The sequence below is a fragment of the Lytechinus variegatus genome, chromosome 6 (genome assembly GCF_018143015.1).
Source record: "Lytechinus variegatus isolate NC3 chromosome 6, Lvar_3.0, whole genome shotgun sequence".
NCBI classification, from domain to species: domain Eukaryota; kingdom Metazoa; phylum Echinodermata; class Echinoidea; order Temnopleuroida; family Toxopneustidae; genus Lytechinus; species Lytechinus variegatus.
Genome location: NC_054745.1, coordinates 36307281 through 36379369, shown reverse-complemented (window position 1 = coordinate 36379369; position 72089 = coordinate 36307281). Strand labels below are relative to the sequence as shown.

General features: G+C 36.6%; 6 protein-coding genes across 6 annotated transcripts; 1 reads left to right on the top strand and 5 right to left on the bottom strand.

The window, feature by feature from the left end:
* The first annotated feature begins 12207 nt into the window (after nucleotides 1-12207).
* Nucleotides 12208-15067, top strand: LOC121417416. Its single transcript, XM_041611113.1, has 2 exons — nucleotides 12208-13885; nucleotides 14319-15067. The coding sequence occupies exons 1-2, from the start codon at nucleotides 12728-12730 to the stop codon at nucleotides 14430-14432; spliced, it is 1272 nt and encodes a 423-aa protein (XP_041467047.1). The 5' UTR covers nucleotides 12208-12727; the 3' UTR covers nucleotides 14433-15067.
* Nucleotides 15068-30736: 15669 nt separating this feature from the next.
* LOC121417782 (netrin receptor UNC5C-like) lies at nucleotides 30737-41138 on the bottom strand. Its single transcript, XM_041611518.1, has 8 exons — nucleotides 40925-41138; nucleotides 39605-39934; nucleotides 39007-39224; nucleotides 38256-38390; nucleotides 37104-37257; nucleotides 36501-36534; nucleotides 33510-33775; nucleotides 30737-30753 (listed from the first exon to the last, which is right to left on the bottom strand). The coding sequence occupies exons 1-8, from the start codon at nucleotides 41022-41024 to the stop codon at nucleotides 30737-30739; spliced, it is 1254 nt and encodes a 417-aa protein (XP_041467452.1). The 5' UTR covers nucleotides 41025-41138.
* A 1481-nt stretch (nucleotides 41139-42619) lies between these two features.
* Nucleotides 42620-49630, bottom strand: LOC121416617. Its single transcript, XM_041610103.1, has 8 exons — nucleotides 49529-49630; nucleotides 46929-47088; nucleotides 46325-46370; nucleotides 45729-46009; nucleotides 45274-45289; nucleotides 44294-44553; nucleotides 43964-44071; nucleotides 42620-43089 (listed from the first exon to the last, which is right to left on the bottom strand). Exons 2-8 carry the CDS (start codon nucleotides 47047-47049, stop codon nucleotides 42719-42721), a joined length of 1203 nt encoding a protein of 400 aa, XP_041466037.1. The 5' UTR covers nucleotides 47050-47088; nucleotides 49529-49630; the 3' UTR covers nucleotides 42620-42718.
* A 1881-nt stretch (nucleotides 49631-51511) lies between these two features.
* Nucleotides 51512-52795, bottom strand: LOC121417781. The gene is made up of 3 exons (XM_041611517.1): nucleotides 52757-52795; nucleotides 52042-52374; nucleotides 51512-51855 (listed from the first exon to the last, which is right to left on the bottom strand). Exons 2-3 carry the CDS (start codon nucleotides 52292-52294, stop codon nucleotides 51512-51514), a joined length of 597 nt encoding a protein of 198 aa, XP_041467451.1. The 5' UTR covers nucleotides 52295-52374; nucleotides 52757-52795.
* Nucleotides 52796-52914: 119 nt separating this feature from the next.
* Nucleotides 52915-59947, bottom strand: LOC121417780 (serine/threonine-protein phosphatase 6 regulatory ankyrin repeat subunit B-like). The gene is made up of 8 exons (XM_041611516.1): nucleotides 59360-59947; nucleotides 58667-59263; nucleotides 57677-58477; nucleotides 57028-57565; nucleotides 55816-56892; nucleotides 54620-55710; nucleotides 53186-53343; nucleotides 52915-52921 (listed from the first exon to the last, which is right to left on the bottom strand). The coding sequence occupies exons 1-8, from the start codon at nucleotides 59945-59947 to the stop codon at nucleotides 52915-52917; spliced, it is 4857 nt and encodes a 1618-aa protein (XP_041467450.1).
* A 7-nt stretch (nucleotides 59948-59954) lies between these two features.
* On the bottom strand, nucleotides 59955-63406 carry LOC121417779 (serine/threonine-protein phosphatase 6 regulatory ankyrin repeat subunit A-like). Its single transcript, XM_041611515.1, has 5 exons — nucleotides 62231-63406; nucleotides 61042-62179; nucleotides 60691-60951; nucleotides 60152-60357; nucleotides 59955-59966 (listed from the first exon to the last, which is right to left on the bottom strand). Exons 1-5 carry the CDS (start codon nucleotides 63404-63406, stop codon nucleotides 59955-59957), a joined length of 2793 nt encoding a protein of 930 aa, XP_041467449.1.
* Between the last annotated feature and the right edge of the window lie 8683 nt (nucleotides 63407-72089).

Below are 72089 nucleotides of genomic sequence, written 5' to 3'. Positions count from 1 at the left end.
TTGTCTCACCTGCTTAGCGGAGTGAGACTATAGGCGAAGCTTTGCCGAAGGCGGCGGCGTCAACATCAAATCTTAACCGAAAAATAAGTTTTTTTAAAAGATCGCATAACTTAGAAAGTATATGAGCCTAATTCATGAAACTTGAGCATAAGGTTTTCAAGTATTAGTAAAATGCCTTCCAGATTTTCAGGACACACGAATAAGGTCAAGTTCATTTAGAGTAGACGAACATAGACCATGTTGGGGAGTCAATATAAAAATCTTAACCTAACCTTAGGTTAAGATTTTGAAATGTCATCATAAGAAATACAGTTTATTAACGTAATTCATTGAACTTTGCCATAAGGATAATACAATATTACTTAACATGCCATTTGAGTTTCAAGTTACATGACTAATGTCAAGGGTCACTCATGGTCAATGAACTTTGGCCAAGTTGGGATATTTGTTTAATTACCATGGTAACTTTGAACATCAGCTCTGTCTAATGTGTTGTTATTATCAACGTTATTATTATTATTACTACTACTATTGTCAGCATTGTTGGTGTTGTTTTTTAGCAATATAATTATACACATTGTTGTTATTATTAGTGTTATTATTGTATTTTTACTATATATATATATATATATATATATATATATATATATATATATATATATATACCTATATACCTATATATATTTTTTCTGTAAATATCGTTAAGGTTAAGAGATAAACAAGATATATATTCCACTTATAAGTTAGCTGGTCAAATTCCTGTTCTTGTTTGAAATCGAATTCTAATTGGCAATTACCTGTTATACTAGTAATTCTCATGATGTTTATTACGTGGTTTTCCTTATTTCAATTAAAGACAAATCATTATTCGAATGAAATATCCATGCAATGGCACTAATTGTTTGTTTTTAACACTCTAAATAAATGTTTGCACTAATTCACCAAAATAAAAATGCAATTTTGCATTAAATATTTAGAATAACAGTAAAAATATGAATTTAGAATAGCAGCAGATATATAAATTTACTAACCATATTTTCACCGATCAGGAGGCGCAATAGCTCAATCGGTAGAGCGGTGGACTCGCATTCCGGTGACTCGGGTTCGATTCCCACTTGGTGCGCTAGAGCCTTTTGGTAAGGCATTAATCCTCAGTGCCAGGTCCTTCGGAGAGAACCTTAAGCCGTCTGTCCACTGGTTGCTTGCTTACAAGCATTCATGCATTCTTAGCAATCAGGTAAAAAAATGACCACCAATAATAACCAACCAAACGCGCATGACATATTGATCCAGAGCACCAGCTCGACCAATAGGAAATACCACTTAAGCCAGTTAGACAATTTAGTTAAAAAATCTAAATTAGTCTTGAATTACCGGTCTCTCATTCATTTTCAACTGGTCCAGTATGCCTATTATTTCATCTTGACCAATTTGACTAGTTAGACCAGTAAACCGATGTTCTAGTTTCCAGAGTAACCAGATGAAATTCTACGGGTTGAACTGGTCCATGTTGAACTAATTCTTTTTCTAGGAGATAAGCGATAAACTTCTTACCTTGATTTTGGAGAGCTCACTTGCAAAAGGGATTGGTCTATTTTTCATCAAATTTTATTTGTATGTCGCAATGTATAGATTTTAGCAGCTCTATAAGATGATACCAAAGAAAATTTGAAATTCCCATTAAAAAGTGAACTAAAATGGCAAAGAAAAATTACCTTTTTTAAAAAGGGGTTATGTCCATTTCAGTTTGGTTGCAAAAGGGGTTGGGTCCACTCCAATATTTTTTTTTATTCTCCCATATTGCAATATTCTTATGCGAAACTGAACTTATATGATACCCTATATGTTAACATAAATTTGGGTATAAAAAAAATCTACCTGTCTTCATGTTTTTTATGAAATTCTTTTCTAAAAAAAAATTGTGTGGAGAAGAGTTTGCTTGCAAAGGGGTTATGTCCGCTACAATATTTTTTTTTAATTCTCCCATAGTGCAATATCATTATGCGAAACTAAATTTTCATGATACCCTATATGTTAACATAAATTTGGGTATAAAAGAAATCTACCTGTCTTCATGCTTCAAAATTTGTGTGGACCTAACCCCTCTGCAACCAAACTCTTCTGAAGAACTCATTTGTCAAAAGGGGTTAGGTCCATTTTTCATTAATTTTATTGTTTCCTGAATCTAAACCATTAAATTTGAAGTCGCTCTGATGATACCAAACAAAATTTGATATTCAAATGAAAACGTGGATGAAGTGGCAAGAAAAATCAGTTTTTTAATCAAAAGATATTGGATTCATTTCTGTTTGCTTTGCAAAAGGAGTTAGATTTACAATGATAATCAAAGAAAATATGCAGAAAAAAACTGGAGACAGATTTCTTTTCTACCCAATTTTATGTTCACATGATAGGGTAGTACATCATGAAAATTAAGTTTCTCATATTGAATATGGCAATAAGTGAGAACAAAAAACGTGTTTTTTATTCGGAATGGCCCCAAGTGGACCTAACCCCTTATGCAACTAAATTCTTCATTTGTTGATTTAAGCTGCAGTCACACTAACGGAAACTACCCTCAAATCGACCAAAGTATGTCATAAAAGATATCTCAAGAGCTTTCTTATGTATCGCGTCCGTTTTGTTGGTATAAATGGGACATTAAGCAAGCCAACTGTTTTTCTTTACTGCTTCTGATTATTTTTTTTTCAGTTGATCCTTTAGATATTGGTTTCGATCTTTAGCCTGTTTCATAATTGTTTTTTTTTTATTATGAGAAGTTTGCCATTATAGACAGCACTACCGTGTGATTAAAAAAATGAACAAAAACTTGACACCTCACAATTCCTCAACTAAACAGTTGAATGAAAAATATTTAATGAACACATTATTATTATATACAGCCTAAAAGAGTATGGTCTCCTTAAATAATTTGATATCATATTTATATGGTATGTGTTAACGACTGAATGATCAGGAGGCATAATTCTTTGCAGTGATGTAAATTTTGATTTGTGCCAAAGTAAGGCATGACTGCAATGAATGAATCCAGATATTAACGATGAAATAATCATACAAGGCCTGCATTAAAATCAATTTCAAAAATATTATAATCGCTTAATAAACACATTTAAGTATCAATTTACATTTAATTTTACTTAAAAGGGATGAGCAAATATAAACTCAATCATATATATATATATACATATATATAAAATATGGTTTGATCTAAAACAAATTGTAATGATTTTTTACAGCAATGCATTTCCACGAAGTCCCCAAAATGACATAATAAAAGTATTTCAAAATTCACGAAATGGAAGGACGTCTAATTTGCATAAATCGAAATTGGCGGCAATCGTGAGAATTTTTTATGTGCATGGTTGCTGTACAAACACTGGTCTGATATCATAGCACTTTTTAACAATATGATAACATCATTAAACTTTCACCGGTGTTATATCTTATCATAGTCTTCATTTTAAAGTTAAGATGTAAGGTTAATGACCTTAAGGTCATCAACCTCGAAATACTTTGTTAAGAAGTATGTTTTGTGTCATCAGTTCCTGGTATATATAGTTATAAAGCAAATAAAATTATTTAATATTGACTTTCAATGTATCATTATATTCTATAAAGAATATTGTGTGTTATAATAAGTGTAAGCCTTTGACCCTGAAGAAATGGCAAAGGTCAAGGATGTTACCATTTTAGAATATTTACAGTAAGCACCACTTGTTTATGATAAGCAGTCCTCTCGTGTTAAAAAATGCTATGCAATTTATTTCAGCACAATGCATTTCCATGAAGTCCCCAAACTGAAACGCCAAAAGTCCAGATGAATACAAATGATTAAAAGGCATCTAATTTGCATATAACCAGAATGACTGCCATCGTAAGAATTGTCCATGATTAGTAGTACAAACACTCGTCTGATGTTATATATAAGAAGAATTGTAAGAGCAATTACATTCATTTATTTAGCTTTTTAAGGATATTTATAGCATAGAATGATCAAGAATGTTCCACAGTACAGCTTTGTTGAACACTAATCTTTGAATAATCTTTGTTATCTTTGTTATCCCTTGAATGTCCCAAGAGAGACAATACAGACTGCCAAACAATAGATTGCTACACAATAGCCAACCTGCAGCGAAGAGAACAGTAGGATTAACTATGCTATTGACATGTTAGGTCATTCAAGAGTCTTCCAGAGTGTGATTGCTCCAGAAAGAAGGAGAATGTTCTATCTATAGATAATATTAGAAGTTTCTAGAATAGTTGAAATGTGGATATATAAGCTGCAGTTTCTTCAAGGACACCATCATATCAGATCACTTCAAATATCAAATCAGAACTCAGAGTTTCACGCCAGACTTTATGTCAAAGCAGAGTTTATTTCCACCTGGAATAGTTATCTTCTGTGGAATTATTTGCCCACCATCAAGGAACTTTTTGCAGTTACTTTGATAGAGGAATTCTCAGTTCTCATCGAGATCATCAACCTGTTTTAATGAACACTCTTCAACCCATGGACTGCTGAAATTGAGTGTTCATTACAATTAACATCGTCTTCACGGACATTTCAAGTCATTACAGTGACTCTTTTTATTCATTGTGCTTCAACATCACTTTCATCGTCGCCATCCTTGTAAATTTATACAGAATTTTCGGCGGCCAACTGGGATTTTATCTGGATCATAAATTTGGAATAACACCAGAACTGATTTCAATAGACGTAAGACCAGAATCTTTTTTATGATTTGTTTGTATATATGGTCAATTATTTCCTGTAATCAAAAGAAAGGAAATAAAATCTAAAATTAGAATCTCCCTTGTTATTTGTTGCAATATCGTAACACTGATCACAACACTAAAATTATGATAAAATTATTAAACTAGATCCTGTTTAAACTTGTGATGTAAGTCTGGTTTGGCCTCTGCTGAAGTCTAAAGGCAATAGGATCAATAACCGCAAAATATCAGGAAATGGATGTTTGACATCATTATTTGGTAATAAACATTGTTAGGTTGCAAAATAGTTACTTTGCTATTCAAGAAAGAATTACCGATTATTATTTTTTTGTCATTTAACTCAAAGGGCTTAAAAGTCACTTAATTTTAAATTCAAAGTTTTGATTTTGTTTTTAACTCGTACCAGCTTCTGCTAAATAGAACAACCTAGTACAGGCCACAACAAAGTTAATATCTTCCATGGGTCCAACCAGTCCCATGGGGACTTTACCTGGATATTTGATACACGAGGCACGATATTGCTACCAAAACTCCCGAATACTAATTCAGGTTTTCTTTTTCAAATGTAAACCTTATAATTTTTTTTTTCTATTCGGCAAGTGATTGGTTAACATTGGTTTAACTTAAAAAAAAATTGAGCTAGAAGGTCACACTTGTCACCTGTGTCTTTGATATGTTACAAAAATGAAGCCAAGAAAAAATTGCATTCGAAAATAATTATTTAGTTCTTCTATAATTGAATTATAAAGTGACCTGAAACGCCATCTTAATTTCATCCCATACACGTATGTGTACTATTTAGGTGTCTATAAGACGCCTATTTACAAAATCGGGGTTTGCCTTGTTGTTTTAGCTTTTCATTCTCAATAATGGTTTTTTTCAGGGTATATTAGTTCTAATGCATGCACTTGTACACATGTTTCATCTTGGTTTGAGAATTGTTTAAATCGGCTGCTCACAAAGTTAAACAATACCTTTAATCAAAAACAAGACAGCATGTACCATGCAAGATTGAGAAATAGTAAAAAAATACAAATAGTTTTTGGACCATTTCTTACCCTCCCAGGTATCCTGGGTAGGGAATAGTTCAACTTAAAGGCCATGGCCCACAGGCCTTCCCTCCCACACCTGATTGGGTGAACAAAGATCATTACATATAATAGAGTTACAAAATGGAATAACATGATAGTATAAAACAGGTAGGTTGCACAAAAAAGGAACCAACGTACGCTTGGCATAACCATAGAAAAGCAGGAGGAACAAATAATTGATTAAAATCATGGCTGAGTGGACATGAAAAGGCTGTGTAGACGTGGTGCAACTTGTCCTTCCATGGCAAAAAACTTATCTCTAATGTTCTTGCTGACGCACACAGACACACACACAGGAAAAAAATGCATGTTTTCATTCATAGGCTATTTTACCGATTAGTGTGAAATTTTGATTTTGTACTCATTGGTGTATCATCATACCACGAAAAATGAGAAGCAATAACCACACAAAAAAAAATTTATGTAGTCGACCGAAAAACCCAAATAAACCCATAAAGAGCATTGATCTAATAAGTGCCTACAAGAAAATACATAGCTATATATATTCACTCGGCAAAAAAGTTCTTGGACACTTATAAAAGTTAAAATATTCTATATAGATATTTGATTAAAGGCAACTTATTGTATGTCAACATGACCAGACAATATTCCTCTTGCAGTATGACATGACATTTTAATGGGAACAGTCATGCCTGGGTGGTTAAATGCTTTAAACAATAGCAATGTCAGTAAAAGAAAATTGCAAGAAATGGATCAGTCAGTGCATGGCTGGTTACAGGCATTAAACAATAGCAATGTCAGTTACAGAAATTTGCAGGAAAACGATCAGTCATTCTTTCAGTTGTGAAAGTTTTTGTGGCATAAATATCCATTTAACGATAAAAACAAACTTAAAGTCAAATACCACTCTAAACGTTATCCATCTTGGATGCATCACTATTCCACTTAAATTTTAAATAAAAGCTAGTCGATGAATAAATGTAAAATTTCAGTATCTTGGCATTAGCAAAAGAAAATCATCCTTATCCTCCTATCTTCTGCAGGGGTGGTGGCCCTAGGTCTACCTCTCCTAGGGCGGTCTCTAACTTCATCAGTAGCCAAATACCGCTGATTCAAATTCGAAATTGTTGTTGGTGAAACTTGAAAATATCGAGCCACTTGTCTAAATGACTGCCCAGACTGCAACATCCCTATTGCTCATGCACGCTCTTGATTGGAAAGCTTCATCTTGAAAATGAGTGTCCAAATGATCCATCTCAGTATGCATCCCTAAGCATTCAATTCAAATGATAACCACAGTCTGTTGAAATTGTTGAATGTATGCCTACAGGATGGCCATGATCATGAGCATTTGAATGGTCAATTTCTTGCAAAATACTTTTACTGACATTTGTATTGTTTAAAGCATTTAACTACCCATGCATGACTGGTCACATGAAGCTTCAGTTTGACATATTTACCAAACTTATTTGGGATATATATCAACAGTCATTATTAAAATAATCATATCTGCCTAAATTATGTATATTACAATCATGATTAAGATAGTAATGAAAACCTACGATGAGTATACTCCAATAATGCAATACAAACGAACTTTAAAATCATATAACGCTACAGTCATTTATTCGATAGCGTATACTTAACGACTAAGTCATGGTATTTTGAATACAGCCCATTAAGACATCTCGATGAAAAAAATGTGGTAGTTGTTACTGCTAAATGTCTTGATGTGCAATCATAAAAACGCAAGAAACATTAACAGGAATACATTTTTATGTTTGTTAAATTCCTTGTAAGATATCTCTTGAACTTGTACCATTATGTTAAACAATTTTAAAAACAAGTTTTCCACGATCATTCATACATTTATTTCACATCTTTATACAGGGTAACCAATTCAGCTATACACGATAAAAAAAACATTATAAAAGATGAAAAGCTGGTATACAATTGGGCCCTGTTAATCAAAATTGTTACATACAAATTATTAAGTACATAATATGAAAAATAAACCAGATATAAATCTTTGAAAATCCAACACTTTGTATTAAGTGGAGCCAAAAGCAATAGTTATGGTTTAAATTTTATTACTGGGTATCTCCTTGATGTGGTTTTCTGTTTTGATATTCAGGATACTACCACCAAGATGGATGGGTTATTTCTTCTAGGGGAAGCACCGAAAAGTACAACCAATGGACCTAGAGGGCAGCTACACTGCTGTGTTTTACCGCCCGTTTGTTGGGTACAACTGTGAAAAGACAGTTCAATTCAAGACTTTGATCCAGACACAGCCGCATATGCAGAGGTCCATTTCAACAAAGATAATACATGTAATATACATCCAGACAAACATACAAAGATAATACTGGAATAAACAAAGAACAAATGAAGTATAAACAGTCGAAAAAGGAGAAAAGCAAATCACTAATAACTAGGAACAAACAATGAATATCTAGAACGAGTGATTAAGCAGTTAGTGGATAGTACAATAGAAATATTTACATATGGCAAAATTAGTAACTTGTCTCGAAAAGACAAATTCAGATTAATACTAGTAGACCACTAGTTATGACTCTGCTAACAAATTGCCATACCAACGCTTCCACAGTTCCGAGGTATACCTCGTACAGCTCTGTAAGGGGTTAACCAATATATTTACAATAGCATTTTCAGAAATGTCAGTTCTCTCAATAAACTTTAAAAATAAGTTTTCTAAAAACGGCTTGTCATGAAGGTACAGGAGCGTCAGCGAACATTCTACTAACACTCGTGTGCCTAGGTAACTGAAGAAGCATTCTCATAGCATCGTTGTAGGCTACCATAAGTTTCCTTAAACTGTTCTTTTTATATCTGCACCACAAATGTGCAGTACACAACGGTGTACAATATGCTCGAAATAATACAATCTTTACTTCATGAGAGCACATACGGAACTTCCTGCACAGTGTGTTTCCTTGTGCATATAGTTTGCGACACTGTCTATAAATATCTATATCATCACATAGGTCCTCTGTAAAAAAAAATGACCAAGATATCTGGTCTCCTTACAAACTTCAAGGTTGGTGCCACACAGATAGAAATCTGGAAACACTAAATCTTTTATGATCTTTACAAGTAACAAACATAGCATGACCTTTTTCGCATTAAATTTGACATCATTATCCATACCAAACTGAGTGCAAACATTTAATAAACTCTGCAGCCCGGCAGTTGACGGACTAAAAATTACAAGATCATCAGCATACATCAAGTGATTGATCTTGGTACAACCAAACAACCAACTAAACAGCCAGTACTACAATAATTCAATTTCACAGATATGTCTTCCTTGTACAAGTAGAAAAGGTATGGAGACAATATACTTCCTTTTCAAACACCATTAACAACAGTAAACGAGTCGGATAGGCAGCTACCTTATCTAATCATCATAGTTTGTTTACCATGCCAATATATCAATATCCTGATTAAATAACTTGGTATCCCCTATCGTACATTTTTGGAAGAGTTTTCCATAATTGACTCTATCAAATGCTTTGGAGGGATCAAGAAAACATAAAAACACTGAGGAATTTCTCTTTTGAAACCTTGCAATGTTCTCTTTTAGAGCAAAAATACACATACCAGTTCCATGTTTCGCTTTAAAGCCAAATTGATTATCATATATTGAAATAAATTTTTCACAGAATTATCTTCTCCAAGACTTTAGAAATTACACTTGCTAACGCAATTAGTCTATAGTTATCTTTGCTAGCAATTCGACCCGCTTTGTCCTTCAACACAGGGACCAAAATACCAGATAGCATACTATCGGGTAGTATTCCATGAATAAAAAAAAGAAAAGCATACAACAAGTAAAGGACCTAATTTGGAGTTAGCAGACTTTAAATGGTCTGCAGCTATACCGTCTAAACCGCATGACTTATTGCCATCAAGCTTCGTATTGGCTTTTACAATTTCTTCAGGGAAAACAATCATATCATCGTGAAAAGAAACATTGTTAACTAAAAGCATTTCACTTATAACACAGTTTAGCAGATCCATATAGTGCTTTCTCCACAGTTCACATATTTCATTATCCCCTGTGACATCTTCAATGTTTGTAGGTGAGGATGATTTACTATTATTCATGTCCCTGATTTCTTTTCAAAAGTCATCGTAACTCTTATTCTGCAGTTTACTAGCAAAAGTGTTTATGATTCTGCACCTCCCTTGTCGATATTGCTAAAAGTAGAAATGCTTGATGACATTGACTTAATTAGTGAATAAGTCATCAAATCTGGAAGTCATCATATTAAACAAAGAGTAATAACCGTTAACATGCTGTTTTAAAAGTTTAACACAACTATATAAAGCAATTTCAGTATCTGCTACATTATGTATATTACAAACATGATAACATGCTATATAACGCAAAGACAGTAACACAAATTTGAGATCGACCTACATGTATATATAGTAAAAACAAAGGAGGCTGGTTTCCAATTATTCCAATGAAATGAAAGCTTTAGTTGGGATATATAATTGAGAAGTCATGAATGACCCAATTATATCCCCCTACATTATGTATATTACAATCTTGATAACATGCGAGATAACGCAAAGATAGTAACGTAAACGTGAGATTGGCCTATATACAGTGAAAACAAATGAGGCTGGCTTATTAATCTTAATTGTCTTCGAAGTTAATCATCATCTACTATTTAAATAAACAAAAATGCTAATATGCTTAATTTGATTAGTATAAAACTACAAACGGCGCTTAAAAATTATGTCGTTGATATGTACAGTGTACACTAACTTTAAGTTTATGAATACACATTAAATATGTACGGCGTAGGTATTTACAATTACGTTTGCTTTTGACTATAGTGGATGCTTTATTATAATGACTAAAAAAGTGTCTAATTATACAAAGAGCCATTACTGATAAAAAAACGCACATGGTGCAATCCTAGTAAATATTCTCCTGTATACAAACGGGCAGCAGGTATCAACAAAATCTACAAATTAATCTTAGATTAATCTATGCTAAACATGCTTTCTATAAACGTTTCTAACATTTGGGAGTAGGCCTATATAATTTTGCAATGTTGCACTTGTCACGTTTGGAAAATGCAAGAATTCATCATTATTGATTTAATTTGTATATATATTAAAACCCCTAAAATGAGGTGTGTAGTTTGAAACATAAAAGGTATTAAGAGAGAAATAGATAGAAAGAAAGAAAGAAATAGATAGATAGAAAGAAAGATAGAAAGAATGATAGAGAGAAAGAGAGGAGGGGAGAATGTGCCATTGATGGTTGAGTGATCAATCCAGGTGCCTGGTGTTCAATAGAGTGCTAGTTGTATTGTGTGTAATGCCTTTTGCCTAGCAATGAAAAGGAAAGTGGTATGGCATTAACAATTGTTAATGAACCTTACAGATGTTTTGCATGACTCTTTTATATTAGCCTATGTATGTAGATAGATAGCCGTTGCTGCTGTATTAGGAGAGTAGTGAGAAGACACACCCTATGAATCTGTCTTGGTGTGCAGAGGTGTGCATTACGAGTTCTAGCCCAGAGATGGCTGGACTATTTTTCTGGTGATAATTTTTTTGAAAGCCAGAAGATGGCACTTTTCGTTGAAAGGTCTTCTTGACACTTTTAATTTCCAAGTTTGTCCCCTACACAACCATTGGTGAGTGATTATTGTGATATTGTTACTACTAAGAAATGTAACTTTGTAAAGCGATGTATTCTTTAAAAGTTTAATTGGGCATTGAAAATGGTGGAAGCCCGATAAAATAATAATAAGATAAATCAAAATTCTATCAAACAAAGGAGATTTTCTACAGAAAGATTATTTTCATCTAGTTTGAGTGCTGTAAAAGAAATGACTTTTAATTGTCGTTTACTTCGAAGAGAACACATAGTATATATTTGTTTGTGCCTTTAATTGTTTTGTACTTTAGATGGCACATTACTCAGAGCTTGGGATTTTGAAAACGCCGTTGTGTCCTTCCAAATGTCCATGAAGATTGGTCAAGCAACATTCGAACATTCGAACCAAAGTACATGGCGTCGTAGAGTGGACACTGTCACTAGTTGAACTTTCATCACATCATGGTGAGCTGTATCGATTCAAATTAAACTGATGAACAATGACTCTATTTGCGAGATTCACTACTTCACACTTTTGAAATTGATAACGAAGCCAGTGATAAGTTTTGTCAACAAGTTACATGTCCCAAATGCTATTATATTGACAAGATGTATTACATGGCCAGTAAAACCATTACAACTTGTGTTTAGTCGGATTGTACAGTGTAGTTTGGGAGTTTATTGACTCTCTGCATGGAACCTGTGGGTATTTCTGATCCACATCCATAGTTGCCTCAGAGATCGTGAATTAAGAGGATTGTGAGTTTAGAGAGGATGGTCAGTGAGATATGTGGACAGTACAGGTCCACTACTCATATTTTCTGACGGATCAATATTTCTAAGAGAATTGTCACTTAGAAATTGGAGTGTAGTCATGGTAGTGAGGACTTACAAATAGTAACTCAAGTGTTCAATTGTCATTTAGAACTTGGAGTGTAGTCATGGTAGTGAGGACTTACAAATAGTAACTCAAGTGTTCAATTATCATTTAGAACTTGGAGTGTAGTCATAGTAATGAGGAATTACAATTAGTACTCATGTGTTCAATTTTATCTCGGGATTGTTAATACCTTGAATCCCACACTTATACTGATAGTTGTAGAAGTATTTGGAATTAACTATGATTAAATTTGACTTGTGGAGCTCGTAAATGGCATGTGTCTCATATCCTTATTTTGTATTATGCGTACCATGTGACATTTTGGTGTCAGGAGTGGGATGCGACATGCCATTTACAGTCACATGGTTAAGTTGTTCAAAGTAATAGACTAACATGGTAAAAGCAAAGCATCGAAATTTTGTTACAAATTTTGCTTTGATCTTTGGAGTGATTTACTTTTTTACAAATCACGTCAATTGTAAGACTCAAAGAAATACGATGGAATTGGTAAAGCTGATTGAAGTAGGTGAAAAGTTTGGGTTTAGTGGTGAAGAATTGAAAACCTTTGTGAAGTCCGAACAAGATAGAGCAAGAGATGAAAGAGCAGAACAGTTAGAACTGAGAAGAAGAGAAAGGGAGTTGGCCGAAATCCAGCTAGAGGTTGAGCGAGAAAAGCGCGGGTCGCGTGAATCCTATGACAATGAGGTTAGCTTTGCAGATAGTGGATGCGTTAAAGCAAGAGCTCCAAAATTGCCTCCCTTTAATGAAAATAGGGATGATATTGACGCATATTTACAAAGATATGAGCGATACGCAAAAAGCCAAAAGTGGCCAGAGTCCGAGTGGGCCACAAACTTGAGTGCTTTGCTGACAGGTAGCGCTCTAGAAGTATATTGTCAATTGTCTAGTGATGATGGAGGTAATTTCAGAATATTGAAAACTGCCCTTCTCAAAAGGTTTCACCTAACAGAGGAAGGTTTTAGATTTAAGTTTATTTCAGAAAAGCCCAAGGCCGGGGAAACGGGGCAGCACTACGCCACTCGTATGGAGAATTACCTAGACAGATGGATCGAGTTAGCAGGTATTCCTAAAACTTATAATGATCTTAGGGATCTTTTTCTACGAGCACAGTATACTGAAGGCTGTCACCGAGATCTGGTAACCTTTCTTAAAGAACGTCGACCAATGACAATGAATGAGACAACAGCATTGGTGGACCGATACTTAGATGCTAGAGGGGGATACTTCAAGACATCTCCTTCCCAGAGACAGAACCCTTCATCGGCCGGACCCTCAAACAAATATGAAGGTAAAACAACCCCTTCTCTTAACAGATCTACTAATGGTAAACCCAAACCTTGCTTTAATTGTCATAGAACAGGTCACCTTGCCAGAAATTGTCCTAAGTCGCTGACCTGCTACTTGTGCCATAAATCTGGTCACTATGCAAACAGTTGCCCACAGACTACCACCAAGGCAGCCGGGATGATGATAACAGGAACTCCAAATGTGGAACCATATGAACATCGATGGAACCCTCAAGATCCTGAGGTAAGTTTCAGTGGATCAAATACTTACCCATATTCCCATATCAATGACAACTCGGATATCCCCCTCAGAGTTATTCAAACACCAACTCACCATGGCAGTCAAAACAGACTTAACGAGGTACACCCCCTCCCACTGCTTAGTGTAACTTTAATCGGTGATAACCTTAGAAATATGCCAGTCTTGAAAGGTTTTGTTGGGAAACATAAAATTTCTGTCCTTAGAGATAGTGGTTGCAGTGGGGTAGTAGTTAAGGAAGACTTAGTCAAGCCAAATGAGATGACTGGACGAGAGATTACATGTATACTAATTGATCAAAGTCTGAGAAGATTGCCGATTGCTATCATAGAGATTGACACTCCATATTTCACAGGCAAAGTAGAAGCAGTATGTCTGCCAAACCCTTTATACGATCTAATTTTGGGTAACATTACAGGTGCCCGAGCAGCAGACAATCCAGACAGAACCTGGTTGGCTAGAAGACACCCAGTATGTGCAGTGGAGACCCGACAACAACGAAGAGCTCAAGAGAAACCATATCGACCATTAAAGACCCCCAAGCCTTTGGAGAACATTGTGACCCCAGAAGCATTAAAGGAAGCCCAACGCAAAGATGAAACTCTCAGCCGTGCAAGGGAACTAGCAAAAAGTCGAGAAGAAAAGGTGAGTCGCCATGATGGAAAATCATCATTCTATGAACAAAATGGGATATTATACCGAAGATTTCAATCACCTAAGGTTGAAGCAAATCATACCTTTACTCAAATTGTTGTACCAAAACCATTTCGCACACAGGTCTTACAAATTGCACATGAATCCCTACTAGGTGGACATCAAGGTGTAAAGAAAACCTTACAAAAGGTACTTAGCAATTTCTTTTGGCCTGGTGTCACCGGAGATGTAAGTCGATATTGTAGATCTTGTGACGTATGTCAAAGAACGGTATCCAAAGGTAGAGTAACAAAAGTCCCTCTTGGAAAGATGCCATTAATTGAAGTACCATTTGAAAGGATTGCTGTTGACATTGTAGGCCCCATTCACCCAATTACAGAACGAAAGAATCGTTACATTCTGACTGTGATTGATTATGCTACGAGATACCCGGAAGCAATTCCACTTCCCAATATTGAAGCAGAACGAGTCGCAGAGGCTCTGGTTAGTATCTTCTCTAGGATGGGGGTTCCGAGGGAGATGATGAGCGCACTAGCATGTTGCACATGGCTTTTGCTTGCTCTCCAATTAGAGCTTCTGATTGCTTGTTTTAGGGGTTTTTCATTAATCATTATTGCACCATTCTTTTTGTATTAGTGTTGAGAAACTACTAGACAAGTTTCAATCAGCAAAGTGCTGGTTTTCATGTTGTATTTTGATGTACCAGTTTGGAAAAGGTTGGCTCTTGCTGTACTCAGTATACCATGTTTTTCCTATGCCATACTGTGTAAGTAGTATTATCTATTGTATTGTTCCTGCTTGAACGAACTTGAACATCTGGATACAAGTCAAGCACAATGAAGTCCTTTCATCTGAGAGTCTTTGTTGCTCTGTGTTTGTGTGCTTCCTTGAATGACTTTGTGCATTGCAGTGAATGGTCTTCTGTGTACCCTTTTCATCATGGACTATTCACAAGAAAGCACTTTCTAAAGAGGAGAATCCTATACAGCTCAAACTGCACTGCCTCCTTTCAACTAGAACTTCTCAATGCAGGTGATGTTCATCCAAACCCCGGACCTTATAATTATATTCAACATGAAGAAGTATCGCCGACGTCACTTCGACATGGTACAGCTAATGTTCATCGCACGATCAAGTATTCTTCTGCTACCCTTCTTGAATTGAGGAATTCCAAGAGAAATCTCCCATTAGACATTTGTAACCTCATTCACTCATATGGTATTCAAAGGGGTAAAACACGGCGAGGAACTCGAGGAGGCCGTAGAAAGAACTCTATTACACGTGATATTAAGCACCCAGGACGTCATCATCATCTTCGAATCTTCAACTCTGTTCTGTAAACGTACAGTCTGTACGCAATAAGACTGTCCTCATTCACGATTTCATCTGTGACAGCAAAGTAGACGTGGTTGCCATTACAGAAACTTGGCTTAATAGAAATGACTCAGCAGTTCTGCACGAACTTACTCCCAATGGGTATCAATTTGTTCATCATCCACGAAGTGGTCGCCGTGGCGGCGGGACTGGCCTTGTGTTTAGAGAGACAATTGATGTCCGTATGGCAGCTGCTGGTGAGAAGAACTCTTTCGAGTTTGCTGAATATCTTGTCTCGTATCAGTCATTTAATGTGCTATTGATTAATATTTACAGACCGCCATACTCAGAATCTCATCCTGTAACAGTTTCATCATTCATATCTGAGTTTAATGATTACATCCAATGTCATTTGTTGTCTAATCTCCCATTGCTAATTGTTGGGGATTTTAATATCCATGTGGATACCGTCAAGGCAGAGGCAAGAGCTTTTTCGGATCTGCTCGAGTCTCTTTTTTGCACACAATTGGTCAATTTCAGTACACATATTCATGGTCATACCCTTGACTTGATGATTCATCGACAGTCAGATGAAATTATAGTTGGCAAACCCTGGCCACATAGTTCTCTTCTGTGTGATCATATTCCTGTTATGTGCACTCTTAACTCATACAAACCTCCACTGCCTTCTAAAGTAATGTCATTCCGTAGGCTTGGAGTAATTGACATTGATGCGATGAAGTTTGATATAGCCAGTAGTGATCTTTGCAAACATACACCTTGTGATCTTGAGGAATTCGTCTCATTATATGATGTAACACTAAATAGTATCTTAGATAAACATGCACCTGTTGTAACTAAAAAAGTTGTTCTGCGAACTCAAGTACCTTGGTTCACTGATAATGTAAGGATTGCAAAAATACAGAAAAGGAAAGCTGAAAAGCGTTGGTTAAAATCTAGGATGATAAGCGATTGGATTAGGTATAAGTCACTGCGCAATCACATGTTGCATGTGTTAAATGAAGCTCGCAGAATCCATCACAATGATTTGATTATGGAAAACAAAGGTGATCAAAAGCAGTTATTTCGTGTGGTGAAGTCTCTGTTGAATATTGCGAATAAACAACCTGTAATACCATGCATTATTGACAAACAGGGCTTTGTGGATGATTTAGGCAAGTTTTTTCAGAACAAAGTAATACAGATCCATGAAGATATTGAGTCAAGATTGAATGCAAGCAGCAATCCAAAGACAAATTATCTTCAGGTCTCCTCCCATGACGTACCTGACTTTATTAACTTCACTCTTCTGTCAGAACAGGATGTTAAGAAACTTATAACTAAGTTCAGCAAAAAGTCTTGTGCATCTGACCCAATGCCCACGAAGATTCTTTTACAGTGTACGGACACACTGATTCCCACCATTACATCTCTAATTAATCTCTCATTGTCATCTGGTAATTTTCCTTCGCGGTGGAAAACCGCGATAGTTAAACCATTATTGAAAAAACCTGGTTTGGAAACAAAATTCTGTAATCTTCGGCCTGTAAGTAATCTGAAGTATGTATCAAAGCTTGTGGAAGGTGCTGCATATACGCAAATAATGAATCACCTCGACCGCAACTCTCTTCTTCCAATTAATCAGTCAGCCTATAGACAGTATCACAGTACTGAAACCACACTGTTAAGAATTAAGAGTGATATTCTCATGGCTATGGATGATAAGAAAGTCACCTTATTACTTTTATTAGATCTTAGTAGCGCATTCGATACCATTGATCATACTAACCTATTGCATACATTAAATAGACACTTTGGTATTAAGGGTGTAGTACTTGACTGGATAGAATCATATCTAACTGACAGATGTCAGCGGATCCAAATTGATGAAACTGTGTCTGAAATTTTCTCAGTACCTTTCGGAGTCCCGCAAGGATCCCGTCTCGGCCCTCTACTCTTCACTTTATACACAAGTCAACTCATTACAAATATACATAGTCTATTTCCTAAAGTATCTTGTCACTGCTACGCAGATGACACACAGGTCTATCTGTCTTTTACGCCAGACTTGCTTGCTCAGCAGCAGAGCATCTCTCTTCTAGAAGATTGTGTTGGTTACATACGTGAATGGATGCTGCATAACAAACTTATGCTTAATGACAGTAAAACAGAATTACTAGTTATCGGCACATCTAAACAACTGAATAAGCTAGATTTTGACGGGATATCAGTTGGCAGTTCAGTCATAGAACCAAACTCTAATGTAAGAAATCTTGGTGTATTTTTTGATTCGCAATTGAATATGGAAGCACATATTACCAATGTGTGCAAATCTTCATTTCACATGATATACAACCTCAGACGTATACGAAAATATTTTGACAATGAAAGCATGAAAACAATTGTCCATGCATGCATTATTAGTAAGGTAGATTATTGTAACAGTTTGTTGTATGGGCTCCCCTCATCTCAAATTGGGCGTCTTCAGCGAGTACAGAACGCATGTGCACGGCTGATTTGTAGTCAATCTAGATTTTCAAGAATTACCCCTGTATTAAAAGATCTGCACTGGCTTCCAGTTCGCCAACGAATATCTTTCAAGATTTTGCTAATTGTATACAAGGCACTAAGTGGTCAAGCCCCCAGTTACATTTCTGAGCTTTTACAAAGAAAAGTTCACAGACATTCTCACAACCTGCGTAGTTCTAATGATAATTTGCTCCTTCACATTCCCGCTCATAATACAAAGATAACTTTGGGAGATCGCGCTTTTGCCTGTGCAGCCCCAAAGTTATGGAATGGTTTGCCGTATGTTGTGAGATCCTGCCCATCAATAGAAACGTTCAAACTTAAATTGAAAACCTATCTGTTCAAATAACTCCCATACATTTCTTTTACCCCCCTTTTCTAATTCTGTTTTTCAAGCATTTCACCAGCTCTAAATTGCAGCGCAGTAGAATATATGCACATAGTTTCTGCGCTATATAAATTAGTATATTATTATTATTATTATTATTATAGATGCTAACAGACCAGGGAACTCAATTCACCTCTGAGGTTATGGGACAGGTAAGTAAGCTGCTATCAATTAAACAATTGACGACTTCTCCTTATCATCCTGCAGCAAACGGCCTAGTGGAACGGTTTAACGGCACTCTAAAACAGATGTTAAAGAGAATGTGTGCCGAAAATCCTACCGACTGGGACAGATATATTGAGCCACTCCTTTTTGCAGTAAGGGAAGCTCCACAAGAGAGTATGGGTTTCTCCCCCTTTGATTTGTTATATGGCAGGAAGGTTCGAGGCCCGATGACGATTCTTCGTGAGTTATGGTCAGGGGAGACGGAAACGACGGAAACCAAAACCACTTATCAATATGTTCTGGATCTCAAAAACAGGTTAGACGAAACATGCCGTAACGCCCATGCTGAACTCCAGAAATCATCTGCCAGATATGCGAAGAATTACAACCGTAATGCCAAAGATAGAGGATTTGTTGTAGGTGATAATGTGTTACTTCTTCTCCCTACAGATAGGAACAAACTCCTGTTACAATGGAAAGGTCCATTTCAAGTGATTGAGAAGGTAAGCACTACTGACTATCGCATCGATCTTAATGGAAAGTCGAAGATATTTCATGCAAACATGCTTAAGAAATACCATTCTCGAATGCAGGCATCCACTGCAGTGATCGAAGAAGAGGACACCTCCGATGAAGGTAATTCCCACCAAGGTTTAACAGACGAACATACACACATGACTAACACTGCTCTTCTCCAACCATATCCCTTAGAAGCTACTGAGTCTGTGGCGGATGTCAAGATTGGTGAAAATCTTTTATCATCTCAAACAGATCAGGTAGATGCTATCTTAAGAGAATTCGAAGACATAATTTCTGACATTCCTGGCCGAACGACGCTTGGGGAACATCAAATAGAGATAAAGCAAAAAGAACTACCTAAAGGTAAACCTTATCCCATTCCCCATGCCCTTAGAGACACAGTCAAACAAGAAGTTAGAACGATGATGTCACTCGATGTGATAGAACCATCTCAAAGTCCCTTTGCATCACCAATCGTCATTGTTAAGAAACCATATTGCCAGCAGCAGCAGCAGCAGCAGCATCATCGTAATCTCCAGCATCATCACCATATTTTACCTGCTTTCGCGGTCTTCTGTGTTTAATATGCAATAGCATCCTTTGTCTATCGATTTTGTCATCAGGAACATGCAGATAATGTCTTAATTTACCTTCTCTTATTGCCAATTAGGCCAAGTGATTATTGAATCTGGGAATGACTTGATTTTTGTGCAGTACCCCATATATTGGATTTTGTGTCAGCATGGTCAGTCCTGCTCTACTTTAATGTGCTCATGTGCTTTCACTTTCTGGAGTCATAACTGTGGAATGTGACCTTGTGGTCTGCAAAGCTGTGCTTGAGCTCCCTTCCCCTGAGTTGATTTATTTGATCTTTCCAGCACCATGTCACCCAAACAAGCAAAATCGGACACTGCTGAAATTGCCCGCCGTGTTGTTGGAGAATTAGGATCAAATTCTGATTTTAAGCAGCTGTTGAAGGAGGCTGTAACTGAGGCTATCTCTAGCCTTGCTGCAAGGCTCGAGGAGCAGGAGTCCAAAATCCTGGAGCTAGAGATGAAGGCGAATGCTCAAGCTGCTGAAATACAGAAGCTGAGGGAGAGGGAGGAAGCCGCCCAGCAGTCGATTCTGGCGCTTCAAGTCAAGGCTGACGATATGGAGCAGTACTCCCGAAGGAAGAACATCCGTATCTACGGCATTGAGGAGAAGGAGGGAGAGTCAACTGACGAGGTGGTGGGAAATGTTGCGAAGAGGATGGGGGTAGAAATATCCCTATCTGACATCGACAGGTCCCACCGCCTTGGACCTGTCAAGGCTGCTGGGGCTGCCGAAAGATCTGGTTCGCGCCCCATCCTTGTAAAGTTTGCGTCTCAGAATGCAAAGTTCAAGTTCGTCCGTGGGAGGCCTTCTTTGAAAGGATCGTCGATTTATATCAACGAAGACCTGACACAGCGAAGACAAAAACTATATCATGCGGCCCGACACGCAGGGAAGGTGGAGAAGGTGTGGGCCGTGGACGGACGCATCTACGCGGGGCTAAAGGACTCAGCTGGTGGCCTCAAGAAAAAGCTGATAACTAACATTAGAGACATCGACAATCTAAAGTAGCGCAGCTCCTTCCCATTTAAGTGGAGTAGGGTTACCTTATTTTAGGCCCTTTGGCGATAACACTTAATTCTTTTTCCATTTGTTTTCATTTATTTTTCACACCTCAGAATAGATGTGTAGGTAGTTTTTTTTATTTTTTCTATGCTATATTTTGTATGTTATGCTGTATCTTTTCTTTCCTTTCCTTTCTTTTTTCCCATCTTTGTGAGCACATCAACTGTTGTAAATGTTTTACCTTGTATGAGGAAGAGAATTATTTTGAATTGTGTATCACGTTTTGTTGACTGCATGGTTGCACATTACTTTGAACATTATTCCTTTCAATATAATGGTTGAAAATGAAAGAAACATAAGTGAATTTTTTGAGTTAAACACAAACACTTTCTTGCATTTTGATGATGAGCATAATGAGGTATCTCCAAACTACAAGTATTTTGCTGAAAATGAGTTTTTTACCAGCATCAAGGGTGAACCTGAAAATCAGGCACTTACTCTTATCCACATGAATGTGCGTAGCATGTGCAGGAATTTTGATCTCTTTAGTGTCTTTGCCAATCAACTTAATACCTCCCCTGTTATAGGTATCACTGAGACCTGGTTTTCTCCAGACACACTCACAAGTCTGTATAATATTCCTGGTTTTAGTTTAGTTACTAATAACAGGGATAAGAAAAGAGGTGGTGGTTTGGCTGTCTATGTCCCATCCAGATTTGATTTTAACATTTGTCCAGATATCACTATTATGAATGAGAGTTTAGAAACTTTATTTGTTGAGCTATTACTTCCAGGCAGGAAAAATGTTATTATAGGAGTTATTTATAGGCCTCCTCATGGTAATCTGAAGTCATTTTCCGAACAGATGCAGTCAATAATTACTAACAATGTAATGAACAATAAATGTGTGTTTTTAATGGGAGATTTTAATATTAATTTGCTTAACTGCAATTCAGATGATAAGGCTAATGAAATTGTGAATATGTTAATGTCATCTTCTTTTGTTCCACTGATTACTAAACCAACAAGAATAACAAACACGTCTGCTACCCTTATCGATAACATTTTCTGCAATGTTCATCCTTTACCAGAATCTGGTATAGTCATTTCTGATCTTTCAGATCATTTTCCTGTATATTGTAGAATGGCTTTGCTTATGCGTCCATTTATTGATACTACAAATAAACGGTCTCGGGTAAATAGCCCTGAAAACATTGCCAAGTTTAAGAATGCTTTAATGGCAACTACATGGGATGATGTCCTCTCAGATCATGATGTAGATAGTTCATTTAATACTTTTTTTGATAAATTCATGCTATTGTATAATGATAATGTCCCATTTCGATCTGTGGACCGTCCTAGTCATAAGAAATTGCCTAAAATGCCATGGATTACAAATTCTTTACTGAGATCAATTAATAAGAAAAATAGACTTTTTCACAAATATAAAATTAGTAAATGTGAAAATTCACGAAGAAAATATTCCAGTTATAGAAATATTCTCACTTCACTATTGCGCACTGCTAAACGAGAATATTATGCTAATCGATTAAAGGTTGCGTGTAATGACATTAAGGCGACATGGAAGGTCATTAATAGCTTATTCAAAGGAAAGCAAAAAGTGTCCAATATAAATGAGTTGGAGGTTGATAGCAACTTGATCAATGATCAAAAGATTATTGTGGAGAAATTTAATACTTATTTTTGTAATATTGGCCCTAATTTGTCAAGGGAAATACCAGACTTTCAACAACACTTTCGTCATTATCTTAAGTCACCAAACAAGCAAAGTATTTTCCTTCTGCCCATAAAAGAGAAGGAACTTCTTGATTTAATAGGTGCCTTAAAGAAAGGGAAAAGCCCAGGGTGTGATAGTATTGGAAATGGTTTAATTAAGGATGTTGTTGATGGCATATTGAAACCTCTTGCTCACATCTTTAACCTGTCTTTGTTAAATGGGGCTGTGCCTTTGAGGATGAAAATTGCTAAAGTAGTGCCTGTATTTAAAAAAGGGAATGCAAAATTATTCACAAATTATCGTCCAATTTCTCTATTAACAACCTTTTCTAAGCTTTTGGAAAAGCTAGTATACATACGAACTGTAAAGTTTATGAATGAGAGTAAGGTGTTCTCTCAATTCCAATTCGGTTTCAGAGAAAAACATACCACAAGCAACGCTGTTTTGCATTTTGTTAATAAAATTGCAAATGCCCTTGATAACCACACCCACACAATTGGAATTTTTCTGGACTACTCTAAGGCATTTGATACTGTAGATCATAATATTCTGTTGAGTAAACTGGAATATTACGGAATGAGAGGCACAGCCCTTAACTGGTTCAGAAGTTATTTGGCAGGGAGGAAACAGTTTGTTTCTTTAAATGGTGTGGATTCGGAATTGCATAGTGTAACATGTGGTGTCCCTCAGGGATCACTTTTAGGACCCCTCTTGTTTATATTGTATATTAATGACTTCCAGTATTCATCTAAACTGCTATCTTTTTTACTTTTTGCAGATGATTCCAATATATTTTTTTCCCATAAAGATCCTCAATATCTCCTGAATACCGTCAATATTGAGTTGCAAAAAGTAACAACCTGGATTCATGCAAACAAATTGTCCCTCAATCTCAAGAAGACTAATTACATGTTATTTAGCAACACAATCAAAACTCTGCCTGGTGATATCTCTTTTGATGGTGTATTAATTGACAGAGTGGTTACAACTAAATTTCTTGGTCTTCATATTGATGAGAATCTAAACTGGAAAACCCATATCAACATATTATGTAAGCTGTTGTCAAAGAATGTAGGTGTTATAAACAGGCTTAAATTGTATCTCCCAACACATATTCTGAAAATTATATATTCAACTTTGATTCTTCCTTACATAAATTATGGGATCCTTGCATGGGGTAACTCTCTTAAGACACAGCTGAATAAATTATTTCTGGTCCAAAAGAGAGCTATAAGAGCGGTTAGTAATGCTGACTTTCTAGCTCACACTTCTCCTTTGTTTTATGAACATCATGTTTTGAAGTTGGAAGATGTTTATCTTCTGCAGTTGGGGTCGCTCATGTATAATTTTCATAGAGGTGATTTGCCATTGACGTTAACACATTTATTTCATAGGAACAACCAATTTCATAATTACCCGACAAGAAATGCTACTGCACTGCGTATTCCCCATGCAAGGACAATGTTTGCTCAGAAAACACTGATCTGTACAGGGCCAAAGTTATGGAATTCTTTTAACTCCAACATTACCGGGTCTGTTAGTATTTCTGTTTTTAAAAGGAAATTGAAACTTTTATTTTTGAATAAGTACATTTATGATGTATAATTGTTCTTTTAAATACATGCAGAACTATGTGATTAGCAATATCAATTCTGTAAAATGTCTTGACCAACTGGTACATGTGCTCCTATCATTAAGTACTAGTAGTCATTTCAATTGTATTTTTGTTACAAATCTCTTATCTCTTGCCATTTTCTATCTTGTAACTTCGTGCTCCCCCTTTTTTTCTATCTTTTTGTCTATCTATCTATTTTTTTTATATACCTACTTTTTTCAACATATCCATTATTTTTCTGTAAATAGTTTTTAACCACATATGTATCCCTGTATTTTTTTTTTTTTAGTATTATCAACCAGTTTAGCTAGAATCAAGTTTTGCTTTAAACAAACAAATAATGTATTGTTTCAATACTGAGGGACCGTATAACAAGCCTGGCTTCCAAAGGTCTCCTCGTCTTCCTCGTCTTTATATTACTTTCCTTTAATTATCGATGTTTGTTGCTTTTTAACGTTTTAGACATATGTGTTAGCATATTATTGTACAAGTATCTTGTTATATGTTACTTTTTCGAGGAGGATCAATAAAGTTCATTCATTCATTCATTCATTCATATGGTAATAATCGCTTTTGTGTTGATTTTCGCAGATTGAATAAAGTCACCACGTTTGATGCTGAACCTATTCCTGACCAGGAAGAGCTCTTCACAAAAGTGGCTACAGGTAAGTACTTTTCTAAAGTCGACCTAAGTAAAGGGTATTGGCAAGTGCCAATGTCACCAGAGTCCAAATTCTTAACTGCTTTCACAACTCCAGAGGGTCTTTTCCAATTTAAGGTAATGCCCTTCGGATTAGTCAACGCTCCAGCTTCGTTTAGCCGCATCATGAGGAGACTTCTGGATGGAATGCCCGGTGCCCTTAACTATATTGATGACATACTCATTTATTCCAATACTTGGGATGAGCATCTCAAAACCCTCACTGAGCTATTCAAGAGACTTCGGGCTGCCAATCTGACCGCTCGACCAAGTAAGTGTTACATAGGTCACCAGAGTGTTGAATTTCTAGGTCATGTGATAGGTCATGGGAAATTAGCACCACGACCTGAGAAGGTCACGTCCATTCAAGAGGTAGGTCAACCCAAGACAAAGAAACAGTTGAGATCCTTCCTAGGAATGATGAATTATTATCGTAAATTCATCCCTAACTATGCTGCCATTGCAGTACCACTGACTGATAAAACTAAGAAGAAGGAACCAAATATCATTCAATGGGAAACAAGCCAAGAGAATGCTTTCATAACACTGAAATCAAAACTTGCTAACCCCCCAATCCTTCATCTTCCAGATCTGAGTAAAGATTTCATCCTTCGAACAGATGCCTCAGATATCGGACTAGGAGCTGTTCTTCTGCAAAAGGACGAAGGTGAGAAATTTCCAGTAGCTTACGCAAGTAAGAAGTTACTCCCAAGAGAGAGGGCCTATTCCGTCATAGAACGTGAATGCCTCGCAATAGTGTGGGCTGTAAAGAAATTTGAGCCTTACCTGTACGGCAAAGAATTCACACTAGAAACTGATCATCATCCACTCGCTTTTATGCAAAGTGCGAAGGCTGCAAACGGTAGAATAATGCGTTGGGCGCTAGCATTGCAACCCTACAGATTTCGAATTGAAGCAATAAAGGGTGTCGAAAATGTTGGGGCTGATTTTTTGAGCCGATCAGAGTGAGTGAGATAGGTAATTGTGAAAAAGAAATGAGCTTGAAGAGTATATTATGTAATTTTATTTTGTGTGGAAACAATAAAAAAATATATATTTGAGAAATCTAGATATATAGTTTGGTTAAAATCATTGCATTTTCTTGAAAGGGGAGTGAAATGTCACGTTTGGAAAATGCAAGAATTCATCATTATTGATTTAATTTGTATATATATTAAAACCCCTAAAATGAGGTGTGTAGTTTGAAACATAAAAGGTATTAAGAGAGAAATAGATAGATAGAAAGAAATAGATAGATAGAAAGAAAGATAGAAAGAATGATAGAGAGAAAGAGAGGAGGGGAGAATGTGCCATTGATGGTTGAGTGATCAATCCAGGTGCCTGGTGTTCAATAGAGTGCTAGTTGTATTGTGTGTAATGCCTTTTGCCTAGCAATGAAAAGGAAAGTGGTATGGCATTAACAATTGTTAATGAACCTTACAGATGTTTTGCATGACTCTTTTATATTAGCCTATGTATGTAGATAGATAGCCGTTGCTGCTGTATTAGGAGAGTAGTGAGAAGACACACCCTATGAATCTGTCTTGGTGTGCAGAGGTGTGCATTACCAGTTCTAGCCCAGAGATGGCTGGACTATTTTTTCTGGTGATAATTTTTTTGAAAGCCAGAAGATGGCACTTTTCGTTGAAAGGTCTTCTTGACACTTTAATTTCCAAGTTTGTCCCCTACACGACCATCGGTGAGTGATTATTGTGATATTGTTACTACTAAGAAATGTAACTTTGTAAAGCGGTGTATTCTGTAAAAGTTTAATTGTGCATTGAAAATGGTGGAAGCCCGATAAAATAATAATAAGATAAATCAAAATTCTATCAAACAAAGGAGATTTTCTACAGAAAGATTATTTTCATCTAGTTTGAGTGCTGTAAAAGAAATGACTTTTAATTGTCGTTTACTTCGAAGAGAACACATAGTATATATTTGTTTGTGCCTTTAATTGTTTTGTACTTTAGATGGCACATTACTCAGAGCTTGGGATTTTGAAAACGCCGCTGTGTCCTTCTTCCAAATGTCCATGAAGATTGGTCAAGCAACATTCGAACATTCGAACCAAAGTACATGGCGTCGTAGAGTGGACACTGTCACTAGTTGAACTTTCATCACATCATGGTGAGCTGTATCGATTCAAATTAAACTGATGAACAATGACTCTATTTGCGAGATTCACTACTTCACACTTTTGAAATTGATAACGAAGCCAGTGATAAGTTTTGTCAACAAGTTATATGTCCCAAATGCTATTATATTGGCAAGATGTATTACATGGCCAGTGAAACCATTACAACTTGTGTTTAGTCGGATTGTACAGTGTAGTTTGGGAGTTTATTGACTCTCTGCATGGAACCTGTGGGTATTTCTGATCCACATCCATAGTTGAATTAAGAGGATTGTGAGTTTAGAGAGGATGGTCAGTGAGATATGTGGACAGTACAGGTCCACTACTCATATTTTCTGACGGATCAATAATTCTAAGAGAATTGTCACTTAGAAATTGGAGTGTAGTCATGGTAGTGAGGACTTACAAATAGTAACTCAAGTGTTCAATTATCATTTAGAACTTGGAGTGTAGTCATGGTAGTGAGGACTTACAAATAGTAACTCAAGTGTTCAATTATCATTTAGAACTTGGAGTGTAGTCATGGTAGTGAGGAATTACAATTGGTACTCATGTGTTCAATTTTATCTCGGGATTGTTAATACCTTGAATCCCACACTTATACTGATAGTTGTAGAAGTATTTGGAATTAACTATGATTAAATTTGACTTGTGGAGCTCGTAAATGGCATGTGTCTCATATCCTTATTTTGTATTTTGCGTACCATGTGACAGCACTACTCCTTTAATATCTTATCTTGTAGGTCTATATAAGTAAAGTAGCAAAAAGGCACAGTAGGTTGTTTCCAATGATAATAACAATAATATTATGATTATTTTTATCATTTGTTTGGCATCACCTGTACCTAGGAGGCGAAATCTTGTTCAAAGAAATAGTAAATCATCATCTACTAAACTAAACAACGAATGCCAACTTGTTGATGATTACGATCAGCAATACAATAATCATACAAAAGACATATTTGTGTGCAACTCCTTGTCGTTGTTACGTATTAACCGTTTGTATTAAGCGTTGGTTTGAATATACATCAAGTACGTACGGCGTACGCATTTGCATATAATGATATTAGCAGAGGTGTGTATTCATATAGTACTCTTGTGGTGCTCGTCTAGTAAAGATTCGCTAAATGACATATATAAACACATTGCACTTATAAACAAAATCTACAAATTAAAGTAGCTTCAATTCTCATAGTTAATATGGATAAAATCACAATGAAATCAGGAAACAAACTGAATATCGCGCTTTGATGATAGTAACATTTGTGTGTATCTATAAATAAGATCCTTAAACTCTAATGGTGCTTGCTTAGTAAAGATTAATTTGAATATATACAAGATAATAATAATATGCAACATTTATATAGCGCTTAATACAAATGTTTCTAAGCACTCCATACTATTAACTTGGCTCAGGCATGGCCGCCCTGATCGGGCGCATCGAGCATTCATGGAATTCCTTCCTACCCGGTACCAATTTACTACACCTGGGTTGAGAGTGGCAAATGTAGATAAACGCATTGCCAAAGGACGTTAGTGCTGCGGTGGGATTTGAACCCCGAACCTTGTGGTTCACAGTCCGGAAACTTATTCACTGAGCCACAACACCTCTACAGATAGAAAGATAGAGGTATAAACAATATCTACAAATTAAAGTAAACTACAAATATAGTTGCAATTCTTCTAGCTCACATGGCTAAATCAAAATAAAATCGGGAAACAGATTGAATATCGCGACTTAATGATGATTTGTGTGTAACTATATAGATCCGAGGACTCTAATTGTGCTCGCCAAGTAAAGATTCATTTGCATATATATACAAAATAAAGGTATAAATTAAAGTACACTACGCTTAAGTTGCAATGATTATATGGCTTACTTGGCTAAATCATGATGAAATATGGAAACAAAATGAATATCACACTTTGATGATAATAACAATGATGTGTATCTGTATATACACTGTTGGTCATAAAGGTGGAATATTTTTTTTCACCAAATTTTCACAGCGTAATTATTACAACATGATTTGAATATGGCATTTATGGTGCATGATAACCACTTTACTTTATTATTCTGCCTTTTACACACGTTTGACAGTGATATTTTACAAGTTTATGTCCTAAGCAATGGATGTCATGAGCATAGAACAACAATGACGACAATATACAGTAAATTAAAGGATCATGAATATTTATTTTCAATCTCTCTCAGTTTTCCAGATGACTTCTTTTTTGTGATTTCATGGACAAATTTGCATCAAACTTGAGTCATTGTTCTTACTCAGTCGCTAGTATCGGGTATGTCCACCCCTGGCACGAACCAGCGCATGCAGACGTCGTGGCATGCTGTCCACAAGCTTGTTGATGACGTCAACAGGCATAGCGTCCCATTCTTCCCTCAGAGCATCTGCCAACTCCTGCAGATTTTGAGGAATGACCTCTCTGTCATTGATGGCTCGGCCTAGGGCATCCCATGCATGCTCTATGGGGTTCATATCCGGTGAACAAGCTGGCCATGGCAACTGTACGACACCCTATGCCTCCAGGAATTCCCTTACTGCAGCGGCCCTGTGCGGTCGAACGTTGTCATCCTGCAGTCGGAAATTGTGCCCATACGCTCGTCTTGCATATGGAAGACAGTGGAACTCCAAGATATCCCTGTAGGCGGCGGCGTTGACGTTTCCGTCCGGAACCACCAGTGGCGTTTTCCCTCCATAATGGATGCCGGCCAATATCATCACTGAGCCGCCTCCGCCTTGAGTCTTCTCTTGGATACATTCATCGCGAAGGTTTTTCCCGGCTAATCGACGAACTCGTTGTCTCCCATCCTTTCGGTCAAGGATGAACCGGCTCTCGTCCGTGAAGACCACATGTTGCCAAAGTCCTGGATGAAGCCTTCTGTGCTCCCTAGCCCAAAGAAGCCGAGCTACTCTGTGGCGTACAGACAGGCGTGGACATATGGTCAACCGTCGTGCTCGGTAACCATGTTGGAGCATTCTGCGATTAACGGTTGACCGGGAAACGTTGATCCCATGATACCTCCTCCACAATCGACGAAGACGGCTCGTGGCCAATTTCCGGTTTCTGCGGCTGAAATTCAACAGTTGGCGATCATCTCTTCTTGTGGTCAATCTGGGACGTCCTGGAGATTTCCGTGGCCGCACATTCCCCTCCTCACGTTGACGTTTCAGGATCTTAGAGACTGTACTCTGTGATATCCCTAGGACTTCTGCGATATCAATCTGCTTGTAGCCCTCCTGTCGCAGTGCTACCACTCTCTCGCGTGTTGCTGTTGCCGTTGGACCAGGCATAGTCCAGGGAACGTCTCTACCGATTTTTATTTCAAACGGTACAAGGAACTCGAAAAAATGCAACCTTTTTATACACAGTGCCAAATCAGGAAAAGGGATAGAATATTACATGCATAGGCTTTTATAGTCTACAACAAAAGAATTTATTACGTAATCCAAATTTCTCATGTTATAATGTCACCTGTGTAATGGGGAAACATTATGTAATCACTCAATTACCATTTTGTCTACGCGTAGCCTTTCAAATACCAACAAAACTGTCGACTTTTATTCAAAAATATTTCATTCCACTTTTATGACCAACAGTGTAAGAGACTCTATAATAGTGCTCGCCTAATAAAGTTTCATGTATATATATACACGATAGACATACAAACAAAATCTACAAATTAAATTAAACTACAGTTTAGTTCCAATTCTTATTGCTAACATGGCTAAATCATAGTGAAATATGGAAACAAACCTAATATCGCGCTTTAATGTCACAAAATTGCTGGCTAGTAAGATTCGTAGACTCTAATGTTGCTTTCCTAGTAAAGATCCATTTGTGTATATATACGATATTAAAAGAATATATAAATTAAAGTAAACTACACTTAAGTTGCAATTCTTATAGCTAACATGGCGAAACCATAATAATATCATGAAACATACTTAGTATCGCACTTTAATGATAATATAACTGGTGTGTATCTATATATTATCCAAAGACTCTAATGGTGCTCGCCTAGTAAAGGTTAAGTTGATTTTATACTACAGATATAAAAAAATCTGCAAATTAAAGTAAACTACACTTAAGTTCATATTCTTAGCTACATCATGATGCCATCTGGAAACAAACCTAATATTACGCTTAAATAATAATAGCAGCGGTGTAATTATATTTAAAAAAAAATTCTTCCATAGACTATCATGGTGCTCGCCTTAATTGCAAAGATTCTCTTGTATAACACTGCAGATATAAACAAATCTGCAAATTAACCTTCACAAAACTTTACAAACGTTTGCTTGTACATACAATTTTGCAATTTTGCATTATTATAATTATTATTCTTGGCTAAATCATGGTGAGATCAAGAAACACACTCATCGAGGATGATTGTAGAAAAGTCATGAATAATGAAGGAATCACGTCTCCATACAAAATGTGTATATTATAAAACAAAGTGAGTTATATGAATTCAACAAAGAAACTGCTGACTACAATAAGACTGTACATACGGACTCGAACAAAGCAACTGCGAAAGATCAGGGTCACGTAACACAACGGCTAGCGATTAATCGTAAGCTTAATTGTCACGATTACGTATTGTAGTCAATGGAATCAAACGTAAAAACTGTTTTTACGATCATTGCTAAGCTTTGAGTTACGGCCCGCTGGAAATAGCTCTAGGCTCAGTGTAAAATAAAATGAATAAAGTAATCATATCGGCCTTCATAATATGTATATTATAACCATGATAAGTATAATACAATGTAAAGTAATATGACAAAGACTGCAATATGAATTCACTATAGACAACATGTAAACTGTTGACTAAAAAAGTTGTACATAAATGACACATGGACTCGAATCTACACAATAAGAGGGAAATGGGGGTTCAAAATACATAATGCAAATACATGTAGGTCTAATCTGTGTAAATGTTAGAATTTACATCATGGTATATAACTGTATCGCAGTAGGCTTACTGGAAAGAGAGAATGCTAAAATATTACTAGATAACTTCGGGGCTATTTACAATAAATCATATTACATATAATGTTAAAATGCAAAAGGGACGGGTTTTCGATAACCCTATTTAGTTTCTGAAAAGTTGGTGATAATGTATTCTCAAAATTTAAATGATACAAAATTAATATTAGGTATTAGTGTGTCAATACAGGAAGAAGATATGAAAAAAACACACACAAGAAGAACGATTAAGGATCGACTTACGGAATAAAGAGAAATATCGGCTATGATGTTGCTAGTTAAAAAAATGGTACTCAATGTAGGTTGTACGACAATATCAATATAACGTGAAAATAGAAGAAGTATGATGATATATATGGTATATGACTAAAATATAATAATAAATAAGCATACAACGAATCGAAACTGCTGGATGATTTGATCAATAAGAAGCCCCTTTTTATATAATCTAATTGAAATATATCCATGTTCTGTATACTTTGGAATATACTATTATTAATCAGTACTTGTCACTAAACATTTCTACTTTACTACTACTTTAAAACAATATATCATTTTCATTTATAACATACTTTTTGTTATATATATATATATTTATATATATATATATATAAAACAAAAATTATGTTATAAATGAAATGATGTGTTATTTTAAAGTAGTGGTAAAGTAGAAATGTTTAGTGACAAGTATTGAATAATACTATAGTTATTAGTTAACGTTTCAAATTGAAGACACGAAGAACTCCGTAGGTATCTTTTTCAACAGGCATGTCTGCTGTTTAATCGCACAGTTGTCAGTACTTCCGCTCTCTACATCAATCTCTTAGGGGAAATCTGCTACTTCTTTGACTCCCATAACTGTCGGGTATGTGAAAAGTGCGCCCTTGACGTCGTGATCACTATAATATTGATGTTGGGAATATTGAGGAAGCAACGATTAAAAAATTAGTGTCTTTTAATTATTCTTTTTTTGGGAGTGGGGCTGGGGGTAATGTCAATCCTATAAAAAAACACGTGACTGGGAAAGTAATCTTGTGCAATATCAAAGTAATGGTTGCATGTTTCAAGCCTTTACAACGTTACTGATTTACGTAAGTTATTATGGGTATTCTAAATAAGCTATGCTACTCATAAGGGAAAGGGGCACACGTGTTAAAACAAACTGAGATTTAATCGACATATTTTGAATGTAAATTGCCGACTGAGTGTTAAGAATTTATAAATCAAAATGGCCCACTTACGTTCAGGTAAGAAGATTTCTGTTGACTGTCCTAGTCCAGCATTTTTCAAGGCCACATGAAGCTCGTCAATCTGTTGACTTGGTCGAACCCGGCGCCTCCACTTTCGAAGCATCTCCATGGATAACTCAGGTTGGTTGAGGTATTTCTTTGTAGCTGATGGAGAGAATCCAAGCTGGTAGGCAAGGGACTTCAATTCTTTTGGTGATTGTATTTCTTCTGCCAGGATCTTTAGAATGCTGTCAGGTACATACTGCAATTGACCATGTCTACAAGTAGATGGAATAGTATGTAAATTACATTAACCACATTTTGGTAACATTCAATGCATTTATAAAGTTACCTAAGACACATTGCCTGCTGTTGATAGATATATTGTAGTATTAACCGTATCAGACATCTGAGCAGGGAAACTATAATTCAGTATTGCCTGCTTATGACTGTGATCAAATGTTTCCAATTGTTTATCCACGGACCCAATTTATTGCCCTCTCAATGAGAAAATGCGTGGAAATGTAGCAGGCAATAAGGCAGAGCTAACAACTGTGTACTCTACGCGTCAGCATACATGTACATGTACGTGTCCCAATGTTAATCAAATTGAGACAACGCTGGATCCAGTGCATCACAAGGCCACAATGTCTAATTTTGATAATGATAAAAAATATTGACAGGCTTTTCTTTCGGGGGAAATAATTGGCCTAAAAAGAACCATATTGCCCTAGCGAATGCGTACATGTAACTATACAACGCGTACAATGAAAGCTATGTAACGCGCAACCAACGAACGTAGAGGGCAGCAACACACAAGCGTGTTGCTATGAGGAAGGTACACTCGATACGCGCATACAAATGAAGTGCGCGAACAATTTGGTAGTCATGCCAACGTAACCATGATCCGATACAATACAGTCACGGAGTGACAGCAAAATAGAAGTAAACAAATGAATAATGACAATAATAGATTGAAACAATAAAAACAAAAAATATATAAAGCATTTACTAATAATGTAGCACATTTCGAAAATAATATGTCACTAAATTATTGTCACAAATTTTTGTACATTTTCAGTAAACCGGGATTAAATTCTGTCATGAATAAACCAGTCTGCTAATTTCACCCGGATTTAGACAAGCTCATTTTGTGACCACCGAAATCCTCTCAGAGCACTTTTTTAGTAGATTGTAGAGTTGATTTATTTTCATTTCCTCTTTATCATTATTTTTGCTTGAAATTTTTTTCCATCAAATATCATGTTTAAAAATATTAAACATTGCTTCCTATATTTTTCATAAAATATTACATAGTAGTGACAACGGTTTGATGACTTTGCATATCAATATGATAACAAGTATACGTGACGTTGATATGTCTTTATTTAAATTTCGCTGCACCGTAATGCGCCTACACAATCCAGTACGCTGTATACCGGCGCCATGGCTGGCACGACCGCGCCGGCGCCCCGGGCCGGTCGGTGCTGAGGTAGGGTACGGTTGGCTGCATGCATATGCTAACACAATTTTTGTAAAATTATGGAATGAAAATAGTAGATGTGACATAGAGCTTCGCCCATTGATAGTTCTCAAGTCAAGACCCGTCGGAATATACATAGGTCGATACTGAACCAGATAATTTCTGTCTAATATTAGGTCTAACGTTAGAGTTAGACTAGGACTTGGCTTTGCTAGTTCAGTAGTGGCCGTATTCGATCCTGCCTGATGGACTGCAAAATGTTGGTTGGATTTGTGGATTTATCATAATTATTTCAGATTTTCAGACTACAATCTACATTGTAAGTTAAAATTGAAATTCTAACCTTGAATATTTATCGTTGCTCATCCGCCATAGTGCCACATCAATGACAGACCAAGTCTATATCTTTCAAGTCCATATCTAGCTAAAGTCGAGTCGCGTCGAGATTATCCTGCCAGTGCAGTGCGGCCAGCACATCATTCGCGCAGCGCAGTACGCGCACCGAGGTACAGGTGACCGGGGAAGTTTCGGCGCGGCCAGACCAGAACATCACGGTCTTTGCTCTGGCGTTAGCTTGTATAGATTGGTAGGGGCAGCGAAATTAAGCAGAAGAGCGGTAACACAAATGTCATCAGTCTATGTATTTTTAGTGCTCCGTAAACTACAAGAATCATGATTACATTTTGTCTTACAATTTTTACAAAATACAAATATGTATAAATAATATTATTTAACATATTTCCTTGGAGGTTTCATTATCAATAAAAAATAATAAAATTGAACAAACGAAAAAAAATCAACTCTACAATCTTCCAAAAAAGTGCTCTGGGAGAAGGTGGTCACAAAATCTGAGCGAAGTGGACCTTCCTAATAGCAACACGCTTGTGTGTTGCTGCCCTCTACGTTCGTTGCGCGCAACATAGATCACAATGGCACTCAACGTCGCCATTCTGATCTACACGTAATTTGCAAGTCAACGACCAAATTCAACCATGATAATATGTAGTTCTGATGCCTATATGGTTAGTGATGTAAATTGTTCAATCAAATTTCTCCCTCTTTTTTGTTGGGGGGGGTAGTTATTAATCATATTGCATGTCTTTATTTTATCGAATGCCCAAAATGTTCACTATTTAAAAGGTGTTGATTTTTTTACCTACTTGGTAAGAAACGAGCAATTAGAGGACCGACGGGTTAAGTTCCTCTCCGAGAAACCTGGTAATGAGTATGAATACCTTTCCAAAGGGCACTCTAGCGCACGAAGAGGAAATCGAACCCGGGTCACTGGAATCCAAAACCCCGTTCCCCGACTGAGCTATCGCGCCTCAAAATGGACCAATATTCCACTCATCGGCGATTCGTGGAAAATTCGCCCAAACTCTTGGAATATTTCTGGTTTTCCATTTTGAGCCATCCGATATAATATAATTGTTTGATATCAGTAAAGAACCATCGTTTACCGAATTCATTCGAAATGATATACCGAAGTAAATCATTCAACGGTAACGTTATGAACTTACGAATCCTTTTGATCTCGTGTATAATCTGGTACATCTGTATCAAACAACGAATAAGAAAGCAACATAAAGCTTGGAAAATTGAGAATTGAAAAGTATTTCAGACATAATCTTTTAACAGAAAGTAACTACACTACTTTAAAATATGTTGAAAATCGTGTTTCATTTCGGAATCCCCACACCGCACACCGTCGCATAGCAAAAGAGATGAATAAAAAGAGGTGGGAAGGGGAAACATTTGACCTAATATATACAAGCATTATAAGGGAATAACTGCCAGATATAATTCGCTCCCTTTTCGAAATAACATAATTATAGCTCATTTCCCGTAACAATTTATTCTTCGATCGTATTTGAATATGTGGACAACATAGAATACAAGAACGATAATGATTGTTTTTTTCTACAGAGGAGAAGAAGAAGGGGTGTCAAAAATATGTGGCCCATCAACATAGCGCGTTTACAAGTACATTGTATATCTTAAGAGGTGTTACTTAGAAGTAGAGTTGGATTTACTACTAAATTTGATCATACATTTTTTTTTTTTATTTATCTGCATGAAGGAATCACGTAAAAATGCTGATTTTGTTTCATTCATGTGTTTACCTTCTATTGACGTCTCGAACTTGCTTTCTGCATATATTATTGACCCTTCCTGAATGGTCATCTCGACTTTCTTCTTTCCTTTCTCCTTGGGAGTGAACTGAAGCTCGAAGTCTACATGGTTGACCTTTCCACATAGTATACCTTTAATCGGTATCTTTAAAGGTGAGTTGTAAGATTTTATAATTGAGTTAATTAGACATTATGAAAAAAGGGAGATCCAGAAGGAAGAGGAGAACATAATTGTTTCAAGATGCCAAAACCAAGATAATGTTAATTATTCCAATAATAATCTTTGTCACGATGAATATCATGATGTTTGGATGATTGATGATGATGATGATGGCGATGATGATAGCAATGATGATGTCAATGATGATGATGGTGGCGATAATGATGATGATGATTATTGCGATAATAATGGATGATGATGATGATGATAATTATCATGATCATGATTCATTGTCAGCGATGATGAAAATCGTTTCGATAGAATATTGATAATAATTTTAATGATGATGGTGAATTGGTGATGAAGATGATAATGGTGATGATGACTATTGTGATGACAGTGGTGATGTAAATGATAATAATGGTGATAATGATGGTGGTCCGGATATAATGATAATTCATGAATAAAAGAATAAAAATTCCCATCAAATTGGTCAGCCCGACCTCCAATTATTAAATTCCTTCCGTGACCATGCGATGGTGTGGGCATTTGACAGTTGGAGCAGTGGTCAAAAGATACATGAAAATAAAATTATATGCTCTATTTCAAACTTTGCACCCGACAGGTTTCAATTGTGCATGTTTACATTACATAGTCAATTCCATTTTCATTAACTACTTCTGTAAGTGTCATTTGTGAAAGAATAAAACGCTCAATAACCATTCAACCAATTTAGACCATATCGATACTTAACGTTAACGTACAAAAAGTGCGTTAAGGGATAACCTAGCCAACGTGTTAGCTGGGGAACTCATTTGTCTACCTTCGGGTAAATATATATAAGGATTGTCTTTCATTATTCAATTTCTATTAATTCTACGAGTACAATGTTATACAATATAATAATGTAATATACATCTACTATTGTTAGACATCTTCCAACGCACATTAGCATGACAATCAAATTTGACAAAAATTATCACCATTCTTTTGAGCCTTGCAGTTCCGATGCGGCAAACGATTCTTAGGTCTCTTGTTGTCGAATCTATGTAGAACTTTAATTCTTCCATGACTTGACAGTAGGCGACAGGCGAACACTTCTCTGATCTCACTATATCCTGAAATCAAATCGTGTGTAAGGTGTTTCCTGCAGGTCTATTTACAGTTTCTGGAGTCACACCCCCCTCCCCCTCAAAAAAGGGGATGGCACTTTTTTCAATCAATCATTACATCATAGGAATATGAATGCCATGGAACGGATATATTTGGAGGATATAAAATTAAAGTCTGCTTTATTGGATAAATCTTGCGATTTTATAAATCCTTAAAATGATAAAGGTTTAAGGAACAGGCCTAATAGGTGCAATAAAATGTGGATACGAAACGAAGAGATTATATGTCCATAGATGAAAATAAATAAAAGCAAAACGACATAAAGAAAGAAATGACAACAATAGAGATAAAGAGCAAGAAGAAAAAAAAAACTATCATAAAAATCACAGAACGAATAGAAGAACCAAGTATAAAGAAGAAGAAACCAGAATTCGAACAAAATACAGCACAGATGCAACCTATCATTATCCTTTAAAAAGGGATAGAAAAACAACCAATCAATCAAGTTTGTTAGAGCACGCGCTTTGCCCCGGTCTTTGAGGCTCAAAAATAAAGACCAACTTAGCCTTCGTGAATATCTTTTAATATTTCCGCAACAGATTCACTAGTGAAATAATATACCTGTACATAGTGCATATTAGGATGCAGTATGTAAATGCGAAGAGTTGGATTCTGTGTAGGATCCATGATTACTGGCTGAAAAATTAAACATCTCATCTCGAGTCCCCGGAGACTGTTTGACGACAGGGCAAACACTTGTAGATGCCGAGTGAGAAAAGTGATCTCATTTCTTGAGATTTTGGATGTGGGGTTTGTCAGGCGTCTACAACCGAAGAAAGCTTTGAATTTGAAAGAAAAAGACATAACATTACTCAATAAGATCTCAAAATTTAAAATTTACAATAGTTCTTAATTTCGCTTAGAAAGCGGCCAAGATAACTACTGAAGGCTCCATCAATTTATTCCAAAATTCCAAAGTGTGCTTTCCTTCCCAGCAACCACTTTCCATTACTTTAGAAATATTTACTTATTTAGTACTCAAACTTGCATTTTCTCTATGCCAAAGTGTCAGAAAAATTCACATTACAAGATATATGATTTATTTGTTATGATAGTTGTTTATGATATTGGAAGCTGCCAGTAGAGGTCCTAAGTAGGAGTGGTTGTAAGCATTTTAGAATCAGCGGCGCTTTTCACATTTGCGAATAAGCATAGTTACCTGGTCCTGTTTTGGTGTAGAGGATAGCGGGGGAGTCATCTCTACGAACATTGGGGTTGGTACAAAGCTGTACTACCACCGTGGCTGGCTTTATCAGTTCTTGTGTGAGAGAAGTCTCGATGACAGGGGAAATGAGGACTTCACCCTGCTGTAAAGGTATTCTAGGACTGTCCTGCGTTCGAACTTGAAGTGTTGCCACGGATCTCATTCCTTTCGGTATGGCTCCTTCAGGGATAGTTACAGTGATGCCTAGCTTATCCAGGAGCAGTTTCACTCCCCTATGATCCACGATTCCATAAGAGATGAAAGGAGGGAAGTTAGATCCCATGGCTATCAAGAAAACGTGATAATATTGCATTAAGAAGATGGCAGTACATGTAACACTGTGTAATATTAATTGTAAATGTACTCGATCTCGATTTACTCGACCTATTAAAGTCGAAATCGGTTTAATTTTTGCAATTTGTCTAATGGCCATTCGTCCAATATCCAACTCGTCTATTATAATTTTGTCTACCATCAGTTCGTCCATCATCCACTTGGTCTAACTGCAAATTTGCCCACTCACAATTTCGTCTAATAACCAGTTGGACCAATAGCCATTTAGTTCATACACCATTTGATCTAATTGGACTCAGTGTTTATTGTGCAAAATGAATATAAATCAAATGCATATTAGACCAACTGGCCAAAGACGAAATGTTAATTAGACGAAGTGATGATTGGACCAAATGGTTCTCAGATGAAATGTTGATAGATGGAATGGCATTAGACTACATGAAAGAAGACTGACCATGTGGTGAGTGGACGAGTTGGCAAATTTGCAAATTACCGTTAAAATCATCATAACTAATAAAAACTTCAGATTCTCCATGATTTCGTGACATTGGGCAAGGAATTGAGCCTATAAGCTAGAAAATGGCAGACTTGTTAAAATTGGGATGTCAAGATGATGTTCGTTCTGTATACCTAAAAATGTAGGTCAAAACAATAACCAAGTTAAAAAAAATATGCGCTAAGATACGAATGACTAAAATTGAAAAAAATGCGATATTAGATTAGACTTGAAATTTACCTTGGATAAGATCAGCTTTGCTTACGGAAACGTCTCTGTTCTGCACCGCAAAGTGCTTTAACAGGTCTCCAAATATTTCAGAAGCTTTAAGAAACGCCGTCGAAACCAGAAGTGTTCCTACAGGTTTCTCTGAAGATTGCCATTTCGAAGAGCTTTTATTCGTCGCCCTAATCTGTTGTTCCTTGACAATATCACTTTATACCTATTTATTGATATTATGTTACAAATAATTTTCACAAAAATACCTTCTGCCATCTTGAGCACGGCATCGTTGAAACGAAAAGCCTGAGCAACTTCCAAGAGTCTCTCTCTAGTTCCGCCCTGGTCAAGCCATTCTATTAACATCTTCAGAGCAATACGGCGGATCTCGTGGGCATGAAACGTCACCACACCACTGATGATCTCCACGAGAATAGACGCTTTTACGTCTATTCGCTGACACAACTGCAGTAGCTCTCCAGTGGATTGTGGGATTGTGGAGATTTCCTTGCGACCTGTAATAAAGGTGCGTTTTTTTTTGTTTAGAAAAATAGCCATAATGTGACTTTGATGAGTATGTGTATTAAAAACGCTCGTGAATTCATTTACCATTTAATTGCTGGAATTATTAAATGATTGGTCGATTAATCGAAAAAAGAGAAAATATATGGTGTTTACATGGAAGCGTGTTAAGTTATATAAAAATAAAGGTCCTGATAGATCATGTCCAACAAAGTGTTAAATTATATCAGATAGGATGTGAAAGTCTATGTAGTAAGCCTTGCAACTACATTTGAAAACGCCTGTTGAAATACACCCCATGGAGTAGAAAAGGTATGTACATTTCATTGGGTCAAGAAGATCCACTGTGTCTGTAAATTCCTTAGAGACGCCCTCGTAATGTATTAGGAGTGGATTATTAGTATTATCACTTTGATATTTGTCGTCATTACATTAAGTTACTTATCGTGCTGCGTATTCGCTTTGAAGGTACGCTTTTGTTTTGGTCGTAGAGGGAGCTATTCAAAAAAATACTTCGGTCTGTCAACAGAAGACAAGATCGGCAGGAAAGCCGAACAAAAGACCTGTGGTATCAATGGGCCTTTGATGGCGGCCGTTCCCTTGATGACAAGGCAGAAAAGTTGAGGCTAAAACCCAGAGGCGAAGAAAAACGACAGAATGCTGCATGGACTTTTGACATGGCGCAAAGATTGTTAGCGCTTTTTAATAACACATAGTAAAACTGGTTCCAGTAGAATAGCTGTCAATCTTTCAAGGATTTCAGGAATAAATCGTTGAGGTCCTTAAAGGACAAGTCCACCCCAACAAAAACTTAATTTGGATAAAAGGAGAAAAATTTTAACAAGCATAACATTGGAAATTTCATCAAAATCGGATGTAAAATAAGAAAGCTATGGCATTTCAAAGCTTCACTTCATTTCACAAAACAGTTATATGCACATCTCGGTCGGTATGCAAATGAAGAACTGATGACATCACTCACTATTTGTTTTATATTTTGTTATATGAAATATTTTTATTTTTTCGTCATTGTCATGTGAAAAGAAGTTTCATTCCTCTATGAACACATGGTATTCCATTATTTTAACATTTTGTGGTTCAGGCAAGGAGGTCCTCATCGTCAAATTCGTAAAAGTTGAAATATTGTGTAATTCAAACAATAAAAAACAAAATAAATAGTGAGTGACATCATTGACTCTATCATTTGGATGTAACTGGCTCGTTCATATAACTATTTTGTTAAAAATAAACGAAACCTTGAAATGTCATAACTTTCTTATTTTAAATCCAATTTTGATGAAATTTTCAGCATTGTGCTTGTCTGATTTTTCTCTACTGATCCATATTTTTTCCTGAGGTGGACTTGACCTTTAATGCTTTCATCTATCCAAAATTGGTTGATTGAAAAAAAAGGTCGCTGAAGAATATTAACGCTTGAGGCGAGATTAAATCCCACGACGGGAAGTGAATAAGAACTACGGTACTTTGACGCTTTAACTCAAAGTATACTATACTCCATCTGTGGGGACAATTTTGTTTCAACTGTAATTAAATGTTATATAACTACTCTTATAATTCAACATACCTGCTTTGGCATTTAAGATGTTGTACTCTGAGAGAAGCCGAGTGAGCTTTTCTTCCCTTTCTTCCTCTTTCAAATTTCCCAACCAACTATCGATGACCTGCAATGTCGCATTACGAATCACTGAAGGGCTCGATAGATCAATGAATCCAACAATGATATCATCACCAACACGAAGGGCTTTCCCGAGATCACGTGCCAACGGTAGACTTGTAACTTGAAGAGCGATGATCCTTATTTCTTCTTCTTCTGGTTGCCCACCATGTAGCTGGAGGTCCTCAAGATACTCTGAGTTTTGTGTCTCTGAGCTTCTACTTGAACTGTCATCTAATATTATGGGTGTAATTTCAATTCACGTACAGATGTGTCAGAAAGTACACCGACAAGGATATTTCATTAAATTCGTTTAATCTTTGGGCTATGTTCAGACATGTCAGACGATCTATTTGCATGAATTTGTATACTTTATATGAACAAATAATGCAATGTTAATTGGGAAAAAAATAGAGTTCACTTGAATTGAATTCAATAGAGGTGTGTCATTGTGCGTGTAAATATATTTATGACAGTAATATGTATTACTACTACTACTACTAACAATAATAATAATAATATAGACAATAATCATACACGTTTTTGCAATCGCTTTTCACCCTATTACCGGGGACTAACATGTGACGCTCAAAATCAAAGCGAGGACGTTTACGGGGATGGTCCTTTTTATCCCTTTCAAAAGGCCGCAAGATTTTTTTTCTTCAAATTATACAATTAATGTACTACAGATGTTTTATTCTTTGTCTTGGTTATGCTAAAATATGACTTTGTATTTTATTATCATGATAAGCGAGAGTTTTATTGTTTAATTATCCTTTTTATCATATTTTTTTCCAATTGCAATTGCAATTCCTTTTCGTTACCATAACTAAAACTTTTGTATTTTTGCCATTATTCTGTTGAATTCTTACAATATAATTTTTTGCATTAAAAGTACGGCTAGGCTTGGAGAACATATATATTTTGTTCAAGTCATTTTGTTTTGTATATTTCTAATTATGATTTTGTTTCTGAATTTATCATTTTTATTTTTTGGTTGCTAACGCAATATTTAAACAATTAAAAATATATTGATAATAATAAATCATAATTGTTATACTTACAGCGATACCAGTATTAATAGCTACAATCCTAAACCTATTCTTACCTACACCTATATTGAAAATCGACTCGAAAATTTCAGGCTCGCTATGAGTTTCCTCTGATCTGGTCCTTTTCACATGAATTCGCTTTGTTTGATGTGAAACATCTTCATCTGAAAAGGAATATACATGCATGATTACCAGAAATGTGAATAAAAGCTAAATAATGGTATTCCTTTTTAGCCATTGGGGACATTAGATTGTTAGAGTTGATTTTACTGAGTTTTGATATGCATTCTAGTGGAGGGTTTTTTTTAGTGCCAATATTGTCTCAGAATATGTTTTATGACATTCTTTTGTTTAAAATTAAGCTTTCAAATCTTTGTTCTTCATACCTTCTTCATTCTTCACAGTTCTAGCAGACTGGACAGATTCCCAAACACGTTTCAAAGTCTTCACAGCTTCATCTTCTGAAGTTTGGGATGCTTTCCACTTGGAAAGCATTTGAATGTTAGCATCTCTCCTATTAAACAAGCTCTTATGCTGAATGTGTTCAAGCTCTCTTTTCGTTAGACCAAGCTTTTCTCCGATCACGAAGAACTTGTTTCCTTTGATCTTCCGGGAGAATTCGACAAGAAACTTGTCCGAGATTTCACTGTTGAAGGTGTAGGAAATATTTTTTTCAAGAAGAATACATCAAAAAATCTATTAAAAAAAAATAAATTCACATGTGATTGTGGTATGTACGCACATTCAATTCACAACCTCAACGCTAAAAAAAAATTCTTTCTGTTCCCAGCGAAATAATGACACTGATGTACTGATATCCCGGAAAGCTTCTTGTTAAATAATAATAATATACAAGTAATAGTAGTGATAATAATAATAATGATAACTATAATAATAATATTAATACTAATGTTAACGATAATCATTGCAATATTTGAAGGATGATAACTATGATAAGTTCTCTGGACGACTCAAACTTTTGTAAATGTTTTCTTATATCTGCTTATACATGAGTAACTTATTTGTTTCTTTGTTTTATTTTGTTCATGCATGTCTAATTTAATGTTACACCAGTGAAAAACAAATTTCTTTGTAATCATGTTTACAAAGACAAAATATATTATCTTGTATATATCTCTATCATGTACCATTTTTCGTTTATGTTCCTGATATATATCAAATGTCCCATGTATTATAATGCCGTAACTTCATATCAAAAGTGTCTTCGATTTCATTGTAAAACAACTTTTTATTTTGTTCTTTGATGGCACAGCTACATCGATTGTTCTATTTGCGATTCTCTCCATCGATCGAATGACAACATGATCAAAATAATGTTTGTAGCAACTAGACTAGGCCAACTCACCCAACAGAGGAGATATCTTTTAGATGTAGATGAATCCAAACAAGAAGGTACATGTTGAAAAAAAAAATAGGAAGGGTTAGAGGTTAATTCATTTGTGGCTACTAGGCATGGTATGATAAAATATGTTCGTTCCAACGTGCCTGATATGTCTCTGAAATTGAATTGGTGGATTTTGTTACGGCAGAGGTATTAAATTATATAGCGCTTTATTGATGAGTACGTGACAGGGATTTTGCCATAAGTTATCCGATCTGTAACGTACTAAGAAACGAAGATTTAAATTCATATGTTAATCATGATATATAAACAAGATGTAGAAAAATATAAACATAATGTGATAAGCAATAACGAGTGTTGAATGACTTTTTTTTATTGAATTTCGTGCATTTTTAAGATTTCTAGAAATATTGAGCGAAAAATAAAATGACAAATTGGTAAGTTAATAGAGAGCAAACCTAATTCTAGGTCTTGAGTAGAAGACTCCAAGGATTTCATGAGTAACAGCAGGATTTCCTTTGCTTCTTGACCAGAGGGTTGCGTTTGTCGCCATTTTTTTAGCATGTCATAGAAAGCCTGCTGTCTGTCTCGGAATCGGTTGTATTCCATGACGTCTAACTGTTGAACTCGGAACCCAAGAGCGACTCCTAAATCATAGTACTGATTTACTGTCATCTTGTCAGCAATGGACTGGACATCAATATCCTGGAGGTCACTCCTTGATATTTCGTCAGCTACCCTAAAACACGGTATATCAAATAAAAGATTGCACTTTTGGTCAAATGTAAATCAGTTATTTATTGATTGTTTGGCGTAATCCAAAGTTCGTTTTTTTTTTGATGGGACATATTCGGCACTTCCATGACGGTGAGCCCCGCGAGCAAAGCTAGACATCAATTTCACAGCATATACTTTCATAAATATATGGATACGAAGGGAGAACTTAAGCCGGTTTTCGTTCATCAATGAAATGGATATCGAAGGGTCACCTTTTTTTTTGGTTTTACAGAGAGGTGTATTAAAGGATATAACAAATGTTAAACTTATAGCTTACGGTGCGAATGAAGGAGGTTGTAATGAATGCTCGGTCACAAGTTCACCTGTCGAAACAAAAAGTGTAAATTAATTAAAATTTATAGTACTTGGTCACTTGAACGATGATCAAAAAACAAATTAGGCGTTGTGCGTCGTCAGCAAAAATACCAGACAATTTTTAGATTTGATGGTTTCATTAGGGTTGGTTGGGTAACATGATTTACATTTCCTTTAAAAAACCTGTCCATTTAATTCAAATATTGAAAGCATAAACAAAACAGAAACATATTTTTTTCCAGTTTATCGTGCTAAAGGACAAACGAATAAACATTAAATTGCGTTGTTTCTAGTGAAACATAATAATAATAATTGTCGTGAAAAACATTGTACGAAGTCACGACATCAAGCTCTTCGCGGATAATCATATTCCCAATATTTTATTGAAAGTGTAGCAATGTTCTAAGATTCAACGCCAAAGGCTGACGGCTGAACCATTGACCAAACCTGCGGCTTAATGTCATACAATCCTGCTTTCCAGGTTTTATAAGTCTTCATCATTGATTACAAACATAATTCTTATCGAAAACAATCAATCATTATAGAGCAGACAGTATGTGTTTTACCTGAACATCTGATGACAAAAGCAAGAGATATTGAAATATCGATTTTTCCACTCTGTGTTATCATGATAGTAACCGGGAAATCTTGATCCTCATCACGTGATGTCACTGGTAGAACGATCATGTGTTTCAGTTTGCTTTGGATGTCTTTTAAGAGAAGAACCTGTAGTGTGTAATCAGAATGAAGTCTTGATTTGATCAAAGTATAAAGAAAGCACCTTTTTACAGGAATATGAAAAATTACCTTCTTGCTGGAAATGTCTTGATTGGTAGTTCCTCCGACCCTCTCCTGAAGTTATTTGGTTCTTTGCTCGATTTTTACTCGTCTAGTTCCACTATGAAACATAAAAATGCAGCTCAAAGCAAGCTCTCTCACAGGTAGTGTCTTTGTACCACCCCTATATTCCAATTGGCACCGATTAGATAACAACTATGATAATGAAGATTATAACTTCTACAATTCAAAGAGTAAGAAAGGAAAACGATTGTTACTTCTTTATCCTCTTATCTTAAAAATCGAAGAATTTTATTACAGATAAATATGCTGATAAACATTCGTCGAATTTGAAGCCGTATCCGAAAGAGACTTTAAAGTCATTACCACGCCAAATAATTCGATGGTGATAAAAATACGCCAAAAGTGTACCAAAGATCACTATCCCCTGGCATGCCTGGTAGACATAAACCGGCTTCACATCGACTATTCCTGTGATACAAGTCGCATAAATATTTATGTCAACATTTAACATTATTGGACAAATAAATTTCAGTGGTCGAACCGGTCTGAGTCCACTTGGGGTGATAGACATCTAATTGCAGTACTGACGCCGGCCTCAAACTTAAACAAGGAGGTGATACACATAAGCCGAGCCGCCTCACACTGCCAAAACTCTGGTATTGATTTAGCACCAGCCCGCGTGTCCACACGGGAAAAGTGTTAAACAACACCAGTTTCGTTTTGGTCTTACACCAGATAGGTGTTTAAACAACACAAAAATAATATTTAAACAGCATCGGTTTGATTCCAAACTGGAGTTGTTTCAATACTTTTCCGGTGTGGACATATATAGACTCCGGGCTGGTGTTAAATCAACGCCGGAGATTTTGCAGTGCATACATGTAAGCCGGCTTCAGTTCGCTTTGAGCGTATGTGTATCACCAACATATTAAAGGCATTGTTTAACTTTGTGAGCAGCCGATTTAAAAAATTCTCAAACCAAGATGAAACATGTGTACAAGTGCATGTATTAAATCTAATAAACCCTGAAAACAAGAAAGCTAGAACTAAAAGACAAACCCCGATTTCGCAAATAGGCGTCTTAAAGACGCCTCAATAGTACACATAAGTCTATGGGATGATATTAAGATGGTGTTTCCGGTCACTATATATTTCAATTTTTGAAGCACTTTATTTTCGAACGCAATTTTTATCTGGGCTTCATTTTTGTGACATATCACAGACACAGGTGACGAGTGTGACCCCCCCCCCCCGGGGGGGGCTACTTATACATTGGCGAGTGGATACCATGCGCGACCAAAAAAAACACGTAAAAAGGATGTCCTTTTCACGATAGGGCACCTTACGTATGGTAGTGGATCGTATTACCGAACACTTTTCATGAATTTGATCATATCAAACACATTATTCCAATAAAATTCACCAAACTTTCACCATAAATACACAAATACCTACAAATTATAAACATGCAGAATTTTTGCCGAAATTGTTTTTCATTTTTACGACATCAGCTTCCAATCGGACCCCTCTTCGCAAGTGAAATATTTTGGTCACTTGAAAAGGTATCGTATTACCGAACGTGTGTTTTCTATGGGGAAAAGTTGGGAAAACAACAAAGTCACTGATCTGCTGATAAGCTATTTTGACCATATTTTATTGTTTTGAGGATATAAAGACTTCGAAATTGTGTTTTTGATAATTTTTCATCATTTTTGTATTTAAGTTTCCTTTGGAAGGAAGTTGCAAAGGTTTGAGCGTATTTGATTATTTTCTGACGCATATGATGCGCGCGTTCGGTAATACAAGGCCGGTCGGTAATACACTCACTCACTATACATAACGTGATAAGGGTGTCAAAAACACAAAAATAATGAAATAATGAAATATTTCGCTAGGAAAATTACGTGTTTAGGGTCGAATATGCGGGAATGATAAAACAAAATTTAAAATATTTTATAAAGGATGTCCTTTTTGCCCCAAAACTTTGTTTTTAGAGTCCGATTTGCGCGAGGTGTAGAAAGTGGGGTCGTACTAAACCAAATAAGGTAAAGCCGACGACCGAAGGTCCCGTAACAATAAAACATTCCTGTACATTTGCCAAGAGTATCGTTTTGTTTCCAATACTTGTTAAGGGTAGGGTTTCACACGCCAATACTTGTTAAGGGTGTATTTTCAGAAAATGGAAATTACGTGTTTAGGGTGCTTTTCGAGACCCCATGGTCGCGCATGGTATCCACTTGTAAATGGAAGTGCCCCCCCCCCCCCCCCGAGGGTGTGACCTTCTAGCTCAGATTTTTTTAAAGTCAAACCAATGCTAACCAATCACTTTAACACTTCAACAAAAACATCCTTTTTAATCACTTACTCTTCTGCTTTCATTTCGATCATCACGAAAGGATGCCACACTAACATCACTCGATTTTGTCGCAATGTTGATTGGAACTGATGGATGAGCCTACCTGTACACCTGTTTTTTCCTCTTGTCTTTGAATCTCCTGTGAAATAACGAGTTGAAGACTTAATACTTTTGTATTATGCGGTAAGCCCAGAGATATCGGACTCAAAATACCAGTTGATGTAAGAAATTGGGATATTAAGAAGACAATAAGTGATTGGCAAATAAAGTTACACAATACACTGAAATATAATGCTGGCCTTTGAGGAACAATCTGAACTGTTTTCAATCTTCTATATACGCTGCTGGTCTAGGAAATTGCATAATCATTTCATTATTCCATGTTCCACGTAATTTTCTAATTTCCCTGAAAATAAAAATTAATAATTTGACACAAAGAGGAAATTTGTCTCACATTTAAAAAAAGAGGAATAATAATATAATGGCATTTAGGACAAAATAGAGAGTGGGCCTACACATTCCTATATCTCCAGATCTTGCTAATTGCCAATTGAAATAACATTACATGGGACCAGTTAAAGAAAATTGGGAGAAATATGATATGTCTAACTTAGCCTATCACCATGAGTTGGTGATACGTGGGCAAACACTAGAACACAACCACTGGTTTATTTCTGATAGGTGTTGTTCTTCTGTCGTTCCTCGTTCTAAGAAAGTCGAGAAATAAAATGCAGATTTTTTTTCGAAATCCGAGGCCAAACTTACATGTATTTCATCCGAGGACCATTATTCCTTCTGCCACACCGACGTAAACACCCAATCAAGGTAAATGCGGATAATTTGTTTTTCTGTTTTCGAAACGGAAAAAGCAAAAACAGAATATTGAGTGAAAACCGCTTCTAATTTCATTGTTACAAAGAGAAAAACGGTCGTTTTTTTATATTTTGGGTCAGAAATGAAAATATAAAATTAAAAATATTGAGAAACAAACTGTTTTTTTTTTTTCATTTTACTTTTTTTTAATTGTTTTTCCAGTTTTTTTTTCCTGCAAATTGAAAAAATAAGTAACTTTTATCAATTCAATTTATCGTTTTGTCATGTGAAAATTAAGAAATTAAATTAAACATTTTAAAATTTGTTTTGTGTTTCACAAATTGAGAATTAAACACCTTTTCTGATTTCGTTTTTCCGTTTTATGTTTTGGAAATCGAAAATTGAACACGTTTTCTGATTTCGTTTTTCCGTGTTTGCTTATAAAAATTGAAAATTGAACAAGCTCTCTGATTTCGTTTTTCCGTTTTGGCTTTTGTCAATTGGAAATCAGAAAATTCATGCCCCAACGTTAAAAAACGTGGCAGTCTCAAGCGGTTCCTTTGAGCAGTACATGTGGCTAGCACACCACCCGGCGCGCGCGCGCGGCGGCTCCCCATCCCTGCCCGGCCGCGCCGGCCCGGCCCCGCTAGCTAGCTGTAGGTGCCAGCTATAGTATTGCTATGCATGGCATGGCTAGTGATGAGCGCTCAGCTCAAAGAAACCGCGCCTTTTTAAATGTTGAGGACATTCTTCAATTTTCTGATTTTCAATTGGCAAAAGCAAAAACGGAAAAACGAAATCAGAAAGCGCATTCAATTTTCAATTTGTGAAAGCGAAAACGAAAAAAATAAATCAAAATTTAAAGTGTTTAATTTAATTTCTTAATTTTCACATGACAGAACGATAAATTGAATTGATAAAAGTTACTTATTTTTTCTATTTGCAGGAAACAAAAACTGGAAAAACAATTTTAAGAAAACAGTAAAATGAAAAATAAGTTTGTTTCTCAATATTTTTATTTTTATATTTTCATTTCTGACCCAAATTATATAAAAAACGACCGTTTTTCTGTTTGTAACAATGAAAATAGAAACGGCTTTCACTCAATATTCTGTTTTTCCTTTTTCCGTTTCGGAAACAGAAAAAACGAATTATCCGCATGTACCTTGATTAACACCCCTATATATCACACACTCGCTCACCCTTACTTGTAAATGCCCATGCGCCCTCACACACTTCAAAACCATCTATCCTATGCAACATGTTGTCCCTCACCTCTTCCATCCCTGGTAGGTTGGCATGAACATGAAGATGAATGTCAACATCTTGTCCTCTCTCTATGCTGTCTGGGATGTAAGGAGAGCATAGTAGTTTCTGTCGAATCACATGTTGTTCTAGAGGAATAAGTACCCACCAGTCAGCACAGTGTGTGATGTAGAGCTCGAGGTGTCTCTTGAAAACTTTGCAGTATGGTGGCTCGTCCGATGAGTTGGATGTTCTTCTTCGCGAAGTTACTGGTAGGTCTGGATTTAAGAAGGGACAAAAAAATCGTTAAAGATGTCTGTTGAAATGGTGAGAGATTCTCATCGTGATGATGGAAATGAAATGACGGTTTTAAAATATGGTAACCAAGCTTGATTGAGACAAATAATATTAAATATGCTGAGAATTTTGCATAGAATATATAAAATCACAACAGAAAACCTTACCCTTAACAAGGTCCCATACACGAGAAACGATGTCTGGTTTCACTTGATCTGGATTAATGACCACTGAAGAGTGTGGTATCTTGATCTTAACAGGTTTGAGGAGAATGAGATTTTGAGGATCACATCTGATCCCGTAACAAGCCACTGATTCATCTACGTGGAGGTCGATACCGGGTAGCTCTCGTAAGACTGTAAGGGTGATCTCACCCTTGTTATCATGGAGAACAGCGCCAGGAGGGATAAAGATGGACATATCATGGTCTCTTAAATCAACGTTGTGGTTGTTAGATGACTTGGCTTCAACGGAAAGATAACTAGTGCTTGGTGGTGCATCTAATGTTTATTTTTTTAAAATGGTAAAATAGCATTACAATATTACACTAGATGTTAAAATGTACATACAAATTTACGTATGAAAAAAAATATCCCTACAAAATACGGTAAATTACAGAATCTGCAATTATCATTGCGAATTTTTTAGTTACATGAACGTTACATTTTCCCATTCGTGTACACGTTTGGAACGGGTATCAAACACTTTTACTAACTTGAAATGTCAAACTAGACTGTAATATTAAAAAGAAATTTGTCAACTGAATGTTTAATACCTGGAGATGGAATCATTTTCATGGTGAGCAAAACAAATGTCGATACAAAATCTAGGGGGTGAATTTAATGAGAAGCAATAATAAATGCCTCACATTTCAAATCTTACCTTTTGAATATACAATATCCTCTACAGGTGACCTGAAATAAGATCAATAACATTCATACTTACTTCAGTATCTAACTTATTTCATGTATTGTAATATAAGTAAATAAGTTCATGCATTTCAATAAATTATGCAATTTACAAATCACTATGATAATGCATCAACTTCTGCAAAAAAATATACAATTTGCTGGGATTTGTTACCGTATGTATGCAGATGAATGTTTAAATTTCGCAATATAAGTGCTGGCTTTGTGAAAGCTGAAGGAAGTCCGTATTAATGTTTTCAAGAAAAAAAAAATCCAATTTGAATCAATGCAGAGCATAAAATACGTTTTCGTTGGCCCTCATAATACATCTCACAAATTATGTTAAAACATTTAGCCAGCAATTTTGATAAAATAAAACCAAGTGCATATCAAAGAATGCAACCTTAGCAAGATCATCTGATTGATCACGTGATCCTTAGCATAGTCGATTGGTAGATTGCCTGCATCGTCCTTTATATCTAAACTAGCTCCATTGTCAAGAAGATAGAACACCAGTCCCTTCTCAGGAGGTAACGCCCCATTGTAGTATTCACTGGATATCTGTAAAAGAATAACACGTCACTCATTTTCCTACCGGGGCTGCGTTCAAACTAAAGTCAAAAGAATGTCCTTTCTGTGTAGATTAATTACTTAGCCATTCTAAAGGTTGTTAGTGGGAACTCTCTTCTTCAGGTTTTAATCTAGAGATTTGAAAGTGACCTTAGAAAATATGTCCAGCTTTTATTTAGTATCAACTATGTCTATGTCAGCAAAACATATAATGTGATAATGCCATCTTGATACCATGAAATTATTAAGAATAATTTCCATTAGTATGCCAGGGAATCTTAAAATACTTTCATTTGATTACATATCTCTAAAAAATACAATATTTTATTATAAGCTTTTGTTGAGGTATGCATACGTTTCTCTTGCCTTAATTTCAACCCACTGTGTAGTGGCACAAAAGGAAATTCATTGGTGAATACATTAATAATAATAATAAAGTGAAACGGTGTAATTCCGGGTGGCAAGATCCCCCCTGCCGCATCAGTTTTCAATTGGTGAAAAAGAGGGGAGGGGAAGAAACAAGAAGGAAGATTATCAAAAAACTCTCCCTCTTGTAAACTATAACTTCACATTTACTCCTGTTTTTGTTCAAAGATATGGATGCCCATGTCACCTTTTTTAATGTGTCAGTTTCCTTCACAGTCCTCTCAGTCCTGTAGCATAACTTAATGGCTTTGTGTAGACACGTCTGACCATCAGTTGACTGAGTGTTGAGATCACACCCATAAAGAATTAATTTCTCTACTAGGGATGCATCACCGCGGAGGACAGCAATGTGAAGAATCGGTAGATTGTTCTGATGGATTGAAATATGTAATGCGTTTTTTTTTTCAATTGGTATGTGAGCCAGAATGACCGAATTATCTTAATATGTGTAATACTACCCAAAAGCATAGATAAAACTAGATGATTTTTTTCCTTTCTGTTGATATGCCAGACACAAATATTACATCGTGTCAAATTGAAATAGAATGTAATAAAAAAAGATATTCTACATTGTAATCTAATTTACTTTATATTTTATTCGAAAGCGGTTTACTCGACAAGATTTCTATTGCGGTCAAACACATTGCCATAATTCAAATAATGCATTATTGTATCTAATTTCCCTGTACCCGTTATAAAATTATGTAGCCTGTGTAGTCTTTGTGGTCAACTGGAGTTGAATTAACTATTAAACGCTACTATATTACTACTCTACTACTACTACTGGAAAATAATGATTGTATTATTCATGATGATGATTGTAGTAAAATAATATTAATACCTTTGAATTCCAATCAGCAAGGAGTATATCGGTGATATCTTTGAACCCAAGAGTCAATGCGTGATGTAATGGCGTCTGGTCGTCCTTGTTATCAGAAAAGCAGCATGCTCCTCCTGAAAGTAGAACTTGAACAAGCTCGAAGTAACCTTGTTTGACGGCAATGTGTAGTGGTGTATCACCCTGGTTATTTTCTTTGTTAACCTTAGCTCCTTGACGAAGCAAATGCTTGGTGATATCGAGATTGCTACTTTCAACAGCAAAGTGTAATGCAGTGTAACCTTTATTATCAGTATTATTAACCTCAGCTCCTTGACCAATCAAATACTCGCATATATCAAAATGGCCGCCTTTAGCAGCAACGTGTAAGGGGGTCCATCCCTGATTATCGGTCGTATTGACATCTGCCTCATGCCTTATGAGACACTTGGTGACTTCAAGACGGTCATTCTGAGCAGCAATGTGTAAAGCAGTTCGACCAATACTATATCTATCATTCACCTTAGCACCTTGTCTGATCAAACATTTGGTGATGAATTGGTGACCGTTTAGAGCAGCATTACAGAGGGTCCAACCATCGCCATCTCCCTCGCCAACCTCAGATCCTTCACTGATCAGATAATTGCACATGTCAAGATGACCTTCTTGAGCAGCAACTTGTAGTGGAGTGCGGCCGGCACTATCTCCCTTATTAACCTCAGCACCTTGACTGATCAGATATTTGGCAATGAATGTATTACCGTTGGCAGAAGCACTAAACAGAGTCCAGCCGTCACTATTTCCTTTTTTTACCTCAGCTCCTTGGCTGAGCAGATAATCGCAGGTGCCAAGATGAGCTCCTTTAGCAGCATAGTGTAACGGAGTACAGCCCTCTGAATCTTCCTCATTGACGTCTGCTCCTTGACTGATAAGATATTTGACAATGAACGTATGACCGACGGAAGCAGCATTTATTATATTCCAGCCACCATCATTTCCGTTTTTCACCTCAGCTCCTTGACTGAGCAGATAATCACATGTACCAAGATGACTCTCCTGAGCAGCATAGTGCAAAGGATTCAAACCATCACCATCTCCTTTATTCACCTCAGCTCCTTTACTGATCAAATGTTTGGTTACATCAAGATGACCATTCTGAGCAGCACTGTGTAATGCAGTCCCACCATCATTCCTTCCTTTATTCACCTCAGCTCCATGACTGATCAGATATTCACATGTATCCAGATGACCTTCTTGAGCAGCAACGTGTAAAGGAGTCAAGCCCTCAATATCTCCCATATTGACCTCAGCTCCTTGACTGATCAGATATTTGGTGACCTCAACATGACCATTATTAGCAGAACCATGTATTGAACCGTAACCATTATCATCAACCCTATTCACCTCAGCTCCTTGACAAATCAGATATTGACATGTATGAAGATGACCTTCTTGAGCAGCAACCTGTAATGGAGTGCAGCCGTCACTATCTCCCTTATTAACCTCAGCACATTGACTGATCAGATATTTAGCGATGAATGTATGACCGCAGGAAGAAGCACTAAACAGACACCATCCGTAAATATCTCCGTTTTTTACCTCAGCTCCTTGGCTGAGCAGATAATTGCAGGTGACAAAATGAGCTGCTTTAGCAGCGTAATGTAACGGGGTACAGTCCTTCGAATCTTCCTCATTGACCTCTGCACCTTGACTGATGAGATATTTGACAATGGATGTATGACCGTCGGAAGCAGCATTAAACAGATTCCAGCCATCATCATCTCCATTTTTCACCTCAGCTCCTTGACTGAGCAGATAATCACATGTACCAAGATGACCCTTCTGAGCAGCAAAGTGCAAAGGGTTCAAACCATAATCCCCTCCTTTATTCACCTCAGCTCCCTGACTAATCAAATATTTCATGACCTCAACATGACCACTGCAAGCAGAACCATGCAATGCACTGAAACCATTACTATCAACCCTATTCACCTCGGCTCCTTGACTTATCAAATATCTGGTTACATCAAGGTGACCCTTCCGAGCAGCACTGTGCAATGCAGTCCCACCATCATTCCTTCCTTTATTGACCTCCGCTCCTTGACTGATCAGAAATTCACATGTGTCCAGATGACCTTCTTGAGCAGCAACGTGTAAAGGAGTCGAGCCAATATCATCTTTCCTATTGACTTCAGCTCCTTGACTAATCAGATATTTAATAACCTCAATATGACCCTCGAAAGCAGATACACACAATGCACTGTAACCATTACTATCAACCCTATTCACCTCAGCTCCTTGATTTATCAGATATCTGGTTGCATCAAGGTGACCCTTCTGAGCAGCAATGTGTAATGCAGTCCCACCATCATTCATTCCTTTATTCACCTCAGCTCCTTGACTGATCAGATATTCACATGTTTTCAGATGACCTTCTTGAGCAGCAACAATTAAAGGAGTCGCACCCTTATAATCCCCCATATTCACCTCAGCTCCCTGACTAATCAAATATTTGATGACCTCAACATGACCATTGAAAGCAGATTCACGCAATGCACTGTAACCTGTACTATCAACCCTATTCACCTCAGCTCCTTGATTTATCAAATATCTGGTTACATCAAGATGACCATTCTTAGCAGCACTGTGCAATGCAGTCCATCCATCATTCCTTCCTTTATTCACCTCAGCTCCTTGACTGATCAGATATTCACATGTGTCCAGATGACCTTCTTGAGCAGCAACGTGTAAAGGAGTCGAGCCAATATCATCTTTCCTATTGACTTCAGCTCCTTGACTAATCAGATATTTAATAACCTCAATATGACCCTCGAAAGCAGATACACGCAATGCACTGTAACCATTATTATCAACCCTATTCACCTCAGCTCCTTGATTTATCAGATATTTGGTTACATCAAGGTGACCCTTCTGAGCAGCACTGTGTAATGCAGTCCCACCATCATTCCTTCCTTTATTCACCTCAGCTCCTTGACTGATCAGATATTCACATGTTTTCAGATGTCCTTCTTGAGCAGCAACAATTAAAGGAGTCGCACCCTTATAATCCCCCATATTCACCTCAGCTCCCTGACTAATCAAATATTTGATGACCTCAACATGACCATTGAAAGCAGATTCACGCAATGCACTGTAACCATTACTATCAACCCTATTCACCTCGGCTCCTTGATTTATCAAATATCTGGTTACATCAAGATGACCGTTCTTAGCAGCACTGTGCAATGCAGTCCATCCATCATTCCTTCCTTTATTGACCTCCGCTCCTTGACTGATCAGAAATTTGATGACCTCAACATGACCATTGAAAGCAGATTCCCCCAATGCACTGTAACCATTACTATCATCCCTATTCACCTCAGCTCCTTTACTAATCAAATGTCTGGTTACATCAAGATGACCATTCTTAGCAGCACTGTGCAATGCAGTCCCACCATCATTCCATCCTTTATTCACCTCAGCTCCTTGACTGATCAGATATTCACATGTGTCCAGATGACCTTCTTGAGCAGCAACGTGTAAAGGAGTCGAGCCAATATCATCTTTCCTATTGACTTCAGCTCCTTGACTAATCAGATATTTAATAACCTCAATATGACCCTCGAAAGCAGATACACACAATGCACTGTAACCATTACTATCAACCCTATTCACCTCAGCTCCTTGATTTATCAAATATCTGGTTACATCAAGGTGACCCTTCTGAGCAGCACTGTGCAATGCAGTCCCACCATCATTCTTTCCTTTATTCACCTCAGCTCCTTGACTGATCAGATATTCACATGTTTTCAGATGTCCTTCTTGAGCAGCAACAATTAAAGGAGTCGCACCCTTATAATCCCCCATATTCACCTCAGCTCCCTGACTAATCAAATATTTGATGACCTCAACATGACCATTGAAAGCAGATTCACGCAATGCACTATAACCTTTACTATCAACCCTATTCACCTCAGCTCCTTGATTTATCAAATATCTGGTTACATCAAGATGACCATTCTTAGCAGCACTGTGCAATGCAGTCCATCCATCATTCCTTCCTTTATTCACCTCAGCTCCTTGACTGATCAGATATTCACATGTGTCCAGATGACCTTCTTGAGCAGCAACGTGTAAAGGAGTCGAGCCAATATCATCTTTCCTATTGACTTCAGCTCCTTGACTAATCAGATATTTAATAACCTCAATATGACCCTCGAAAGCAGATACACACAATGCACTGTAACCATTACTATCAACCCTATTCACCTCAGCTCCTTGATTTATCAGATATCTGGTTGCATCAAGGTGACCCTTCTGAGCAGCACTGAGCAATGCAGTCCCACCATCATTCCTTCCTTTATTCACCTCAGCTCCTTGACTGATCAGATATTCACATGTTTTCAGATGTCCTTCTTGAGCAGCAACAATTAAAGGAGTCGCACCCTTATAATCCCCCATATTCACCTCAGCTCCCTGACTAATCAAATATTTGATGACCTCAACATGACCATTGAAAGCAGATTCACGCAATGCACTGTAACCTTTACTATCAACCCTATTCACCTCGGCTCCTTGATTTATCAAATATCTGGTTACATCAAGATGACCGTTCTGAGCAGCACTGTGCAATGCAGTCCAACCATCATTCTTTCCTTTATTCACCTCAGCTCCTTGACTGATCAGATATTCACATGTTTTCAGATGTCCTTCTTGAGCAGCAACAATTAAAGGAGTCGCACCCTTATAATCCCTCATATTCACCTCAGCTCCCTGACTAATCAAATATTTGATGACCTCAACATGACCATTGAAAGCAGATTCACGCAATGCACTGTAACCTTTACTATCAACCCTATTCACCTCGGCTCCTTGATTTATCAAATATCTGGTTACATCAAGATGACCGTTCTTAGCAGCACTGTGCAATGCAGTCCATCCATCATTCCTTCCTTTATTCACCTCAGCTCCTTGACTGATCAGATATTCACATGTGTCCAGATGACCTTCTTGAGCAGCAACGTGTAAAGGAGTCGAGCCAATATCATCTTTCCTATTGACTTCAGCTCCTTGACTAATCAGATATTTAATAACCTCAATATGACCCTCGAAAGCAGATACACACAATGCACTGTAACCATTACTATCAACCCTATTCACCTCAGCTCCTTGATTTATCAGATATCTGGTTGCATCAAGGTGACCCTTCTGAGCAGCACTGAGCAATGCAGTCCCACCATCATTCTTTCCTTTATTCACCTCAGCTCCTTGACTGATCAGATATTCACATGTTTTCAGATGACCTTCTTGAGCAGCAACAATTAAAGGAGTCGCACCCTTATTATCCCCCATATTCACCTCAGCTCCCTGACTAATCAAATATTTGATGACCTCAACATGACCATTGAAAGCAGATTCACGCAATGCACTATAACCTGTACTATCAACCCTATTCACCTCAGCTCCTTGATTTATCAAATATCTGGTTACATCAAGATGACCATTCTTAGCAGCACTGTGCAATGCAGTCCATCCATCATTCCTTCCTTTATTCACCTCAGCTCCTTGACTGATCAGATATTCACATGTGTCCAGATGACCTTCTTGAGCAGCAACGTGTAAAGGAGTCGAGCCAATATCATCTTTCCTATTGACTTCAGCTCCTTGACTAATCAGATATTTAATAACCTCAATATGACCCTCGAAAGCAGATACACGCAATGCACTGTAACCATTATTATCAACCCTATTCACCTCAGCTCCTTGATTTATCAGATATTTGGTTACATCAAGGTGACCCTTCTGAGCAGCACTGTGTAATGCAGTCCCACCATCATTCTTTCCTTTATTCACCTCAGCTCCTTGACTGATCAGATATTCACATGTTTTCAGATGTCCTTCTTGAGCAGCAACAATTAAAGGAGTCGCACCCTTATTATCCCCCATATTCACCTCAGCTCCCTGACTAATCAAATATTTGATTACCTCAATATGACCCTCGAAAGCAGATTCACGCAATGCACTATAACCTTTACTATCAACCCTATTCACCTCAGCTCCTTGATTTATCAAATATCTGGTTACATCAAGATGACCATTCTTAGCAGCACTGTGCAATGCAGTCCATCCATCATTCCTTCCTTTATTCACCTCAGCTCCTTGACTGATCAGATATTCACATGTGTCCAGATGACCTTCTTGAGCAGCAACGTGTAAAGGAGTCGAGCCAATATCATCTTTCCTATTGACTTCAGCTCCTTGACTAATCAGATATTTAATAACCTCAATATGACCCTCGAAAGCAGATACACGCAATGCACTGTAACCATTATTATCAACCCTATTCACCTCAGCTCCTTGATTTATCAGATATTTGGTTACATCAAGGTGACCCTTCTGAGCAGCACTGTGTAATGCAGTCCCACCATCATTCCTTCCTTTATTCACCTCAGCTCCTTGACTGATCAGATATTCACATGTTTTCAGATGTCCTTCTTGAGCAGCAACAATTAAAGGAGTCGCACCCTTATTATCCCCCATATTCACCTCAGCTCCCTGACTAATCAAATATTTGATGACCTCAACATGACCATTGAAAGCAGATTCACGCAATGCACTGTAACCATTACTATCAACCCTATTCACCTCAGCTCCTTGATTTATCAAATATCTGGTTACATCAAGATGACCGTTCTGAGCAGCACTGTGCAATGCAGTCCCACCATCATTCATTCCTTTATTCACCTCAGCTCCTTGACTGATCAGATATTCACATGTATCCAGATGACCTTCTTGAGCAGCAACGTGTAAAGGAGTCGAGCCAAAATCATCTTTCCTATTGACTTCAGCTCCTTGACTAATCAAATATTTGATGACCTCAATATGACCATTGAAAGCAGATTCACGCAATGCACTGTAACCATTACTATCAACCCTATTCACCTCGGCTCCTTGATTTATCAAATATCTGGTTACATCAAGGTGACCCTTCTGAGCAGCACTGTGCAATGCAGTCCCACCATCATTCTTTCCTTTATTCACCTCAGCTCCTTGACTGATCAGATATTCACATGTTTTCAGATGTCCTTCTTGAGCAGCAACAATTAAAGGAGTCGCACCCTTATAATCCCCCATATTCACCTCAGCTCCCTGACTAATCAAATATTTGATGACCTCAACATGACCATTGAAAGCAGATTCACGCAATGCACTGTAACCTTTACTATCAACCCTATTCACCTCGGCTCCTTGATTTATCAAATATCTGGTTACATCAAGATGACCATTCTTAGCAGCACTGTGCAATGCAGTCCATCCATCATTCCTTCCTTTATTCACCTCAGCTCCTTGACTGATCAGATATTCACATGTGTCCAGATGACCTTCTTGAGCAGCAACGTGTAAAGGAGTCGAGCCAATATCATCTTTCCTATTGACTTCAGCTCCTTGACTAATCAGATATTTAATAACCTCAATATGACCCTCGAAAGCAGATACACGCAATGCACTGTAACCATTACTATCAACCCTATTCACCTCGGCTCCTTGATTTATCAAATATCTGGTTACATCAAGGTGACCCTTCTGAGCAGCACTGTGTAATGCAGTCCCACCATCATTCATTCCTTTATTCACCTCAGCTCCTTGACTGATCAGATATTCACATGTTTTCAGATGACCTTCTTGAGCAGCAACAATTAAAGGAGTCGCACCCTTATAATCCCCCATATTCACCTCAGCTCCCTGACTAATCAAATATTTGATGACCTCAACATGACCATTGAAAGCAGATTCACGCAATGCACTGTAACCATTACTATCAACCCTATTCACCTCGGCTCCTTGATTTATCAAATATCTGGTTACATCAAGATGACCATTCTGAGCAGCACTGTGCAATGCAGTCCCACCATCATTCTTTCCTTTATTCACCTCAGCTCCTTGACTGATCAGATATTCACATGTATCCAGATGACCTTCTTGAGCAGCAACATGTAAAGGAGTCCAGCCAATATCATCTTTCCTATTGACCTCAGCTCCCTGACTAATCAGATATTTGGTAACCTCAATATGACCATTGAAAGCAGAAACACGCAATGCACTGTAACCATTACCATCAACCCTATTCACCTCAGCTCCTTTACTGATCAAATGTCTGGTTACATCAAGATGACCATTCTGAGCAGCATTATGTAATGCAGTCCGACCATCACTCCCTCCTTTATTCACTTTAGCTCCTTGATTTACAAGATATTTCACTACCTCTACATGGCCAAATGATGAAGCGTATGCCAATGGCAATAAATAGTTTTCCTGTGCACAATGTACATCGGCTCCATTACTGATCAAGTATTTCACCATGTCAATCTTGCCAAAACCGGCAGCGATATACAACGGCGTCAATCCATTACTATTGACCTTATTCACACTGGTGCCTTGGCTGATGAAGTACTGCACTACATCCTTGTGACCATTCTTTACAGTGTTCAGTAATGCACTGTAGCCTGCGTTGTCCTCTTTGTACACATTTCCACCGTGCCTGAGTATCACCTTGGTTGCTTTAAGGCTTCCATATGATGCAGCAAGATGTAAGGGTGTTTGTCCATATTCATTCTTCTTCTCTACATCACCACCATGTTTAATCAGAAACTCCACGATATCTTTCTTGCCACGTTGTGCAGCCATGTGTAATGGAATGTTTCCATTTTGATCTGGTTGGTTTACGTTAGTATCTTGTTTTAATATGACTTTGACCGCTTTAAGATCATCTTGTGACACTGCATTCTGAAGATCTTGATACTGACGATCCATACTGGCAATTGTATGACGTCACTCACTATATTTCATCATGCACCCTAGAACCCAGCCCGATTACCTCGGGTCTAATGTAAACGTCATATCAGTTATGTTAGTTGCAGAAATGTGTTCCTCTTCTGGTATAATTGATTTTATGTTTGAGTCTTGTTGCAGTCGAGTTTCAATTGCTTGTTGATCACCTCAATAAAATGCATTGAAAGGTCTTGATTGTGTTGATCAATACAGGCCAATTAATGACATCATGCATCAGAATCCAGCTAGTAATCTTACAGAGCCCGACGACCGTAGGTCTACTGTAAACCGAAAATAAGTTACTTTTGGATGCAGAAACATGTTTCTATTGTCTGATCAGTTTTACGCTTGAGCTCTGCTGTAGACTGCCAACTGCTTAGCGATCACCTCGTAACTTTATAGTGCACTCTGATGACCGTGATTCGGTTGATCCACACCTAGTGGTATACAACATAAAAAGTCGAAATTATTTCGAATTTGAACTTCAAAGAAATTATCTTCGTAGTCGAAATATGCTTCCATTAGCGGCAGTTTGATTAATGTTTGATCCTTGCTTCAACGGACTTTCTACTGCTTAATGGTCACCTTGCAGTACTGCATAATTAATGCCTTGATCCTGTTGATCCGTTGGTATGGTATCAAGAATTGAATCGACTTTACCTTATACATGAACTGTACAACACTGCCAAACATTCGCAGGTCTAACGAAAATAGCATGAGATTTAGTTTCGGGGCAGAAGTATTTTATTTCATTGTACCGTTCCCAAAGACATCCATGTTGAGGTTGATCTGAATGAAGTTCTTGAATCTGCTGTTACTTTTTATCACAAAAACGTATAGGCCCACCTTCATTGGTACAACTGAGGGTACTACAAAAAAAAAACAATCGGCAGAATATTTGCGAGGCACATTCTAAATCATGGCAGTGCATGTGCAATGTAAACCAGCACATCTCAAAGTTCATGTGATATTTGTCATTATTATATATTAATAGTGATTAGTGAACTTTAGATCCATAATTCTATGTAAACAAAATGATTAACCTAAAATGTTATCACCTTTAGATTGCTTTGAACGCAAAGGAACAAACATCATTACAATACTGACTGAATAACTTTACATCTTTACTGATTAAACATGATATTTTCTTGGCTGATTTATTATTCTAGCTAGGTTGAATTACTTAAAGGACAAGTACACTATAACAAGAAGTTAATTCGAATAAAAGGAGAAAAATCCAACAAGAATAACAGTGAAAATTTCATCAATGTCAGATGTAAAATAAGAAATTTATTACATTTTCAAGTTTCGCTAAATTTCACAAACAGTTATATGCACATCCTGGCTGGTATGCAAATTAGGAGACTATGACGTCATCCACTTTATTTCTTTTTATTTTATTACACGAAATATGGAATATTTCAATTTCTCCTCATTGTCAAGTGATACAATGATTAATTCTTCCCTGAACATGTGGAATTAAAACTTTTTAATACTATATGGTTCAGTTCAAGTTGGTCGTTATTGTCAAATCTATAAAAAATGAAATATTGTATAATTCAAACAATAGAAAACAAAAAAAAAATAGTGAGTAATGGACATCATCGGCTAAATCACCTAGTTGTGCATATCACTATTTTGTGAAAAATAAGCGAAACTTTAAAATGTCATAACTTTCTTAATTTACATCCGATTTCGATGAAATTTTCAGCATTATGCTAGTTAAATTTTTTTTTAGTTATTCAAGTCAGAGTTTTTCTAGGATGGACTTGACCTTTAAGAACTGCACCTGAATGGGCAAAAAGGGAAGGAAAAAGGAACATTCTGGAAAAATGTTGCTCAGTTTCAATTTCAGATTATCACAAGTCAAAACATTTTTTCCAATGTTTTTATTTCGTTGATCATTTTCGTCTTTATATCATTTTTATTCTTCTCTCATTGTGTAATTTTCAGCAAAGCTTTTATGAGTGCCATTGAATAATAATTGTACCGCAAATATAAGTAAAAAATGAGAGAATTCAGGGAAAGGGAGGGGGATCAGACGGATTATCAAATGGACCACGGACCATATGCATTTTATCACCCTAATTTCCCGTTCTTCCCCATATCCATGTTTTCTGTTTTTTTTTGTTTTTTTTTTTTTTGGGGGGGGGGTCGGGGATACTGCTTGTCAACGAATTCCCGATTTGAATCCACCGCATCCCCTATGGACCTCTTACTATCTTTTCCTGGGGGCCGTTTCATAAAGCTGTTCGTAAGATAAGAGCGACTTTAAGAACGACTGGTGAACCTTTCTTATGAACTAAACCATCGCCAATGAATATACCATTCACCACAAGAAAGGATCACCAGTCGTTCTTAAAGTCGCTCTTAACTTACGAACAGCTTTATGAAACACCCACCTGGTTTTATTTTGTTTGTTCTGACAACTGGTTGTAGGGGATCTGTGACGGTATTAATTACGGCTTATGCCGAAAGGGTGGGTGCTGTCGCGTTAGGGGGTGTTGACACTAACGCGAAGATTCGTCCAAAGCCCCCCCCCCCCGGTTTGGCCGAAAGGTGCCCCCAAATGGCACAACCGGGGGGGGGGGCTTTCCCGAACCTTCGCGTTCAGTACACTCAGCGGCTAATTGTGAAGGCGTACGGCCTAGTACAGTACGGCCGGACGGCTAGCCAGGGCGGCACGATCCGCTCATCGCTGCAGAAGCATATCTGAACAGTGGCGACAAAAATGATCCGAGTTTAAAGAAGCTTAACTTACCTAGAATCAAAATGAATCGTTGAAATGTCTTCAGAATATTTTCAAGCAAGTACTTGCATCACTCTTTCTTGAAAAATGCATGATTCTGCGGAAAAGGAACTCAATTTCGTCGTATCACCGTTTCGACATTATCGTCACCAGAGACAATGTAGCGCGGCGGCGTATTTTTTATTTACACCACTGCTCCGCCAAAATAATGAAAACCGCCGCAGAAACGGCTCGCGCAAGAGTCTCACGCGGTGACCACACATTTCACTCTCTCCAGCATTCCCCTATTTGTATTCTGCATTGCTTATTAAACTTTTTTGCCCAATTCTAAAGACCTTTAATTTATCGTCGTCAAATTAGACACATTTTGTTGATGAAATTTGTCTGTATTTTTTTTATATGCACACCTTGATACTTTTGCTTTTCTCCGTAGCTATTTACAAAGTACACAGGGACTGCTTCTGCAGTGATATGCGCTATGATTTTATAGATCTTCTCTATACCCCCCTATTCTTCAATTCTTTCTTTCTAAATTTTGTTTAAATGGAAAGTCTCCCAAAATTTTTTTTTCAATAGAACCAGAAAAATCAGATTGACAAAATTAAAATGTTTGAGGGGGAAATCGGACAACTAATACGAAAGTTATGAATATTTGACGAAATGAATATCACCAGGCAATTGTCAATTTGTCGGTTGACATCACAGGTGCACTACTAACCATGTATTTAGTACAACTAAATTTTACTTTTTTTTCGAAAATTCAGTGATTTCCTCAAAACTTTTACCAGGATATCTTGATAAAAGATATGCTTTTCGTATTTCCATTATTATAAGCTTTATAGTTTTCTTTAACAACCTTGAAAATATGAATTTATTATTCAATATCTATATTTAAGTGATGAAAGGTATAAACATTTAGTCGAGCTCAATATTTCGAGTTCATTAAGCGTTTTAAGAAGACCTACATGACAATATGAAAATGTAAACTTAGAGTTCTGAAAAAATCATGTTATTGGTCAAATAATTAATTTTTGCGGTATAAATACATTTGTAAACAAAATAAATGGTTAGTGGTGCATCAATGACTTCATAAAATCGGCGATTTGTCTTGTGATTTTCCCAGTTTTCATATAATCAAAATTTCATATCTTTCTTTTACTTGTCCAATTTTCCTCAAACTTTTTTTTTTGTTCATTTTTTCTGCTTGGGTATACTCTCCTATTCTCCCCTCTTGCTTCGCAATATATTTTTCTCCGAATCAATCTCCTTCAACTCATCTCACCCTTTCTCTCTATCATTCCTTCACACTACTGGCATGTCTTTTCATCATTCTCAGTCATGAATCATAGCTACTACTGAACTTTGTCCAACAGATGATGCACTACCAAATTGCTGCAAATGTATACTCTGTGATTTGTATTTCAGGTTGGGAAAACTTCAGAACAAGTCAATACATGTACCAGAAGGCCTATATTCTATATAGGAAATTACTTAAAAAAGACTAGTTGTGCAAAGGCCTCACACGTCTCTAAGAACTTACTCTTTGTCATTAGTCAATATATTTGAAATATTTATTTTTAACACAAAATCAAATATCAGCTCTGTTACAAACTGAAATGGTTTTTGGAACCCTTTTCCGTAATATCAACAATAACTTTAAGAAAATAATGTGGTAACAGCTAACAGGATGACTTCATGTCGTTTTGACCAAAATCTCACTCGAGAAGAACGATCCGAGAGCTTTGCTTGAGCGCACAGATTAGACTTGCCCGCGAGCCGTTTCTTTCGTATTTCTGGGAATTTTGGCGGAGCAGTGGTGTAAATAAAAAATACGCAGCGCGGCGTGCGTTCGGGCATTGCGCAATACCAGGGGATATATACTATAGACCACGACATGTCTGCAATGCACGAATAGCTCACTTGGTTGAGAGCGGCGCCCAGAAATTGGTGGTTGCAGGTTCGAACCCTCTCACTTCGATCGCTGATTTTGTTTTTTTATTTTTATTTATTATTACAATTCATTATTATTATCATTATTGTCATTATTTTATATCATGTTGATGATGAAGATTATGATGATGATAATCATCTGTGTTGATCATTATTATCATCGTTCTTATCTTTATTATCATTGTTATTATCCCTATCATTATCATTACTATTATTATTATTAATGTTATTATTATCATTATTATTTTTATCAATATTGTTATTATTATCATCATCATCAAGTGTTATTTTTATCATTATTATTATAATTATCATTATCATTATTTTTTATTATTGTGATCCATAGGACTAGTAACATGTTAGTATTTGGATTAATTATCATAATTATTGTAATTGAAATAATTCCTTCGTTTTTTTTCTTTTCTTCTTCTTCTTCTTTTTTCTTCTTCCTCTGCATCCCTCTTCCTCTCCTTCATATTATTATAATTACTATCATTATAATTATTACTAAATTTGTATTTTTATGATTATCGTTGTCTGTGATATTTTGTTTTTATTATTGTTGTTCTTCATCATTATCGTATACTCCTTCTTTTTCTTCTACATCATTTTCTTCTTCTACTACTACTACTACTTCTACTTCTTCTTTTTCTTCTTCTTCTTCCCTCTTCGTCTCCCTCATATTATAATTATTTTTTACTATCATTATTAATCATTGTTGTTGGTGATATTATTTTTCTTGTTATTGTTGTTGTTCTTCATCATCATTATCTTATTCTCCTTCTCCTCCTCCTCCTCCTTCTTCTTCTTCTTCTGCTTCTTTTTCTCCTTATTGTTATTGTAATTATTATAATTATTAATATTACCATTATTGTTATTATGATCATTATTATTGTAAGTATTATTATTATTATTGTTATTATTATTATTATTAAAAACAAAATAAAACGCACTCTTTCGGCCCTTCCGGGGGGCTTTGGACGAATGGATGCGTTCCAGAGAACGCGACGTGACGTAACGCTCCAAACACACCCTTTCGGCCAAGCCGGGGGGGGGGGCTTTGGACGAATCTTCGCGTTAATGTCAACACACCCTAACGCGACATCACCCACCCTTTCGGCATAAGCCATTAATTACTGTACTTCAAGCCAACGACTCGATTAGTGGTAGCACATGGGTATATAGGGCCATCTTCCCCTTCCCATTGTTGCAACCATTGCCCCATATATTTACTTTTTATATTGTTTTTTTAGATGTGATATTGTGATCTAGTGGTTACGAATCTCATGTTTCAGTTTGAGGATCTGGGATGGAATCTCACCCACTGTGTTTTCCTCTAGCAAGAAATGTATCCAAATTGTGCTGCACCCAACCCAGGTCAGGTGAATGGCTACCCGACAGAAGTAATTCCTTAAATGCACGAAACGCCTTTGGCAACTGGAGCTACACTCTAAATATCGAGGATTTTAAGTAAATCCAGATCGGCATGTGAATAGTAAAAATCCGAATTTTGAATTTATTTCAAATCTTAAGGATAAACTTTATATCTCAAAAGCTTTGAATTAAAATATTTAAGTTCATTTTTAAATAAACAAGCCAGGTTAAGGGCGATTCCACACTAGAACTTCAAAAATATCATAAATTTCAACATGCTTTCAGTAAGTCATAAGTAGTGTAATATTTTACTATGATACCTAAATTTTATGAAAATTATGAGTTTTAACCAAAAGTGAAGACAGATATAGTTTTAATTGAGGGGAACAATGGAATTTTAAATTTTCAATAATTTTGCTCATTGAATAGTCAAGTACAAACACCGCCTGAAACAATTATTTGCAAAGCAAGAGAAGATTGAAAATATTGCAGGTCAATAGAATAATGTATCATTGATGGTTCCAAATAATATCTACAACATTTTCATGATCCATAATAGGGGCAGCCCTGATTTTTCTGAACCAATTTTTGGCAATGTCCCGTACGACACATGACAATGCAAAAGTTTTTCTTACAGTTTTATTTTTGATGATGCAATTTCATAAAATCAGTTTCTCTTTGTTTAACCCATGGGTGATCGATTTATCCCATAAGGATCTAATTACTGCCCTTCATTTTTCAATTATTGTCCTATTAAAAGTTGTCCCGTACGACACACCCTGTGTCGTACGGGACATGTCCCGTACGACACGCAATATAATAATGCATTTAATTGCAGGATTTGGATTCAGAAACCATAAATAATAGGCATATTTAAATTCATTTAATTGATTTAACATAAAGTGAACTGAAAAAGTACTTTGTTTATCTCCATAGAACATGAAATAGGTGAATTTAAACATTTTAATTGATTTCATGTAGGCTTATTCTTTTGTGAATCCCTTCAGCTAAACTGGTGATTTTCACTGATCAGAGCAGGTTAATTTCTTTTCATTGAGCATGAAAAGAAAACTTTTATAATCATTTGAACGAAGCCTGAAAGATTACTTCCTCTTGCATGCTAATGTGGAATTATTATAAGATGTAAAGAAATACATATCAATCATCATGATCATCTATTTGGACTTCCCTTGATGATCACTATGTTTTTATATACATGTATTGAAACTCCTTACTTTTTTCAAGTTGTAAAAAAAAATCTGGAAAATAAGACAAACCATATGGTTTAATGAAATGCAGATGGGTATGAAAAAGTAGAACCGCATTTCTTTAGAAAAAAAAATTGCGGAATTACAAGTGACAGTTGTGACATATATCACGTAGATATATATATATAAAAAATTATAACATATTGCTCCCGATTGTATATATTGAGGTTACTTAATTATATTGTCCTGAATGACTACTTTTTAAGAGATTTTTCATAAAAAAGGAAAAAATTTAGGGGCAATGCTCCTTCTGATTGATAAAAAGTTCATTTTTTTCATTCAGGCTGCCCAGTACAACACACAAGTGCCTGTACAACACACAAGTGTCCCGTACGACACACATGTGTCCCGTACGACACAGAAGTGTCCTGTACGACACACAATTGTCCCGTACGACACATTATTTTGTTTATGATATATTGACAGAAATATTCAGCTAATAGCGGTTTCTAACCTAATGAATGTCTGAGAGGATGATCATTATCATCAGCCAAATAATGTGATTGAAGAAGTCAAAGTGACATAAAGTAAGAAAGTTTGGCTTCAATTTAGAGATGTCCCGTTACGACACATTTTGAATGTCCCGTACGCCACATTGTTCTCGAAAATTATTATTTGCTTTATTTATTCATGAATGTTTATTTTGCTTTCTTTTATAAATGTGTTTGTTCTTGGGTAATTGAGTGTCAATTTGAGTTCAGTTTCTATGAAATTTATCTGTCCAACTCACAGACTTTTGAGTACAAACTTGAGGTTTCTAAAAAAGCCACCTTTTCTGCGTCCGTACGACACATTACTATTTTAAATCTGTATTATACAGGATGTGAATTCAAGTCATGTTAAGTCTTGGATTTTTTAACACTCTGGTAGTACTTGATGATCACCTATAGTTACTGGAATATTTTTGTTTTTTCTTGTCAAAAACTGCCAAATGCTCTCTAAATGTCCCGTATGACACGTATGGAATCACCCTTTAACTGTAATATAATATTCGGTTGGTCACTGTTCACAGTCGATCTTGATTTATTTTGAATCCTTCGAAGTTAGTGTGTATAGTTCGCCATTGAAAAGGAAACTAAATAATTGGCGCCTGATAAATGCTATCATTAATTTGACTTTCATCTCCCCATATTTCTATTCTGCCCCCCCCCCCCACTTGCCTTTCCCTACCCCTTAACTTTAAAATCACCGGTGTTGCCAAAAGTCTCGATTATTTTTTTTTTTTGGGGGGGGGCCTAATAATAATAGTAATAAATTAATAATAATATACGACATTTATAGAAACAGCTTAATACACACTGTTTCTAATGGCTGGATACACAGT

What these genes read in the sequence shown, in the direction of transcription:
- LOC121417416 (XM_041611113.1), top strand. Translation starts at nt 12,728, where the DNA reads ATGGTAAAAGCAAAGCATCGAAATTTTGTTACAAATTTTGCTTTGATC. An exon ending in GGAACCCTCAAGATCCTGAG is followed by an intron (nt 13,886 to 14,318) that starts GTAAGTTTCAGT and finishes GTAACATTACAG; the next exon opens with GTGCCCGAGCAGCAGACAAT.
- LOC121417782 (XM_041611518.1), bottom strand. Translation starts at nt 41,024, where the DNA reads ATGTTAATAGAATGGCTTGACCAGGGCGGAACTAGAGAGAGACTCTTG. An exon ending in CGTGCTCAAGATGGCAGAAG is followed by an intron (nt 39,935 to 40,924) that starts GTATTTTTGTGA and finishes TTTTCTTGATAG; the next exon opens with CCATGGGATCTAACTTCCCT. An exon ending in CTACACCAAAACAGGACCAG is followed by an intron (nt 39,225 to 39,604) that starts GTAACTATGCTT and finishes TCAAATTCAAAG; the next exon opens with CTTTCTTCGGTTGTAGACGC.
- LOC121416617 (XM_041610103.1), bottom strand. Translation starts at nt 47,049, where the DNA reads ATGATCGTTCTACCAGTGACATCACGTGATGAGGATCAAGATTTCCCG. An exon ending in CAACCTCCTTCATTCGCACC is followed by an intron (nt 46,010 to 46,324) that starts GTAAGCTATAAG and finishes ACCGTGTTTTAG; the next exon opens with GGTAGCTGACGAAATATCAA. An exon ending in GATTTTCAATATAGGTGTAG is followed by an intron (nt 43,090 to 43,963) that starts GTAAGAATAGGT and finishes CCATAATATTAG; the next exon opens with ATGACAGTTCAAGTAGAAGC.
- LOC121417781 (XM_041611517.1), bottom strand. Translation starts at nt 52,294, where the DNA reads ATGTCCATCTTTATCCCTCCTGGCGCTGTTCTCCATGATAACAAGGGT. An exon ending in TGTATGGGACCTTGTTAAGG is followed by an intron (nt 51,856 to 52,041) that starts GTAAGGTTTTCT and finishes TCTTAAATCCAG; the next exon opens with ACCTACCAGTAACTTCGCGA.
- LOC121417780 (XM_041611516.1), bottom strand. Translation starts at nt 59,947, where the DNA reads ATGGGGGATAATAAGGGTGCGACTCCTTTAATTGTTGCTGCTCAAGAA. An exon ending in TACATGTGAATATCTGATCA is followed by an intron (nt 55,711 to 55,815) that starts GTCATGGAGCTG and finishes TGATCAGTAAAG; the next exon opens with GAGCTGAGGTGAATAAAGGA. An exon ending in TTGCTGATTGGAATTCAAAG is followed by an intron (nt 53,344 to 54,619) that starts GTATTAATATTA and finishes ATTCTTTTACAG; the next exon opens with ATATCCAGTGAATACTACAA.
- LOC121417779 (XM_041611515.1), bottom strand. Translation starts at nt 63,406, where the DNA reads ATGGATCGTCAGTATCAAGATCTTCAGAATGCAGTGTCACAAGATGAT. An exon ending in TGATCAGTCAAGGAGCTGAG is followed by an intron (nt 62,180 to 62,230) that starts GTGAATAAAGGA and finishes AGTGCTGCTCAG; the next exon opens with AAGGGTCACCTTGATGTAAC. An exon ending in GCACAGTGCTGCTAAGAATG is followed by an intron (nt 60,358 to 60,690) that starts GTCATCTTGATG and finishes TGATAAATCAAG; the next exon opens with GAGCTGAGGTGAATAGGGTT.